Source organism: Furipterus horrens, unplaced genomic scaffold (genome assembly GCF_987537825.1).
Source record: "Furipterus horrens unplaced genomic scaffold, mFurHor1.1.pri manual_scaffold_5, whole genome shotgun sequence".
In the NCBI taxonomy this organism is placed as follows: domain Eukaryota; kingdom Metazoa; phylum Chordata; class Mammalia; order Chiroptera; family Furipteridae; genus Furipterus; species Furipterus horrens.
Window position 1 is genome coordinate 6,424,978 of NW_028327175.1, and position 71,729 is coordinate 6,496,706.

Sequence of the window (71,729 nt, forward strand, 5' to 3'; positions counted from 1 at the left end):
ACGTTTTTTAAAGAGTGAAAACTTTCCACTTAAAGCAAAAGAGAAAAATGCAATTACCTAATCAAATGTGTCTATAAATTATCCCAACTGAGTGGTCTCCACAGATAGAGACGGAGAGAGCATTCTTGGTGACCTCAGGACTGGGAAGAGGAAGGTCTGGTGAGCAGCTGGCTTGGCACAGCTGGGGAAGCTGCCCCAGCCCACACCACGGACGGCCACGGAGGCAGCGAGGCCGAGTGCACGCTCAGCCTCCCAGACTGGCTCGGCCGCAGAGGGTCTTGCTAAATGGGGTATTGATTGGGACTTTCTGGAAAAGCATCAAGTCCTCTGTTCTTCATGGGAGATGAAGAGTAGAGTTCTTTTAGCTTTCTGTTCTCCAGGTTGTTTCCTCCCTCCCTTCCTCCCTCCCTCCCTCCCTTCCTTCCTTCCTTCCTTCCTTTTCTTTCTCTTTTCTTTTTTCTGTGCAACTCTCTTTACACTAGACTTTTTCTCTTTATTCTCTTTCCCGTATTCGGCAAGTTTCCTCCTCACTTCAGACTCTTTTTCCTTCTGCTCTATTTTTCCCTTTAATCATCCCTGCCCGCTGCTCTCTCTTCTCATCTCCATGCCTTCCAAGTGTGGGCCAATATGCAGGTATTTTTGCCTCTTCATTTTCCAAGTGGTTAGCCGAAGTGACTTGAGTCTTTTGAACGAAACTCGCCCATCTGTAAAATTGGTTAATATTCCTGGGGATGCTTAAAATAATAGCCAAGCTATCTTTGAAGTTCTTGAGAGAAAATAACTTAAGAGCTGTGGTCTGCTTAATTCAAATAGTAGACTATTGTTTTCATAACTAATTTAAATATTTCCTTCCCTTGAAATTTATAACTTCAATGCTAGAGAACTTTTTCTAGAATGACAATAAGAAATGACAACAATCGCATGAGAGTAATTTTATGAAGTTTGTCCTTTCAACAACTGAAAGAAAATCAGCCAGTGAATGAAGGCTCCTTACTCCCTAGAGAAATACTGTAATGAGATTCAAAGAATAAAATTGGATTTCACAATATTTTATTTTTTAAGTTTCTCAGAATGGAACTATGTATTTGCCTGGAAATATAAACCTACTAAGACAAAAATCTTTTCTTCTTTCAAACTGCAAGTCTAGGGGTATTCAAGTTTTCCAATCATATGTTATCAATGCATAAAACTGATTTATATAGAGGATTCATTGCTCAGGAATTACAGCTGTGGAAAGAACTGTGTTTCTTTAAAGGCACCAACATTTGCTGAAGTATTTGAATGGTACCGATGCTCTCCCTAAATTAATCCATCTTAACTGAAAGCCCAAGGCTAAACTAAGAGCATCGAAGGCTCTGTGGCCTATGTGAAAACTTTAGATTTCAAACAAACCTGCCTTTAAATACAGGTCGGTTACTAGAAAAAAGCACATACCTCCAGCCAAATATCCAGTCCACGTTTCTTCCTAACACAGAGGTAGGCCTCTCTGAAGGTTTTTCCAGGCTGACCACTTAACAGAGGTCAAGCCAAAAATAAATCCACGAGGGCTTGACTGGGCAAATTCAACAGCACACAAAACACTAGCCCATGGAGAGTGGGACTCAGCTTTTTCCCCAGTAGCCTCTTTCTGGGGCTCCTCCCACCCCCACACCCCCACCTCCTAATTAGAAAGCTAATTAGAATTCCAAGTTTAAACGACGCGTGGGGAGGGAGAGGCGGCCAGCCGGGATTCCTTGAACATCAAACACCCTCCCTCTCCCCCGGGTCAGCGCAGCGCGGTTAGTGCAGGGAGCCGGGAGCGGCCGCCGGCGAAACCGGTTGGCTCGAGGGAAGTGTTTACGTTCAGTGGTCTGAGCGAGGGAAGATCTGTTTTACGAATCGCAAACTCAGAAAAAAATAAAATTACGTAAAACAACAACAGCAACGACAGACAACATGCGTTGGGCTTTTCGAAGGTGAAGGAAAAGAAACAAGTCTCTTAGGGGCGCCCTGAGTGTTACCATGGTAACCGAAGGGGATCCTAGGAGAACACTCCTCAAGAGCGGGTCCTGGTTCCAGCCAGGCAGCCTCTCCGCGGTGCAGGGCGACTTCTTCAGTTTCCATGGCAACCAAAAATTAGCAGTGCTTTGGCAACACTAACAGGACCCACCTTTTGAAGCGCTGCTGTGGGTCACGTTGAATACGGAGGGTGCAAGCCTGATGGCCCGTTACCCCACCGCGGGGCCGTGAACAGAGGCTGGTGTGCGAGGCCCCCCCCGGAGATCGGGGTTGGACGGCATCGATTTTTCGGTCTCGTTTTGTTTGCTTTCCTTCTGGATTCCCGCGGCCTCGAGTGATAACGCGATTTGTTTAACTTCCCAACTTGGCTGCACCGCACGGGTAAGCGCGCAGAGTGCGGTTCGTTCGCTCGGGTTTGAAACGGGGTGAGGACGAGGGCTGGGGCAGGGTGAGTCTAACAGAGCCCTCCTGTCTGCTGACCTCAGGGGGACGGAGTGGGGGCGCGGCGCTGGAGGCGCAGGGGTGGAGGGGGGGCAGGGAGGGCGGGGCGAGGCAACACGGAAGCAAAAGTGCCGACGGCTGAATCTTCGCGGCCCCTGGGAGGGCTCAGCGCACTGTCCTCCGTGGCCGTGACCTCTCCGTCTGCCCAGATGTTGCGCAAGACACACAGAAGCTGATCGGAAATGGCACGCTAAAGGCCCTGCTGCGACCCTGGGCCCTTTCTGGGCGGCTGTCGCCGAGCCTTGGGGTCCTAATATTTCTGAAGGGATGGATATCCGGGAGGAGAAGAAGAGGCGCTTTCTTACTTGAACTCTCTCCAAAGAAGCGCCTTTCTTTAGGGGGCGTCGTGGGGTGCGGAGTGGTGGCAGGTTTAACCCCCTGGGCCGCAGCCCCTGGCGGCCTGCCCGGCTCACACTGGTCCCCAGCCCCGGTGACAGACTGTGCAGATTTGGGGCGAGGCGCCAGGCGGCCCTCCTCGGCTCACGTGCGGCGCGCGCACAGACACGGGCGTCGCACGGCCAGGGACGCGGGGACACACGTGCCCGTACCCGTGGGCACCCCACAGGCTCGGGCCACGCGCGGGAACACACGGCCGCCTCCTCCTTCCCCGACGCCCTCTCCTCCAATAGGCCTGGGAGGGGACGTCCCCAAGGAGCGCCTCACCTTCTCCTGACCTCCTTCCATCAGGCGTGCGCCCCTCTTTGTCCTGGGGTCCCGGGAGGACAGGCAACCCTCCCTAGCCCCCAGGGCTGCAGCCTGGCGGAGGGAAGCGCACGGGCGGACGGGATAGGGTGCCGGCTGTGAGCCCGTGGCCCTCCCTTACCTTCCCGGCGAGCCCGGCTCCGTCTCGGCTGCGAGCCTGGCGCTGGAGCGGCGGCGCCGCGCGGGCGGGTGGTGCGGGGCGGGGTGTCGCAGCGCCGGGATCACCGGGGCTCCCCAGACTGTCAGGGGCAGCCGACCCGCTCGCCGGCCCTGCCAGGGCTCCGCCGAGGGGACCCGGGCGCCCTGCAGCCTTTCCCGAAGGACCAATCCGGAGCAGGGGGCTGGCCCGGGGGAGGGGGCTTGGGCCGGCGGGCCCAGACCCAGGAGGCCGGTTTCCGTGGCAGCCAGGAGGGAGGGGCGGTAGGGAGCTGGGCGTGTGGCTCGGGGGCACCCATCGCACACACCGGAGGGGCGCGTGGGGGGGGTGGCACTGACGCAGAGAGGACCCCTCCTGGAGCACAGATGGGAAGCGGGCGGCGACACGGCCGAAAGGGGGTGGGCACAACTCCGGTGAACTCGCGCCTGTATGGCTCCAAGGTCTCTGCGTCCTCGGGAGACCGCCACCCGGTAACTCCCCAACAGAACGCGGAGTTCCAGCAAGCACCCAGACGGCTCCCTTGGGCGAGGGTGGCACGACCGGGCTTTGCAGGAGGAAGCGCCCGGCCGCCTTCTGCGCCGGTTCCTCGCAGATGCCAGGCCGCCCTTGGGTAGCTCTCAGGCAGGGGCCCCTCCCGCCACCTCCTGGCTGCTCCCCAGCGACGACCCTTGGCTAATGAATGAATTAGGTGAGTGTCAAATACTTCGCCAGTTTACACAAAAGGACTAGAGTGTGGAGCCGGGAATGCAATTCACAGAATACTAAAATGTTATTGACTGAAGTTCAAGTCCTTCATTTTACAGAGGAGAGTACTGAGGTCAGAGAAGTCCGTGAACTTAGGGAGCGTCACGCAGCTGGTTAATGGCAGAGCCAGGACGTGCCACCCTGTGTCCCAGCCCAGTGGGCACTCTTTCCACCGCGCCTCCTGCTCCCAGATCCTGTACTCACGATCACCAGGGCGATATTTACACAAACAAAAACGCTGAGGAAAAAAAATAACAAAACTTTACAATCCTTTTATGGCAGAAGTTAGGGAGCCCAAAGATTGCTTTTTCTTTTTCTTTTTTTTTTTTCCTGTTTTGCCAGGCTCTAAGTACTTTCACAAAGATGATTAAATCCTCAAAATAAGCTCACAAGTTAGTTACTCTGAGTTCCACCCCCATGTTGACAGAGGAGGACACTGAGGCCCAGAAGGGTTATTTGACGAGTTCCAAGTAACACAGACGTCTAGTGCCCGGGCTGCCATTCAAACCCAGTCTGACTCCAGTCTGTTTTCTCCTTCACTCCCCGCTACTGCCTCTTTGTAGGATAATGAATGAGGCCCAGAACAGGAAGGGCAAGAAACAAAACCTTGGACAGCTCCACCGACTGGCCCTTGAGCTGGCCAGAAACCAAAAGAACCTACGATTTCTCCCTGGTTTACGAGAGCGCAGGGGTCGTCCACTTGAGTAGGACAAGGGAGCGGTGAGGAAGGCCTGTTGTCAAAGGGGGCCCTCTTCTCAGAAGAGAGGATTTTTATAAAAAGAGTAATCTTTAAAATAATATATGCCATCAAGCCCTGGCTGCTGTGGCTCAGTGGATTGAGCAGCGGCCTGCGAGCCAAGTGTCGCTGGTTCGATTCCCAGTCAGGGCACATGACTAGGTTGTACGTCAGGTTCCCAGTTGGGGGCGCGAGTGAGAGGCAACCACACAGTGATGTTTCTCTCCCCCTCTTTCTTCTTTCCCCTCTCTCTAAAAATAAAATAAATAAAATTAATTAATTAAAAAAAAAAACATGCCATCAATCTGTTTTCTCTTTTAAAACAATAAAATATAGGCTGAAACTTCGTACTTTAAACAATGGGATGTAATGTAGTCGTTGAATTCTATAACATGACAACACACAGGACAGGATGCCATAAGGAAATGGCCTGGAAACTGAGAGCCCCAAACACCCAGCCTGACACAGGCCCTCCCATCATGCTAGATTCTGGGGGCTCCAAAGGTTCTAGAGACCATTTATGGCAAGAAGGGAAATTAGAACCCAGCATCAGAGACAACTTCTGAAGTCCATTTGCCGGATTCCATTCCAGGCGCCCCCCTGCACCCCCAGTTCTCTCGGAACTATGCCTCTAGGACCTACCACTTCCCATGTCAGAAGCTTTCCTGCCTGTCTCCCCTTCCCTTGGGAGTCCTGGGACCCACAGCCGTAGAGGACCGACCTCCCACTCAGTGCCCTATGCTGGAAAAAGGGTTTTTTTCTCCTGGCAAGGGCCATTCGACACTAGGTTGATTGCGATGTAATACAAGTTGTGGTTTATTTTGAATTGTATGGGGAAATATTTTCAACGTATTAAGTAAAAAGCAAAAGTTACAAAACAGGATTTTTTTTTTTAGCTGGTAGAATCACAGGTGACTTAAGTGATCTTCTTAAAACTTTCCAGTGTTTTTTAAGAAAAATACTTATGTCAGAAAAAGATTATTTTCCAAAAGAATTGATGGAACTGTCAGGTCTATAAAGATAGGGTAGGTAGTTTCATGGTTATTGGGGAACTCATTAAAATTTAGTTATCTAGGCCCTGCCTGGCTAGCTCAGTTGGTTCAAGTGTTGTCTGGATACACCAAGGTTGTGGGTTCGATACCTGGTCAGGGCACATGCAAGAATCAATGAACGAATGCATACGTGGAACAACAAAATGATTTCTCTCTCTCTCTCTCTCTCTCTCTCTCTCTCTCTCTCTCTCTCTCTCTCTCTCTCTCTCTCTGTCTCTCTCTCTCAGCACATATTAGTTACACTTTGTCTTTCGGATCTGAGTGGCCCAGAGGAAGCAAAAGTATCCCTAGTCAATGGCTGGGATTTTCCCATTAGGGTAGCACCTGGCCACGCTAGAAAACAGAAGAGACTACAAGAAAGGTTCACGCCCCTGGGGAGTCACGTGTGTCTCCCTGAGGTGCCCGAGTCTGTGGCAGGACTCACAGCGTCACCTGGAACGTGTGAGCAAGGCAAAGTTCTCCGGCCCTAACCCAGACCAACTGAGTCAGCAATTGTGGGTGCGGGGTCCTGCGACTAATGTGCGTTCAAGCCATCCCTGTGCACACCCAGGTTGGAGAATCACGGCCTCCATGACGTAACCTCAGGGCGAAGGGAGATCCAAAGGCAGGTCGCTGCCCACATCTTGCCAGCGCATTATCTCCCGTTTCCTGCACGCCGGACCCCATCGAGGGCTGGTGTGGATTCCAGAACGCGAGCAGGCGTTTTAGCCTATGCTCTGTGCAGCCCAGTGGCGTCGACCGCGGAGCTCGTACAGCGTCACTGCCGGTCCCCGAAGAGCGCAGTCTGCGGTCACGCCCCTCCTTCCAAATACTGGCCCCACTCTTCAGGGGATGCTTCCCTCCTCCTCCTCCTTGTACTCCCCCTCCATTTATATCTGCCCCACGAGGCCACTGAGATGATTAACTGCAGAGTGCCTGACACAGAGTGATTCATAACTGACGCTATTCTGTTACACGGAAACTTTTCTTTCCTCGCCTCTATTTTGGCCCAGATGTCAAGGTGGGCATTGCTTCATCTGAATAAGTGTGCGTCATATTAGGTTGCGGGAAAAGCGAGAAAAAGTATCGCGTTCACAGGCTGCCTTCCTATTTACCATGTCAACAGATTTTTATGAAAAAAATTGAAAGAACACAGTAATTTTAAGCCATACTGTAAATTCAGGATACATTTACCATCGATAATGACAACCTCACATTTCCCTTTTAAAGCGATGCACTTCTAGGCCACCGACTATGAAGGAGCCCATTAAAGGGTGGCAGTGAGGGCTTAATAGTGTTGATTCCTGCTCCTTCTCATTTAAATCTTTTATGACAAGCAGATTTTGTCAGCGCTCTAGCACAGCTCATTCTATGTGAAAATCACCCAGCCTAGGTTCCCCTCCCCTGACATCACTAATGAAGGCAAAGCTATTAAGCAACAGAATCGGCCTAACTTAAAGTCAGGCACTTTCCTGTAATTTTGCCTAAGAGTTATCAAACACTATTTCCATGTGAACACCTTAATGACGGTCTGATCATTTGTTGAGAACAATCAACGCTGTTAAATGGAAGATGTGCTTTAAAAGCCACCTGATCTTCTGGCAGACGTCCACCAACATTTAGGCCTCAGCCAGTGCTGTTGTTTTACTCGAAGGACAATAGAAACTGGATGACTGGTCTAGAAAACCTGCACCGACTCTTCTAATCCTGAGACCTCTACTTCCAAATTCAATGCAGTGGAAGTGTTTACATCACCATAGAAGTACTCCTACTTCAGTAGTACAGGAAGATGGCAGTCTTTTTAAACTAGCAAGACTGTAGTAAGAGCCTTCTGGTTTTAGACAAATTCAAAAGATTTCTAGGTTTTAAATGCAGACACCAGGGTTCAGTTTAGTTCCCCTTTGCCTCTCAGATGGTAGGTGTGGTATAATAAAACGTATTTGGTCTTGGCCTCTGATTCCTGCCGCTGAGCTCCTAAAACCATTGGAATTTCCTGAGTGACACGCCGTTCTTATTCCTGGCAAGCCCTTTTCCCCCAAACCTGAGTCTGGGCTGACCAACGGCCTCAGTTGCCAGAGGAACCAACCCCATTAGAGCTCCACCCCAACATCTCCAGGGAAGAAGGGTAGTTCAATAATCAACGGGCAATGATTTAATCAATCATGTCTAGGTAACGAAACTTCGATGTACACAGTCAAGCAAGCGTCCAGGTTGAACACATCCATGTGCTGGGAGAGGGAAGCACCAGGAGAGGAGGCTCTGCCCCTGCCCCCACGACTGCCCCTTGCCCTAGGCACCTGTTCCTGGGTTGCATCCCTTCTAATAAAACAATTAAGATTTTATTTTTAGAGAGAGGGAAAGGGTCCTGGCCCACAACCTAGGCATGTGCCCCGACTGGGAATTGAACAGGCAACCTTTTGGTTCGCAGGTCAGTGCTCAAACCACTGAGCCACACCAGAAGCCCCAATTTGTACTTGGCCAGGCAGACTGCTATCCTGTCTAAAGTGGGAGCAGTCTTGTCTTGTGATCACAACTTCTGGGGTCCAGGCTAACTCCGTAGCGTCTGACGTGAGTTGGCAGAAACCCAGCTAGGGTCGGAGAACAGAACCGCCACTGGAATGGGGGAGTACGGGTAACAGAAGGGGCCCCGTTACTCTCTGGCGCACTTGGGACTCCCGTGAAGAACAAGGTCTGGCCCTCCCCTGCCCAGCTAGCACACTGCAGACCCAGCTGGAAAACCTCAGTGGGAGTAAAGAAGTGGAGGCATGAAATATCCAGTTCAGTACTCTTCAGTTTTTAATAGCTGTGTTAGATATAATATACTTTGCAACCTGTAGGCCAACCTTAGGTTCATCAACAGTGGGTAATTTCCTCTCCTACAATCACATTTACTGGCACTTGGTGAACACCGAAACAGCCTTTACTGCCTTTTGGCAAAAGTAAAACGAACTACACCTGCCCTTCACACTGCCTGGGAAGGCCTTGCCAAACCTGAAAACTCAAATGGTCATTTTAACATTTTGTTGGGCCTTTCTCCCTGATCTCCACCTCGTAGTCAAAGCCCTTGATTGTTTAAAAATAAACCTTGTGTAATACCTTGGCTTCAGAGCACAGCATGAGCTATTTTCAGCATTCAGAATTCACTAGTAATTTGTGTGCTTGAGACCACTACCTGTCAGGAATTTTTTTTTCAACTACAACTAACTCAGGGATATGGACATAAGACAGACGGAAAATTCAATGTGATATAATTTTAAATCTTTCATCAGTATTTCCTGACTTCAAAGGAAAAAAAAGACTGCATATATATACACGCAAAAGTAATATGCAAAGTACACACACACACACACACATACACTTTGTAGTAGGTACCCAAGCGCCAAACAACACACTTGAAAATGCTCATGTTTTTAACCTTAAAATAAAAACACAATGTCCTACTCCTGGCACCTCTAAATCCGTGACTTCTCCAGTTGTGGGGAGGCACCCTCTTCAGTGCCTTTGTAAATACGACACATTTAACATCAGAATTACCAAAGAAGGGAAAGCTGAATTGACCTTTTAAATTTAACAAACTAGTAAGTGGAGAAAGTTATTTTTAAAATAGGCTGCTGTGCCCACTGTTCACTAACTACAAATATCACCATCTTCCTCCTGAACTGGTCTTGGGGACTGGAGGTGTACACAGAGGATTTTATACCTCAATTCATGTATCAGTCATGTTAATATTGGTGTATAAAGTCATGTTACTACAAATGAGAAAACCCCTCTGACCAGAAACTCCACACTGGTAATTAAAAGAAAAAAAAAAAAAAAAAAAAAAAAAGAGTCATGAACACAAAATTTTAAAGTTTACTTTAAAAATGTAAGTATCTCCCAATATTTAACAGGTAAAGAAAATAGCATATTGGTTTATTTTATGTGGTTGTTGTATTTTATTTTCCAAGTAATACTGATTAAAAATATTTACACACCTACTTTTAAGTCCACAGTTTAGCACTCTTATTTGTATGGCTTTAAAAGTTATAGCACAAGACCTTTACATTAAGGATTGGGGGAAAAGATTCACTCAAAACAAAGCCTGATATATACATGTTTGTCTGTACTTTATTTTAAATACATTAATTTTTAAGTGATGCCCATCTTTTTTTATTTTTTAATCTGGTGGTAAAATATTAGTGCAATTTTTCACCAAAATAAAGTTTACCACAGATATAAATGAATTTTCCCAAATTGAAAATGGCCCTTCTGCTGCCATTAAATGAAACTCTCAACCTAACTGAAGTGAAAAAGAACTGGTCGTTGTCATCATACGCAAGACTCGGAAGTACTGTACAGCATCGTGGACATCGCTCCTCACAACGCACACTTTGAAAGAACCAGAGATGCTTTGTAGAAGTTTAGTTAATTTTGAGAAGGCACATGGGTGTGGATTGTTTTTTACATTCTGGAAGTGCTGCCGCCGCTGTTTCTGCTGCAGGGCTGCCATCTGTGATGATCGGGGCAGACAAGAATGCTGTTCCCACGGAAGCAAGCCAGGAGCCAGAACCGCACTGCACAGTAACAACGCAGTCGTCTTCATGCGGCCGGTGTGCCTACACACTCAATTTTCTACCGTGCACGAGAACACAGGGGCTTGGATTCTAATGATTTTAGGTTTGATTTTACAATATGGAAAACCTTTGAGGAAGAACGCAACCTGGGAAAGAGAAGGGGGAACCCTTACCACAACGCAAATAGATACATTCGTACCCAGCTGTATAAGAATAGAATCCATTTAAGTTTCCAGAAACATACTTCTCAACACTTCCTGCTCACTTACACGAAACATCCCCTCTGTGGCATTAACTGGGAGGGGGGTCAGTCTGTTTCAACAGAAAGCAGTCCAGCACGACAGGAAAGTTTGACTTTGGTCCACTCGTCCGTTAGCCCAAGGACAGTCACACTGCCCAACATGAGTTCAAAACCCAACACCTAAGGTTAAAAACATGTTCATTGGTTGTTTCACTCTGAAGCCGGCGCAGGGGTTCTGTTCTCCTTCCCCGCACTCTCTGCGTGCGACTCCACGGCCGGCCCCGTCTCTAAGCCCGCCGCCGTCTCTAAGCCCGCCGCCGTCTCTAAGCCCGCCGCATCTCCCGGCTCTTCTGCGGCGGCCTCCGAAGCCGCCTCCGGGCTCGGCGCCCTCTCCTCCTGGTCCATGGTGTCAGGGGTCACCTGACCCAAGGCCGCTTCCAGCAGCTCCGTGTGGACTTCCAGGGGCACCTGGTTTACCCGCCCGACATGCAGCTCCTCCACGTGCACTTCAGTGCCCTCCTCAGTCTGGATCCGGCCCACCTCCAGGTAGCTCACCTGGACCTGCTCCGGCAGCTCCGCCACGTGCGGGCCGTGCGCGTGGCCGCCCTGCAGCAGGTCCGGGCGGGCCTGCCCCACCGTCAGCTGCGCCGAGTCCACCTGAACCTGAAGCAGCGGCAGCACGTGCACCTTTCCCACTTGCTCGATGATCGTCATGGACGCCACCGGCTCGGTCTGCACGTGGGTTTCCACCGACAGCACCTCCTCGGTCACTATGCGCTCGGAAATGTTGTGGGAGTCACTGAGGTGCCTCCTGAACTCGTTTCCTTGCATGAACCACAAGTCACACAACGTGCAGTGGTTGGGCTTATCTCCCGTGTGTATCACCAAGTGGCCTTTGAACTGGTCCCAGCTGTTAAACACACTGTTACAGACCTGAAACGAGCAAACATGCTTAGCAGGCAAGCTAGAGAAAAGGGTTTTAAAAAGCTTCACTTATTCTCTGTAAGATGAGAGCTGAAGATTTTCCTAAAAGTGTTATGAACACGATATTTGTAATGATATTATGTTATCTGGTCTTTTAGCTGATGTAGCTAACAAATTAAATATATTTTGGGAAATATTTTAATATTGCCTTCATTGTTTAAATGTCTTAAAAATTCTAAAAATATAAATATTATAAGTTGCCATAGTAACAAAATTTAGAACCATACACTAATCATGGAGGAACCAATTGCTGCTCCCCTCCTGCCCAGTGTCATTTGAACGTGATTTTATTGACACTGGTGTCATCCAGGGTTAGGCAGAAAACGCCACTATACTCTCCCTTGTAAACGCAGGACAATGATGTTCCTTGATCTCATTTCTTGCCAGGCCATCAGCTCCGCACCTCCGCTCCAGACTGCGCCGCCCTTCGCTCTTCGCGATCGCAAATGCAGACTCCTCCGCCAAGAACAGAACACAGCCACACATACCTGACATTCATAAAGCTTCTTTCTTCCCTTTTTTGCCCCCACTCCAGTTTGGCACGCAGTCAGGTGACATTTGAGGGTGCTATTTCTAGCAAATCGTTCATGACAATTTGGACATTCAAAAGGTTTTTCACCTATTAGGATAGAAAAAATTATATCGGCAAATTAAGATAAACAGAAAAAGCTAATACAAGTTGATTCTTTTGATAAAATTTGGATCTAAGTTCTGCATTTCTTAAAAAGTTGTATACTTTCTCTTAGATAAAAATTAAGACCGATCTCTGTTTTGGAGAAATGTTATCACTGTCCATCCCACCAGCATTTCTGAACACCTGCTGTGTGCCAGGCCATGTGCTATGTGATGAACATAAATAAGCTGTCCCTGTTCTTAAGGATTTTACTTATTTTTAGAGAGGGGAAGGGAGGGAGAAAGAGAGGGACAGAGACATCAGTGTGTGATTGCCTCTCACACGCCCCCAATGGGGGACCTGGCCCACAACCCAGGCCTGTGCCCGGACTGGGAATCAAACCAGCGACCCTTTGGTTCACAGGCCGGCGCTCCATCCACTGAGCCGCACTAAGGGCAAACTGTTCTTGGTTTTAAAAGCTTCACATCACAGGCCAGGCTGCTCCATGAGAGTGAACGACAAGAAAAGCAGCAAATGCAATGCACTGGAGAAGGCCAGTTACAGGCGAGAGGGCAACGGAACAAGCGGAAGCACGGAGAGGAGGGGTTGGTTCTGCCTGGGATGGAACGAGAGAAGGAAAGGCAGAAAGGAAGGTTACTCTGGGCAGAGGCCCCAAAGTGTAACCGGCACGGTGGGCGAGAGGTAAAGAGGGAGGTATCAATAAGGGCTCTCGGCTCTCTGGCCTAGAATACCAGCCAGAGTAAAGAACACAGACGTCCAAGGAGGTCTGGAGTGGCGTGGACATACTCAGTTTTGTGTCCCTTCAGTTTGAGGTACTCAGAGCGAACTGGAAAAGTCCAGTAGAGTCATACAGACAAATCTGGAGCCAAATACAAGGAGGACTGATAGATTAGGAGTTACTTTATGTGGTAATAAAAACCTGTGATGTGGATAAAACGCTTGGTATGTTACATGACAGCAGAATCCAGGACAGAACCAATGAAATACCAAGTTAAAACAGCAGGCTGAAATAGAAACAGAACTACCAGAAGTAGAAGAAAACAATGAGGGACCTTAAAGAAAGATCACGAAGATGAGCACAGGAAACAGGTCCAAGCTGAACAGTACGGTAATGTCAGGCAGGATGACCAAGGGGCCTGTCATCCTCTGGCAGGAACAGTGAGCAGCGTGGCGGCATCAGGTGCCAGACTGCAGTGAGTAGAGGCAAGTCAGCAGCAAGTCAGTACAGAAATTCCTTCAAGAAGGCTTGGAAGAGGAGCAGCGAGAGGGGGCCAAGTCGATGAGAGGTTCTTTTGGCCAGAAGAGTCATTATTTATCTATTTGTTGAGAAGGAAGGAGCCAGTGGAAGAGGACAGGAGTCAGACTGGCAGATGGATCGCGTCCTTGGAGGAGACCCTGAAGTGTGGGATCCAGGACTCAGCTGTGAAAAGTTAAATTACCTGAACATGTACGCAAAGATGTACGGACAAGTATACTTATTGCTGCACAATCTGCAACAACGGAAGGGTAGGGACAGCCCTGGTCGGTGTGGCTCAGCGGGCTGGGCACTGGCCTGCAAAGCGGAAGGTCACCACGTTGGTCCCTGGTCGGGGCACATGCCTGGGTTGTGGGTTCGGTCCCTGATCGGGGTGCATACATCAAACAACCAATGTCTCTCTTCCCCTTCTCCCTCCCTACCCTTCTCTGTAAAAATAAATAAGTAAAATCTTAAAAAAAAAAGACCAGGATCAGTCTAAACATGTATCAACAGGAGGGGTGAATACATTATCACAGTCATACACCTGAGTGTCAAGCAGACACAGTGAAACAAATTAAGCACAGTCATGAATCTTCGCGTAGTAAAAGGAGTTCCAGAAAAACTGAATAGCACAGCACTGTGCTGCAGGCCGTCTTAAAAGTTCTGTGTACCTCTCTACAGTCCCCTGCAAATGCAGACTGTACCTGGAAGGACGAGGAAGAAAACAAGGCAGCTGTTCCTTCTGCAGAGAGCTGCCGAACGGGAAGGAGTCCCTTTACATTGGAGGGCATCTGAGCTTTCGCTATTTAAAAAAAGTCGTCAAATAGGCCCCGAGAAGTCTAAAACTAGCAATACAGTGTTCGAAGTGCTTCTCCCGTTCCCTCTTGCGTCACGCCGCTGTACAGGGGCATCCCCGCCCCTATTTACACGGACAAGGAGCGGCACTAAGGAAGGGGCCCGGCAAGGTCCTCCTGCCGGCCAAGGCCAGGGCTGGAGCAGGGGCCCAGTTCTGGCTTCCAGGCCCCCTTCCTAGGACCGCACGCCACCTCTCTGGGAAACTGGGAAGCAACTACCCGAAAACACGGTTAGAGGTCACCCTCTGGCTCGCGCTCACCCTGGGGTGCACCCAGTGCGTCTCTCCAGTGTCTCCCCAACCCGCGAAGGCTCACCCTCCTGTTTTTCTGTCTCAGGGACTAACTGCCGTCAGGCGGCCCCCCGAATCAGAAAGCGGGAGGCGCCCCCGTTCACGCCCGCCTCTCCCCCCGTCAGCCGCCCCTGCTGGATCTGCTGGCTCTGCCTGCCCCGCATGGCCCCTCACTGTCGTCGCTCAGCCCCTCTGCTCCGGAAGCTTCCGGGTGAGACCCAGGGGGTGTCCCCACCCCGAGCCACCCTGCCGGATGGCTCTCCACAACATACATCTGAAGAGGTCGCTCTCTGGCTTAAACTTTTTAAAAATGACCCAGAGCCTTCTGAGATAAGTAAAACGTGAACCCATTCACAGCACTTACGAAAACACAGGGACGACACAACCTTAGCTGCCCCACCCCCCCCAACCCCCCGGCAGACAAGCAGTGCCCGCGTTGGCCTTCCTGCCCGCTCCAGGGGACCCCCTCCTCCTGCCGCAATCACCTGCCAGCAGAGCTCTTAGCGAGCTGCACCCTCGAGTTCCTGCGCCCGTGTCCGCGTCCCGTCACTTGCGAGGAATGCTTATGGCCTGGCTAGCTCCTACAGCCTCTCAGAAGCCACCCCGTCTCCTCCGCCACAAGGAGGGGCCCAGGCAGGCATTCCCACAAGACGCCGGGCTCACCTCTGTCAGTCCTGAACCTGTCACCCTGTGACTGTGCCTCGAAGGCGGGGACTCTAAAATGTCTATTCCCATGACCTAGCAGGCTGGCAAACCGTAACTCTTTTCCAAACGCAAACAGTTCAGAGGACAAAGAACCCACGCTTTACGAATCAAGCACTGCGTACAATGCATGCCTTAAGGGCGTACACGAAGCCAAAGCACTGAACGAACAAAAGGGTGCAAAATACGAAACTGACGGGGGGGGGGGCGGCGGCATTATGTATATTTTGATGGTAGAAACCAGGAAAAGAACCATTTACTATTTTTACACTTAATTTGTTATAAGAGAAAACACAATCCATCCTTTATTAACATACACAATGCAAACTAAGGTTACGTGCCCTCCTCCTGAATGCACTAGCTCGCAGACCCCACCTGAAACTACCTTTCACTAGTTATCAGGGCACTAGCTGAGGTGAAAGAGCGACCAAGGTCAGTTTGCTTTAAGTGCGTGCTAAACTGTCCCTCCGATGCGCCTCTGGCTCTGTCATTTGAACTGAAGTTACGCCCATCATTTTGACAGAAAAGACAAAAGGCACTCAACAAGGTCCCTCAGCTCTATGTTCTACTGTCCTATGCAGAATACAAAGGGCAGGGCTCAGAAAACGCGTTGTAAAACTTCCAAAATGATCTGTTACCATATTTTCAAACAGGTAAGTCGCCAGGTCACGTTTTCGGTAAGAGAGAATTACTTCTACTTTCCTGCTGCCAGGAAATAACCCAAGTGATTACCTGTCACAGAACGGGGAACCCCCAGCAAAGTACGCTCGTTACCCACTTATGTTTCCGTACTAATTTAATGTGCTTTCTGCTATGTCAGTTCTTTTGCTGAACGACTCCAGTGACCACACAAATGTTCATCAACACACTCACTATTAGAACAGATGAATATTTTAAGGACCTACATAACTACAGCCAGTTTCCAAATATACGACAGGTATAGTCATAGGACACTTGAAAATAAGAAAGCGTTTCCCCAAGAGAGCATAAGCGCCCGCTGACCACCCACACTAGTGCCCTCAGGCCTCTGACCCCAGACCAGAAGCATCACCACCAAATGGGTATTAATGCTAAGTGACCTCTTTAAAAGAACATAAATATGAATAATAAAATGGCAATGATTACACACATATCGATAATCACTTTAAATGTAAACAAATTAAATGCTCCAATCAAGAGACACAGGGAGCTGAGTAATCAGAAAATGAAACCCAGGCCCGCCTCGGCTGGGAGACAGGGACAGCAGCACAGCGCGGGCACAGGAAAGGAATCTCCTGCTGACGAAAACAACACACTTCCATCAGACACGACGACTGGAGTAAGAGACAGAGCTGGGCGTGACACGGGGACAAAGGGAGCAAAACAACAAGCGACATGGCCCTCGCACGCGTGTGCGCCCACGACGAGCGCGCCTGGACACGGAAAGCCGCGCGTCAGGAGTGCCGTCACAGCGGGGAACGCCAGCGCCCCACTGACGTCGACGAGTCCGTCCTCCAGACTAAAACCAGCAGTGGAACGGCAGCCTTAGATGACACAGTGGACCAGGGGGATTTATTTTGGTATTTTTGGAGCATGTCACCCCAAAGCAGAATACATAAGTTCTTCCTCAGTGCTCATGGAACCAGCGTTATTTACAATAACCAGGCCATGGAAGCAACACAGGTGTTCATCAGTGGACAGCGGGATAAGAAAGCTGTGGTACGTTTTACACAATCGAACACTGCTTGGCCATAAAAAAAAAAAAAAAAAAAAAAAAAAAGGAAGAAATCTTACCAATTGCGACAACACAGATGGACCTAGAAGGTAGAACGCTAAATAAGTCAGAGAAAGACAAATACCATGATGTCACTCATACGTGGACTATAAAGAAGAAGAAAAACACCAGTCACACAGATAGAGAACCAGATGGGATGGGGTTGGGAGGCTGGGTGACTAAGGGGAAGGGACTGAGAAGCACAAACTGGCAGCTACAAGGCAGTCACAGGGATGCAAGGACAGCCTGGGAAGTAGAGTCAATAATACTGTGATAACTGCGTGGTGCCAGGTGGGTGCTGGAACTGCTGGGGGGGATTCACTCTGAGTTATATGAATGTCTAACCACTACGCTACACACCTAAAACTAATATAATATTGAATATCAACTGTAATTTAAAGAGAGAAAAAAAAATGCTTAATCCATACTGAGCCTTTAGTATTGGGTTGCCCAAAACACTGGTTTAGCCTTTTTCTGTACGGCGGCTCTAGCAGTGCTTAAATGTCTTTAACTTCACTCAAAACCATTTTAGATTGCATTGTGACAGCTGTTGTATTAGCCTGAATTTTTAAAAAAAAATCAAAATTGGGGAATTTTTGTGCAGCCATCTTACTACTGAAAATGGAAAAAGATACACAACATTTTCAGCATATTATGCTTTATTATTTCAAGAAAGGCAAAAATGCACCTGAAACACAAAGATCTGTGCAGTGTATGGAGCAGGTGCTGTGACTGACCAGATGTGTCAGAAGGGGTTTGAGAAGTTTCTTGGTACTATTGACATTTTGGCCAAATAATTCCTTGCTGTGGGGCTGCCTTATGCATTGGAAGACGTTTAGCAGCACCCCTGGCTCCTACCCACTAGAAGCCAATAGCAGGAGGTAGCCAACATACTCAAAATATCCAAATCAATAAAGTTATTGGTGAATATGAAAAATGAGTCTTTTACTTTATGGAAAAAACTAAACGGACGTTTTGGCCAACCCAATGTAAGATCCCCTTGCTGTCTGCATATTTATTCAGTTCCTGAGTATTAGTAACAAGGATCTGAATAGTACAGGACACCCCATTATATTGAATCTATCTGGTTTCTCAGTTTCAAGCAGTGTGTGGCAAGCGACTTTCAACAGTGAAGAATCTATGAAAAAATGTCATCCAAAGCTCTCCAACCTCGCCCTGACTGGCGTGGCTCAGTGGGTTGGGCATCGTCCCGCAAATCTGAAGATCATCAGTTCGATTCCTGGTTGGGGCACGTGCCTGGGTGGTGGGTCAGGTCCCCGGCAGGGGAGGGTAAGAGGCAGCCAACTTGCACATCGGTGTTTCTCTCCCTCTTTCTCCCTCCCTTTCCCTAAGAATAAACAGAATCTTAAAAAGAATAAAAAGTTCTCCAAACTCCAGCATCAAAGAGAAAGCCTCTGAACAGTGTGAGACAGTTTTCCCGTATTCACTGTATCAACAATCTAAGAGCTTCAACCACCATCACACAGAAGGACTTGGAAACAGGTGTCCTGACGTCTGCCACTTAGCTCACTGCCACTCCCACACCTTTGTTACAGTGGGTTTAGGGACACCCCAACATCCAAGTACGTGGTGGTGGCTCCTGTGTCCCACACAGGAGAGCTTGCAAAGAATGCTGAAGGTGTGGGCACGAGGACAGGGAGTCTGACAGGGAAGAAGGCAGGCACAGGGGGCAGAGGCAGCACTGTGAGGGTCCCGGGCCCCAGGGTGGAGTGCCCGGGGCACTGCCGTCGTGCCCACGATGGCTCCCAGGACAAAGACCTTACCCGCCTCGTGTCCCTGGCTGACCACCAGCCCTGACACATTTGTCCATGGAGAGGTGGGAGGGAGATGAACGTGGACTGTCCACCTACCTACCAGGCTAAAACAGGTGACCACATGTACGCAAAGGCACAAACACATCCAGGACTGACTGTAAATGTACTCGCCCACGTAACGTGTTAACCTAAGACAGGAATGTAAAAGGAGTCACAGTGAAGTTTCACTGTCATTAAAATTTCATGATTTATGACCCAAAGGAAAAAAATCACAAACTGTACTTGACACAGCTCTTTCAGAAGTATAAAAATGGGCAAAGTGCAAGAGTGACAAGTACTTTCAAAACTGATACTGATTTTGCTTTTAAAGCATCAATATTTCAACAAACTAATATAAAACCAATGTGTACTCAGTGGGCACGCTAGAAAATACAGGAGACGGTGTCTGTGATACGAATAAAAAAAGGACTTAGACATTCAGACTTGAAGTGATTTGGGAAAAAATACGCGTTTAACCTAAGGTGTGTGCTAATTACCTGTATGTTTTCGAAGGTGCTCTTTAAAATGTCCAAAGTGGTCAAACTGTTTCTCACAGTACTGACACACGTGGATTTTTTTCCCAGTTCTCTGTTTCTTACTGACCCCACCTTCCTCGAGGTGGTAACAGCTGAGGTGCTGTTTCCACGCGCTCTCCCGAAGGTACCTTTTATTGCATATTTCACACTTGAAACTGTCAGCGGAGTGTGATTTCATGTGCTCCTTAAAATGGTAAAACAATTTAAATGAACGGTTACATTTCTCACAATGGAACAAGTCCTTCACATGTGACAGCTGAAGTTCCACAATTTCAATACCTTCTACCTGTTTGCTTGTGGGGTCAGATGCACAGCCGTCTTCCCTCATCTGTCCTTTCCTGTCACCTTGCTGGTACTTGCTGGTAATATCTGCCAGCAGGGCCAGCGCGGAATCGTCAGAGGCAGCCGTGCCCTGGACGTACTCCATGGTCTGCCTGGCAGAAGCCACCCCCTCCTCTAGCGTCTCCAGCCCCTCCTCTTCCACTTCGATCATGCCTTCCGTGATCTCCACCTCAATTTCAACCGGCTCTGACTCTACAGACGGCAACGACTCCGTGATGACATTTGAAGTCTCTGCTATCTTTCTCTTTTTGGCCTCACTTTTTCCTGTGGTAGTTTCCTCTAGTGGAGCCGAGTTTTCCTTGTTCCTGAAATACATAATGTATGAAGTTAAAAACTGGTGAGATCAATCAAAATCCTAGTAGGCTTTTTGAAAAAAAAACTGATACCCAAATTTACATGCAGAGGCAGAAAACAAGACTGGAGGGCTTATACTACCTGATTTCAAGACTCACTGTAAAGCACAGTGAATAAGATCTGAGGCGTTAGTGAAGGGGCTCACGTGAAGACTAATGGAACAGAAATAGACCCACACTTTATCCAGCCAAGAGACTTCTGAAAAACATTCCAAGGTAATTTAACAGAGAAAAGATCAACTTTTAACAGTGGTACTTATATGGGGAAAATAAACCTTGACTCTTACCCTTGTATCATACGCAAAAATATTCAAAATGGTTCACAGACTTAAGTAAAAAAACCAAAACTTATACAAAAAAAACAGGAGAAAATGTAATACTAGGTAGTAAAAGATTTCTTAAATAGCACACAAAAAAGGAAAACCTCAATAGCAAAAACTGGTAAAAGTGGATTTCATGCAAATTAAAACCTTGTGCCCTTTGAAATAGTTAACAGAAAATCCAGTCACAGACTGGAAGAAGATATCTGCAAACATATTTTTCAAAGGTCTTGCACAGAGAATATAAAAAGAATCCTCACAATTTTTAAAAAATAATTTACTTATTTTTAGAGAGAGGGGAAACGAGAAAAAGAGGAAGAGAAACATCACTGTGTGGTTGCCTCTCACACGCCCCCAACTGGGGACCTGACGTGCAACTTAGTCATGTGCCCTGACTGGGAATCGAACCAGCGACACTTGGCTCGCAGGCCGCCGCTCAATCCACTGAGCCACAGCAGCCAGGGCAAGAATCCTCACCATTTAATAAAAGCAGTAAGAGCGGACAACGGCTGGGAGGCCACTCTCCACACACGTCTTGTGTTTCTACCCGTCTTACGAACTGAAGGCTGTGGCCCTGGACCTCTTCAAGGGTGTCTGTGGCAGAGCCAATTGCGTGGGAAGACAGACCACGGCTCCCGCTGGAGCGGAGGAAAGTTCTGCTCACTGTCCTGTACTGTCCCCTCTGGGACGGAGGTCGGGCAGCTTTGCTGATAGCCCATTATGGCCGACTTGGGATTCCTAGGCTGGAGATTCTTCAGCTGTGATGCAAACCAACCCCCCACGCAGCATTCACCTGAGCCACCCTGTGTCACCCTGTGGGACTTGGGGGAGAAGGGGAAACCAGCACCCATAGAAAACTCACATGCTTGTTGGGTAGAGACTAATAAAGTTCTTTTTTTCTGACCTACAAGTCCTATCTTCCAACAGCATCCATGAAACTGTGGCAGAAGGACTTGCTGGCTTGCAAGGAGGGTAAGATCTCAGATCCCTCAGAGTTCTTGCCACATTCTGGCAACTAGGACAGGATGCTGAGAAAGATCACTTTCTGGAACAGAGGGGTGAGGCCTCCCGGAGGAACTGAAGGAAGCCCACTGGATCTGACATCCAACATGCTGAACAAACTGTATGGACTAACCAGTAACTGCTCCCCCACCAAACTGCATGTTACTGAGCTGAACTGTGCCACCAAAATAGATGTGGTCAAGTCCTGACCTCTGACACCCGCAAATGCGACCTCACCTGGAAGTCTCAGAAGATGTGAGCAGGCTGAGGTCGTTAGAGGGGGCAGTGTAACGCAACTGTGCCCTCACGAGAGGGACACCGGGACACACACGCACACAGAGAGGAACGCTACATGCAGACGGGGAGGCCAGCACCCAGAAGATACAGGCAGAGCCGGGAGTCTCTCGGCCACAAGCCAAGGAGCCCCCAGGGCTATCAGAGGCCAGAAGTGGCAAGGAAGGATCCTCAGCCCCTGGAGGCTTTTGAAAAACCACAGCCCTGAAGACACCTTGACTCAGGACTTCTGGCCTCCAGAACTGGGAGGCAGTCCATTTCTGTTAGGCCACGCAGTGGGGGGGTACTTTGTTATGGCGATCCCAGAAAACTAAAACCTTCTGATGAGGAAAACTGGGAAGGCAGTAGCAGGACGAGGACTGAGCGGCAAGTTCAAGGACAACTGCTGGACTGGTGCCCTGGCTGTTGCAAACCCTCCTGCGGTGGGGGTGGGGAAGGACTTCCCGGCCAATCTGGTGTCCAGCCTGAAGTCCACCCCATCCTAACTACCCCTAGCAGTCACACGGACACTAAGATTCACGGTAAGGGCGTGGAGACAGAAGATTTCGCCTTTTGCAGACGAGTTACTGTGACGTGCATCTAAAGCAAGTGTGATGGGGGAAACCTACAGCTGCTACCATAGAAACCGGTCCCGCAGAGAGCGTCACTGGCCCGCGTGGAGCGAGGGGGCAACACGGTGCTTGCTAAGGAAGAGCAGTGACACCCGGGCCCTCTCAGGGCCAGCCCCTCCTGCACTTGGCCGCCTGTCACGTCCACCTCAAGCGCATTTGCAGTGGGTGCTCTTGGTGCTCTTGGGGACACGAACTCCTATGAGGTTTGGGGTACTGGAAACAGTGTGTGTCTCCCCTGGGCATTCCACTTTCTTCTTCATGGAGCTTAACCTGCAACTCAGCATATTTTAAGGGGGGCGGGCTTGTCCACCAAGCTGTGGTACATTTGCTACCCTTGGGGTCCCATAACCCTAACGCCCCTCTGAGCCACAAGTCTCTGAGACCACTGCTTCTGGCAAAGGGAGGAGCCTGTCACCAAAGGTACTCCTTGGGTTCCAGACTTGCCAATTCCCTAACTCAGCGACAAGGTCCACATCCTTTGACAAGAAAGGATTAATTAGCCTCTTGGACTCTTGTAGAAACTGATGCCTCACAGAGACTTTGAAGTCCCCTGGCCTGACACTGCCATTAGGGAGCGCATCAACTAAGACTTTGTGACCAGCAAGGCCAGACGCGCCCAACAAGTCTCACGTGTCAAACGGAAATAGAACGAACGAACAGACAGGCGGCCCCTTGGCTGGCCATGAAGAAGGGGCAGCACCCTACTCTGCTGCCCGAAGAAAACCACTGGATCAAAGGAGTCTGATTCCCAGACCGTTTGGCCCAGCCAAGGGCGGGCGGTGCTGCCCGGGCTGCTGCCGACGTTCAGACTCAGCACCCGTGACGCAGAACCAGAAGGGAACGTGGCTGCTCTTCCCAGGAGCAGCGCTCAGGCTGTCTTCACAGCTCTGACAACACCCTCCACACTGTTTTTACTGACTGGAGCTGCTGCCCATGGCCTAGCTATTTGGAAGACTTGGACGTCATGGCAGATTAAAGCCATCCATCCTTGGGGCCACAACCGTGGAAACAAATACATCTGCTGATCAAGCTATCCTGATCGCTGACTCACGGCCCCCGTAAGGGCCTGCTCTCTGATGACACCAATCAGAATCCCGCTGCTTCCCGGGCCTGCCCTACCCAGACCTCCATCCCTGAAACCTAGAGCCGACATTATTCGGAACATGGAGACACATCTACCAGCACAAACCAATGCAGAAGCTGCCACTGCGCGCCAGAAGCCGGCCTGTTTGCCTCATGGTGAAGAAGGCCAAATCGCACAGGGCACGGGCTCCATGTGTCCCCACTGAACAGACTACACCCAACCTCCGAGCCCATCTCGGGGCTCTCTGGGGAGCTCACTGCTGACACTCCTTGGGTTGGCACTGCTGCCGTTCCAGGCTGGCCGGCTGGCTCTGGCCACACCCCCCACTGGGCCCCTGAGACGAGTCGGTGTCTTATGTTAGCCTGGCCCATCTGCAGTCCGACAGCAACGTGCCAGAAGCCACCAGTCCCTGGCTGCAAGTCAAGGCCCCGTCGGACCTTCCCAACTCCCTGCCCTCCACAGATGCTGACAGTGCAGAGCGCTGCACGGCCTCGGATCCCAACGCAAAGCTTTCTATCTCCCTCACCTCCTCCTTGTCCAGGTATCTGAGTGAACAGTCTGGTCACTAAACTCCACTGTCCCCAGAGAGAGATCGTCTCTTCTCAGGTGCTTCCTGGGTAATGATCAAGACAAAAGAGGTGGGAAGTTGTGTAAACTTACTCGGAAATTTAGGGTTCTGCCGAGACCGTTCTTAAACACAATCCTTCTCCATCCCCTTAGTGGCAACCCCAGCACAGTCCAGGTGAGCGCCTCTTCCAGGTGAGAGCCTGGCCAAAAGCAGGCCTAGCAGCTCAAACTTAATTCTCGTTCGGCCATCTGGATTCTCTTAGGGACCTGGCATCATCCTAGATCCTAAGATTAACGACCATTTCACTGAATATACTGCTTGCCACGTACACTCACTGGTCCTCGTGAGCTGAAGCGGGAAACACACTGGGGCTCTCAGTTCTATGAAAATGCCTCTGCCCCTGGCCAATCGGGAAGAAAGGTCTGGGTAAGGAGAGAGGACTGGAAGAAGGATGAAGCTACAGCCACCAGCATGGGACACAGTGACGCTGTGCAGGCGGAGGGAAAGCAACAACTGTAGCTCCAGGGAGAGAACAGCTCAGACTCCTGGGGGAGGGGGCACAGGGACATTAGTAGTCTCTGTCCTTCAGACGTCCCCAGACCCTTCCTCAGGTGGGAAAACGGCACAGCTCTCCTCAACTGCTGCAAGCAATTTGAAACTGTATGCTAGATACGTCATCTGCTGCAAGATGGTTCGGACCACAATTTGAGTGCCATTTCCCTTAACTTTACGAAGAAGTATTTTGGAACAGCAGGGGGGTGGCCACGCTCCTGCATGTCCCATGTAAAACACCAGATGTCTGTCCCGCTACCATTCCCAGAGCTAAAGCTCAATTTTCGAGGTCAACGACTGCCCCTCAGCTGACGTTAAGGTGCTCGTGACAAACAGGACAGACTGAATGGACCCCCTGCAGACAGTCCCTCCAAAAACAAGGACTAGATCCGACAGTTCTAACTGAGCTAGGAAAAGGGGAGGCCACGTTGGAGGCAATGTGAACCTGTGCCTCTGACTGATGAAGGCTCCACTCTGGGGGCACAAACAATAGTAAACCACACTTTCTTTCAAAAACACCTCTGGAACCGTACTGGTATGGAAGCCAAGCACTAAGTTCCTTTCCTCCCAAAACTATGACGACTTGCTGCTCAGAGGTGGGCAGGAGCGGCCGTCAGGGTCCAGGGAAATGCCACTGGCAGAGCGGTTTAGTTCTCGGGTGACCGTGGCGACCCCTCCTAAAGAGTATGATGTGCCAGACACCACGCTAAGCTCTCTACGTGCATCAATTCATTGAACCCGCACAGACAATCTTCTGTAGAAAGTATCGTTATCACCCCCACGTGACAGAGAAGGAAACTGAGCTGACGGGAGGCTAACTTCATTAACGCACCCCTGACCCCCACAGTGGGGGCAGTCTGACCCCCCAGAACGCTGGTTCTGAGTCCCTGTGTACAATGCCGACAGTCACTGTGAAAAGCGGTGGAGCTCCTCATGCTTTTTTATAACTCCTATGAGAAATTTTGTGTTTTCGATACCAGGAGTGGCACCTAAGCAGTTACTACGTTCTCATGTTATAACCACGAATAAAGTAGCCGCGTGGCTCTTCCTTGTTCCTGGCACTCGGTGCTTCAGAACTCCAAGCCCCACTGAGCCTAAGCGGTGGGCACACAGCCTTCAGTGAGCGCTTACCTGACTTCCAGAGCTTTGATGGCTTCCAGCATCTGCAGAAACTCCGCCGCTTTCCACACGTCATTGGCCTCCTCTTCTCCTTGTATCATTAGTTTTGCCGTATATGTGAACTCAATTAAGTGACTAAAGGCCATTTTACTAACACCTGCAAAAAAGACGTGCATTAGCATGCATTCATTTTGATTCAAATCTTGTAACATTTAGTGAAAAAGCAAACAAACCCAAAAAAACAATGTTCGGAACCTGATTGGTACGTATCACTTAGGAAGCTTATTTCCTGGCAGAAGTCTCGTTATCAGTACATGACTGTGGCCAAGTTCCAGCACTAACTAGCAAACTACTTGAAGACCTTTCCCAAGATCTCCTATGGGCCCCACAGAAGAGTAAACCCTGTCACTCAAGACAGAGGAGCCACCACAACCCCTGCCAGGGAGCCCTGCATCAACTCGCCTCCAAAATGGCTGATGGCCTTCCACAGCTTAGCAGGTCAAGTTCAGTAGCGCTCTGCCTTTACTTCAAGGTTCTTCACGTTACTTTCCTGCTTCTCATTACCTTCCCTACCCCATTTTAAACTCTTCTCAAACACACTCTATACTGATTCTCAAGCCCACTCACTTCCTAAGAGCCTCTCTGCCTTCGCTGATACCTGCCCCGCTTCCTGAACACCTCATCGCCTTAGCTCTGCACAAACCCTACATCCCTCAAAGACCCAATTCCAACGCCACGTCTTTCAGGAAAACCTTCTCTAATACTCCCCTCAGGCCGACCCCTGTACCTGGTCTGATGCGAGGCATCATTTCTTGACTAGAAGCTACCTGATGTACCTCACAGTACCTAACACAGTGCTTCCTAGATGCCGGCACACAAAATAGAAATAAATGCGAAAATCACTTTCAAAAATAAACTTTCATGATTCCAACTTTTCTTTACAAGTTTTGTGTCTAAATTCTGGCCCAAAAGGATACTGTATTTCTCTAGCCCTTCAATTCAAAATTATTTGAGTCTTCTAATGCAAAGCTAAAAAATGCTATTGACTGGAACCGAGAGAAAACTACTTTTAACGTAAATTTTTTAATGCTAAGAAATGCCCGAGTCCAAACTGCACACAACTGCAAATACAAAACTATTTTTATTCTTTTCCCACGCACTTTATACACCTCAGTGTGGCCTCAGGACAACAGTGAGAACACGCGTGAATATCCAGCATGCCTTCTTTGTGCAAAGAAAGGATCTCATTCAGAGTCAGAACTTGAAAAGTTTTAGTTAGGCACCAGCTCTCCATGACCTGCGTAATTTTGGGCAAATCAATACCCCTGAGACTCAGGAGACTCATTTCAAAATGTATAAACGCGATCTGAATAAGGAGGAACACCGTAACATATAATGTAATATGACCATGTTACATGCCACCAAATAAGCAAACTAAAAGTAACTGGATTCACGGAAGGCTGATTTTATTTGGGTCTGCTAAGCCTTGTTCCTCCTCCTGTTGTCTTCTGACCATGTTACTCTTTATTATATATGAAAATAGCCTGAGGGATGGACAAGTAAGATTTTCTTTCTGTTTTTTAATTTTGGAGGGCGTTTTGACCAGATGTTTCAAAGTGAAGCAAATGTCCTTCCTAAACACAATGTGTAAATTTTTCTTAAAATGGAATGAAATTTTGACTGTTAGTAGAACACACACATTTAATATTTTATATACGGTAGACCCATATACATCACAACACTAATACAAGTACTCACGTGTTCCTTGCAACAACCCTATGAAGTACTTATTATTATAATGTCCATTTTACAGATGAGGAAATTAAGACACAGAGAAGTTAAGTAACTTACCCAGGTCACACAGTTAGTAAGTGAAAATAAAACTAGGATCAACCCGATGGCCCAACTCCCCAGTCTATGATAAAGATTTTTAAAACAGGACATTGGCAGAAGGCGCTCCTGCCAGAAGGAGTTTGAACACCCACGATATCACTCACTGCAGGCCCGCAAGCTCGTCGTCATAACCCCAAAGTCCCCCATTCTCTTAAAAGCAGAAGTTTTCCCATAAACTTGGCAGCAAAGTCCGAGCTGAACTGAAACGAGACTATTTAGTCTTTGCCTCCATTAAACAGTAATGTGCTGTGCTGCCAAAATATTATCCGTTAGAGCGTGGCCTCAGACCCCACTGGAAGCACTTTGTAATACATGCTGCATTACCGTAGGAAATTCTAAAGAAGTGTGATTTCAAAAAGCATCTGACCTCAAGGATTTAAACATGTGACCTCTGTTCCTAATCTCTGTAAGTCACCTGCAGCCTGAATAAAAGCAAGGGCTCGCCCCCCCCACGCACCGAGGTTTCGGGCTGGATCCCGGTCAGGGCACGCGCAAGAGTCGGTCAATGAACGCATGAGTGGGGAGAGCAGCAGATCGGTGTTTCTCTCTCTGATATAAATAAAAATTCTCTTAAATGCTGCTCTGCTTGTAGGGTAGTCTACTCTGTCTCACTAATAAACTTCCACTTTAAGCGCAAACACACACACACGGGTCCTTGAGCTCCAGAACCAAACTGGGACCGGACCCTGCATGAGCACGCCTGGGGCTTCCTGCGTGGCCGGCCCACCGACAGCTGCTGTCCCGAGCACCTGGCTCACGGGAACTGAACCTGCGAGCCCCTGCCCAGGGAGGTGAAGTGGTCGCCGACGACGGACAGGTGCAGAAGCAGTTCGTCCCCAGGTCAAGTTTGGTAACTTCCCAGTGTCAGCCCATTTCCTCACCAACCCCTTCCTTCCTTCACAACAGAGGGTGCTGCAGAACACAACGTTCCTAAGCAGGTCTCTAGGGAAAATGTTACACCGTAATCTGAGTCTTCTTTTCTCCCAGAGAAAGGAACAAAAGGGGAGAACTCTGAAATTCCTCTAGTCCCCCATGAGTGAGAACTCCCCCTCACAAAGGACACACGGACATGTACTTGGCGTTCTGTCCTTGACGGCAAGGGCTGTTCCGAGAGAGAACTGGGTGCTCATGGACGGGTTTCAGGAAGAACAGAAAGAATGGACGTACAGAATCGGAGGCCCCGGTTAGAAGGGCGTGTTCCAGACAAAGAAACGAACATTCACTGAAGATTTTAGGTGGCGCGAATCCAAGTCACTGGTCACAGAGCATCTGGTTTTGAGGACAAGGATTTTTATTTGAAGCCAAAGGTGACCCTGCGGTTCTAATCAAAGGTAACTTACTTCACCAGGGAGAGAGGTAGCTCAGTCTGCACTTAATGAGTTTATACTCACAGAGCATATCAGAAATGAAACTTGCCTTACAAGTACCTCACCTGCCTTCACAAAACACTGGCTACACAATGAAACGGTCCGGACGTAGGAATCATCTAATGACTCAGTTAGATGTTCCGCAGGTCTGGGGTGGAGCCCAAGAGTCTACACCCTGAACAAGCTCCCAGGTGATGCCCACGTAGCACTGGTCCTCAGCCCACACCTGGAATAACAAGGACCTAGACAACTTTTAAATATAGATACTTGGATCCCAACCCTCCAAGGCTGATTTAATCAATCTGGAGCTACAGCCTGGACACTGGTACTTGCAAAAGCTCCCGTGACGTTTCCCATGTGCCACTAAGGATGACAGCCAACGCTACAGGTCATTATTCCGGCTTTACAGATGGCGGGCTCCGGTTCCAGCTAAGATGCAGAAAGCACACTCTACCCTACCCTCTCCGCTGATCACAGCTGAACATCCCGGACAGAATACACAAAGCAAATGAACAAGGGCTCTGAAAAACCATGGAAGCAAGCAGCCTGCAGAGAGAAATCAAAACTGAGTTTCCTGGGTTTTATTTTTCCTCCCACATATCCCAGCGTAGCCTGCAGGGCGGTCCAAATCCCATAACTGCAGCAGGTGCAGACAGAAAAAGCTTCAAGAGAAACTCCTGCCGGCTGGAGAACCAGCAAAGAAGATGGGGGTGGCGGGGAGGGGAATACTTGGGTTTTAATCCTTCCGTCTCAGCCCTCCCCAAAGGCAAGCCCCGGGTCTGAGGCTGCACGCCTGTGACCGCTGGCGCCAGGCAAGCCCCTCCAGTGTAAGAGAAAGTTCTCGCTGACACAGAGCTGGGAAAGAGACCATGAGGTCAAGAGCACGAAGGGAATTCTTGTTATTCCGTTCTCTCCCTTTCGCTCGCCATTCTGTCCGAGAAGTGAATCCCACGGGGGGAAGTGCAGACAGCACAGGGAGGCGGAAGCCCCACTTTGTTAGCTGGGCGCCCACGTGCGGAGGACACAGAGGCCTGGACAGAGGCCTTCTCCACCGGTGTACGTAGTCTTGAGCTCACCCCGAGCCACGCACACGCAGAGCTGACCTGAGGGGACACAGCAAAAGCTGAGACAACTGCACTATGGTGTGACCTCCCACCCAGGCCGGCACACCTGGGGCCCGAATAGCACAACACAGGTTTTGAGAATGAAATTGGAATTGGATCCACAGCCCACATAGGCAGTCTGATCCTAACCGGGGTTGACTGCCTCCTAAAAATAAACCAAAGCCAAAATGACGAAAGCATTCTCCAGCACACCCAGAGTGCGATGACATAATATTCAAATGACCCATGACAGGGTCTAAAATTCCTTGTTTTCAGAGGAAAAAAGGAAGCCAACATGCCCGAGGTTACACAGCTGACAAACAGTAAAGCCAGGCTGCAGCCTGGGTTTCCCACTCACACTCAGGGCTTCGCCACGGCCAGGCGAACAAGGCAGATGCAACCCCGACGCTGAGGGCGGAAGGAGACAGGGGGCCAAACTGATTCCTAAAACCCGAGTCTGGCAAATAACAAAAACGGAACGTGCTGTGACGTTTCACTTTCTTATGGGACTACAGGGTGAACACCGACGCTTGTGTGTCTCCTATGATGGGCGCAGCCGCCACAGGAACCGAGACGACAGACACACGTCAAGGTAACTGGCCCTCCGAAGAGAAGACCCTGCTTCTCAGGCAGCTCAGACTCCCCGCTGTCCCAGCAAGCCATGTTAGCCTGGCCGTTTCCTTTTCCACTTTTTGACACTGTCTGTGGAATACAGAAAACTACATTTTTCGCCAACTATGCATAGAGTGCCTTTCTCTTCCATAATAGTGACGAAGAATACATCCTAAGACAAGAAAATCAAAGCTTCATGAAGAAAATTCAAAGTAGTTTTCAATTCACAGTGATTTTACGTAAGGACAAAATTCGCGCTCATGTTTCAAAAAATCTCCCGTGCCCACCATGATGCTTGGGTACAAGACGCCCGCACACAGTGTGTAAAGGGTCTGCTTGGAGGCAACTCCTCTCTGCAGCCTTTCCCGTCTCCCTAAGGGGGACCCGGCCGCGCCCCTCCCTCGCCAGGGACAGTAAGTCTCGGCAACACGTGCTGCACTCCTCTCTCTACCTGCTGCTTATCCGTGATTGAACGTGTGAATCTTTAAAGGGCTGTCTTGCCCACCAACCCGTCTCATGGGTCTAGCCTAGTGCATCTTTAGTAAGTAGTCAGTTGACAAGTAGCCCCCATTTATTAGGCTTCGACAATCCTCTGAACACAATGCCAGGCACTCTGCACGTTTTTTCAATTAGTCAAAATTAGTCAAGCCTATTAACCCACTTTTCAGATGAGGAGGCTAATATGCAATTAATGTAAAGTAACCTGCCTGGGGCCACACAGAACCTCAGGTGGGTAAATGCACGAAATCTTACCTTGTAAGAGAAACCGATGCCATTCAGGCAGCTAGATTCCTACCTCGGTAAGCTTTGTGGCTTTCCATTATGCCTGGGCTCTGTCCATCACAGGCAATCAAAAGATAACCTGTCCATGGGCATAGCAGGGAGAATGCCAGATGAACTGGGGCGTACTAAAGTAATAGAATATTAACTCTATGTTTTCTTCACTCCCCTAGGCACAAGTTTTTCCAAGGGAATAGCGTTTCTAGGCAACCCATTCATAACAAAGAGTATATACTCAGTATAAGAGACACAAAACCAAACCTTAAAGAGCCTTGAAAGAAGCTAAAATTCGGTATTTATGCAGGCAAGCTAATTTATTTCCTAATTCTGAACTGTGACTCCCTTGCAAGCTGGGCAACTCTGGGCAAGGAACCTTCTGGAGCCTGTGCCCTGCCGTAGGTACCGCCTGCTTCAAAGGCCCCCCGCTGTGAACCCAGGAAATCCGCATCCACGGCAGGTCGCTGTCACAGAGGATCCCTTACCACCCTGAGACGGTATCTGGTGGACAACCCTTCCCACCCCGCCCTTCGCGAGCCACTAGCGCTTCTGAAGGCTAGTTCCGTTCACCTTCCGCCCCAGCCACGCTCGGCCACCTCGCTGAGCACGTCACCCGCACCTCCCCCAGGAGGGGCCTCTGCACCGCCCTCCAGCACCCGCCATCTGAGACACCAGCGCACTGGGCAAGGACCGGAATGGACTTGTGCTGCGTCTCAGGGAGTGACCGCAGGTTTTAGAGCCGAAAAGCCTCCTTTCAGAGGCCAACACCTGCCGCCTAACGGAGGAGTGTTTCCTGGCAGATCACTGCACTGAGCACTTGACTGGAAGTAAGGATTCTCAGGTGTCGGAAGAACGACTGATCCCGTCCCCGAACAGGAACCCCCGACGCCTGCGTCCCACGGCATCCTGCCCAATTAACCGCCTGAAACCTCATCAGCCCTCCCGTTTGCTAAGCCGCTGTATTTCAAACAAGCACTTACCTTCTATCTCCACCAAAGGTTCCTGAGTAAACTCCTGAAAGAATTTGTAGAAGAACTTACTGCAAGCAGCCAAAACAGCCTTGTGGGCCTTAAAATGGTGACCTAGATAAAAAGAAAATAAAGTCATACACAGTCACAAAAATCACACCGGAAACTGCACAACTTAAGAGAGAATTATACGAGGTGCGTCTTCCTAATGTAATCGTGCAACTATATACGCCCCTGAGCTCAAGTCAAAACACTCCTGGCTGCTAGCCTGACACATTTTAATCTCAATGAGACACCGAGCCGGATCTCTGCCTGCAGGGCCTTAGGAAGCCAGGTTTGTATACAGGACTTCAGGGCGCAGCGACCTCCCACCACTTCATTAAACCGGGAAAGGCATATCCTACTCAGTTGGAACTACTAAATGTAAGTACCACCCGGGAGATTATGGATCATTTGGAAGGAAAGTGAATAAATAAACCAGCCCCACGACCAGCACCAAGCAGGACGTGCCGCTGCGGGAAACGCTTTAACACGCCCACCATTTGGACGCCCGTCTTCCCCAGTTGAAACGACGGCCCAAGCTGGTCTGCCTCCGTGACAACAGCAGCCAGGATTGACAAAGACCCCCATTTTGTTTTGGGGGTTCCCAAAGAGGGTGGAGACCAAGGCTGCAAAGGATTGTCTCAGCCTCCCTCCCAGACCATTTAAGAAACTCGGGGGGCACTCAGGGCCGCGGCGCACCAGAAGGCTATTAACCAGCCACTCGGAGAGACGTCCCCCGCCCCCGGCCCGCGATCGTGACCTCAGGTGCGCAATGCGAACACTTCCCGAAGTGAAAACCCACCGCGCCGTCCCGACCAACGAGCCTCCCCGAGCCGAGCGGACCCCGACGAGCGCCCCGGGGCCCAGCGCGCACTGTGCGCACCCTTGGATAGGGCACCCCGAGGGGGCGGGTAAGCGGGAGGCGAGACTCCAAGCCCCGAGTTCGCTCCCGAGGCCCCCCACCCCCGCCCCTCACCCCCACCCCCACCCACCGTCGACAATCAGGGTGATGTCAGTAAACCGGTCCTGCTCCCGCTGTTCATTCAATCGGTCCAGGATCATTTTGTGATGCTCAGGGAACTCCTGAAGGCAGTCCATCGTCTCTTCGGCCTCCATGGCCGCCGGGGCGCGCTACAAAAGAGGAGCATGATCGTGGACACCCATGAGCTCGGACCGGGGCGCAGAACCCCGAAAGAAGGAGAACACCACACACCGACGCCCCAGCAACGGGAAGAGGGGAGGGGGGGGTGAGGCGAGAGGAAAGGCGAGCCGCCGGGGGCCGGCGCGGCGGCCGCAGGACTGCGAGCCTGACCTAATTGGAGTCGGGAGGCGCGCGCTGGAGCGCGGTGGGCACCGCGCCGGAGGCTCCGGGCTCCGAGGCGCGCAAGTCCGGCAGCGGACGGGGCCGACGGCCGCTGCGGCCCTCTAACGGCCCGCCAAGCCCTCTGCGCGGCCCCGGCCCCCGCCGCCCCGGAACCCGGCCCGGCCCGCGGCCCACAACGACTCTCGGGTCGCCTCTCCCTCCCCGACCGCCCCCCCTCTCCTCCCCCGCCCCGACCCGGCCGGCACTCACTCAAGGAAGGAGGAGCGGCCCGGACCTGCGCGTCACTTACGGCGACGTAAAGCGTCACTGCGTCGGGTTCGGCTGACGCGGCCGCCCGCGAGCTCAGAGCGCGGAGGGACGGCCGACGCATGCGCCGTGCCCCGCCCCCTCACGCAGAGGCGGGGAGGGGCCTGCGGTGGGGGTTTGGGCTCGGCGGCCGCGAGGCCGCGCGACAAAGCAGAGCTCGCGCTGCGGGGGCGGGTGGGCCGGTGCAGGGCCCGACTGTGCGGCGCAGGGGACCGCCGACCACCACCCACGCCGGCCCGACTGCACGCGTGCGCGCTCCGACCGGGCCGCAGGATCCACCCGCCACGCGGGCCCGCCGCGCTTTTATGCCGCTGCCCCCGGCCCCGCCCAGCCGCGCCCGGCCCCGCCCCCTTCCTGCCAGCCCCGAGCGGCCCGCCTCCTCTAGCGCTTACCTAGCTCGGAAGCCTCCCTCTCTCCTCCACGTCCCTCACCGCCTCTCCTGCCCTGCTCTGCTCTCCCCTCCCGGGGCGCAGCTCGCCCCGCACCTCTCCCTACCCCTAAACAGCGCCTCGCCCTCCATGCCCGCGCGAGTGCCCGGCGCTCCCTCCGCTCAGGTCCGGCGGGCGCACGTGCGCTCGCTCCCGGACCCGGCGGCCGCGGCGCGGGCCGGGCAGCCACGGGCGCGAGCACGTCCGGCCGCCGGGGATCGCCTTCCCGGGGACCCGCCCTCTCCGCGCGCTGCAGCCGGCACGTGGGCGCCGGGCTCAGGCCCCGGCGACCCCGCTCCGATTACTTACACTTGGCGGTGTTACTTCCGCGGCCCACGCCCCGCGCCCCGCACCGCCCCGGCTTAAAGAGGCCAGCGACCCATCATCGGCCTCACCTGGCTGGCCCCTTCATTCATCCGGGAAAACGAGATAATTGACGTTTATTTTCTCTAAAATACCAAGAGAAGAGGATGGCAATGAAGGAGTGACTCAAAACTAGCCAAGTGACTGACCACTATTTTAACAGATATTTGCTGAGAGTCAGCGCCGTGATAGGCACTGCTTTTTAAAGGGACTGGGAAGTACACCGGTGAGTAAAGCACATGGGGCTTCTGCCTTCTGATTATTGGTCCGGTGGACATCCAAGCAGTTAATTGCCTGGGGACTGACTTCTGAATGTTATGAGATGTGAAGAACCATGTCACCTGAGGGTCAAGGAAAGCTAGTAACCCTTTAAGAAGCAACCCGACGTCTGAGTGTTCTTAGCCAAGGCGCCCTGAGATGATAGCGTTCCGGGAACTGGAAGAATGTTGCTGGGACACGCCCACAGGGGCCTTGCAAACCCTGTTAAAGATGTAAGGTTTTTCTGACACTGGCAAAGGGGAGCCTGGAAGATTGAGCACAATAGTGACTTCGTACGATTTACCTTTCCGAGGGAGAATTCTAGCCTGAATATGGAGCACAGATTAAATGAGACAGGATGCAAGGGCAGGGGTCATTCGGGAGTCTGTGAGTAACCCAGACGAAACCGTGGTGGCAGGAGGATCAGAGAACTGGAATCTCGTGGTAGAACCAACATTGACTGGAAAGCGTGTCATAGGCACTAAATATGTAGCGTTGAATATATCCATGACAAGAGCAAGCAAGGATGGCTTCTAGGTGTCTGGCTTAAGCCAGTTGATTGATTGTTGGTACCATAACCAAAAGAGGGAATACAAGTGGAGGAACTGACTGGGGAGAGAGGGTGGGGAGGGGAGGGATAGTTTAAAGGAGACAGCCGAACGGAGATAATGTCCACAACTCACTATCTACGAACCTGAATAGAGAGTCTAGTGAGAGCTAACCTTAGAGATTTTCAGCATAAAGTGGGTACTGAAGCCATGAAAACAGATGAGATTGTTTATAGGTCCAATTCAACATTGTCTTTATTATTCACACAATTTTTAAATTTTTTTATTCATTTTTATAGAGAGGGGAAGAGAGGGAGAGAAATATCAATTGGGACGTGGCCCACAACCCAGGCATGTGCCCTGACCAGGAACCGAACTGCAACCCCAGGGCCACAGCATGTGTGCTTTTTTTTTTTTTTTTTTTTTAAGTTGAAGAAACTGTACGTTGAAATAGGCCTTTTGGAAATTCAAACATATAGGACTACTTTCCTGTATAACAAAAACGGTTAAGTCAAATGGACACTGCCTTCTCTCTATGGGGTAAGAGCGATCTGCTTACCGTGGCCCCCGTCACCTTCTAATGTCTCAGACCCAGACTACGTTGTTCTTCTTTACTTGCCTCGTTTTTAAAGCCTTGGAGTTTGAACTTTTGATCTAGTCAGAATAGAGGAGGGCGTAGGACTTTATCCCTGAGAAGTGCCCATGTGCGTGGGTTGAGTAGGAAAGGAAGGACCCGAACGGACAGTATGGCAGCCGGAGAAAGGAGGAAAACCAGAGTATGACATCAAGGAGGTCAGCGTTTCAAAAGAGAGGGTGCAATCAGCAAAGCCAATGCTGCCCAGTGGTCAGACTAAAAAAAGGTAAGGAATGATCCATTAGATTTAGCATCAGGTAAGTTTTTGGTAGAAGGCCTCAGTAAGAACAGTTTTAGTTAGGTTCTGTGGGATGGGGGGCAGGGGAACGGGGTGAGAATTCTATATCCAAGTAAGTTAAGGAATAATTAGGAAAAGAAATTGAGATAATGATAAAACTGAAGTTAAGAAATGAGGGCAGAGAGGAAGGAGTACCTGTAGAGGGTGATGGGTAAAGCCAGTTTTAGGTTTTGTTTTTGGGTGGGAGACACTTAAGTGATTTAAATGCTGACAAGGAAGGATCCAGCAGAAGAAAATGAGGAAAATACAGGAGAAAAGGGGCTAATTGTGCAAGAAAAAAAGACTAGAAAAGATGAAGTTGAGAGGCTAGGTGAATGAATCAGCCTTAGTTACATAGGAGGAAGGACATCTACTTTTACCAAAAGGGTTAATGGATGCTCTTAGGCAGCGGTCCCCAACCTTTCTGGCACCAGGGACGGGTTTCATGGAAGACAATTTTTTCCATGGAGGGGGCGGTGGTTTCGGGATGATTCAAGCGCATTACATTCAAGCTCACCTCCTGTTGTGTGGCCCGTTCCTAACAGCCATGGGCCAGTACCAGTCTGTGGCCCGGGCGTTGGGACCCCTGCTCCTAGAAGGGTAGATTTGCTTTTCAGAAGTTGAGAAAATCCCTAACTGAAAAAAAACCAAACCTATTTTCTCCACGAAATAGGTGTCCAGTTCATCTCCTACAATCCAAGATCAGGAGAAGGGCATGTGCATGTCTTGGGAAGGAGACGTTTGAGATTGGAAAATGTATTAGCTATTTAAGGCTGTGTAACAAATTACCCCGAAATATAGTGGCTTAATACAGTATTATCATTTCACAGTTCCTGTGGGTCAGAAATGTGGATGTCAGTTAGCTGGGTTTTCAGCGTCTTTCACAAGGTTCCGATCAAGATGTCAGTGGGGACGCTGTCCTCTCAAGGCTCAGCTGGGGAAAGATCTGCTTCCAAGGCCACGTAAGTGATTGTTGACAGAATTCAGTGCCTCCCAGGCTATGAGACTGAGGACTTTCGTTTTCTGTGCAAGCTCTCCTTTCATGTGGGATTCACCACAGGGACCGACAGCCAGATTCCATCCGGGAGAACGAGAGATTGAGCAAGACAGAAGCCAAAATCTTTTTGTAACCTAATCTGAGAAGCGACATTCCATCACATTCCTTATCTCTTATCTGTTAGGAGCAAGTCACCAGGTGTCGCCCACAGTCAACAGCACAAACACTAGGAGGCATGATCATCAGGAGCAATCTTAGGAGCTGCCTACCACAGAACAGAATGGAAAAGACATGGATCCCAGACATAGTCATATCACAGTAGCATCAACAGGATCAGCAGAAGTTGGTAATGAAGGATTTATACGATAGCAGTCCACTAGACATTATGATTTCCTCCAGAAACATTCAGTAATCAGGTACCTCCAAAGATGGGTGATATAAGAATGAAGTTAGTGTTAAAACAAAGTTCCCTGTGGTGCAGATAATTTAAAAATTAAATTTATTGGGGTAACATTGGTTAATAAGATTACATAGGTTTTAAGTGTACAGGTCCATGATACATGATCTGTATATTGCATTGTGTGCCCACCCCCTAAAGTCAAATCTTCCGTCACCATATCGTTGACCCCCTTTGTCCTTTGCTACCTCTCAGCCGCCTTCCCTCCGGGAGCCACCCTACTGTTGTGTCTGTGAGTTTTTGCTTATTTTTCTTGTTTGTTCATTTGTTGCTTTCAGTTTTATACCCCACATGAGTGAAATCATACAGTTCTTAACTTCTGTGGTGCAGATTTTGTATCAGTTAATAATAAGCTGGCTTATAGATATTCTCTGGAGTTAAGATAGATTCTCCAAACTTAAGAAGAATTGGCAGATAGTTCTGGCTACCTTAGTGGTATCTTTGTAGGTTTCAAGGCAACATTGGGAAGGAGATGGCACGGTGATTAACAGCTTGGTTTGGCCCTGGCTGGTGTGGCTCAGTGGTTGAACAAAAAGGTGTCTGGCTTGATTCCTGGTCAGGGCACGTGCCTGGGTTGCAAGCCAGGTCCCCAGTTGGGGGCGTGGGAGAAGCAGCCAGTTAATGTTTCTCTCCCTCTTTTTCTTTCTCCCTTCCCCTCTCTCTAAAAATAAATAAACAAAATCTTTTTAAAAAGAATGATATCTAATTACTTAATGTTCAGAGAATTTTTTTTTTTTTTAAGATTTTTGGCCCTGGCTGGTGTGGCTCAGTGGATTGAGTGCTGGCCTGCGAACCAAAGGGTCTCCGGTTTGATTCCCAGTCAGGGCACATGCCTGGGTTACGGGCCAGGTCCCCAGTTGGGGACACGTGAGAGGCAACCACACATTGATGTTTCTGTTCCTCTCTTTCTCCCTCCCTTCCCCTCTCTGTAAAAAATAAATAAAATATTTTTTAAATAATAAAATTAAAAAAATAAAAAGATGTTGGTTTGAAAGATAGCCTGCGCGGAAGTCTTTGTTCAACTTTATAACTCGGTGGCTTTGGGAAAATTGTTTAACTTCATTAAACTCCCATTTTCTCATCTTTTAAAAAAAATGATTATGCTATTACAGTTGTCCTGGTTTTCCCCTTTTGCCCCCCTCCACTGAGCACCACACACACACCACTCCCTCAGACAATCCCCCCACCATTGTTCGTGCCCATGGGTCATGCATCTAAGCGCTTTGGCGACTCCATTTCTTATGCTGTACTTTCCATCCCCATGGCTATTCTGTAACTTCCTACTTGTACTTCTTAATCCCCTCAGCTCTTCACCCAACCCCCACACCCCCTTCCCATCTGGCAACCATCACATTTCCTCACCTTTAAAGTGGTGTTGCTGTGGGAAGCAAAGGAGGTAACACACGGGCAGCACTTAGGTTAGTCCCCAGTGTGTAATAAGTAAGCTTTCAGTGAACGGTGTTCACTGTTAGGCCGCAGTATAACGTTTATGGCTACCTGTTATTGCTACCTATTGGAATTTTTTTTAAAGCTATTTATGGGTTAAAACTGAGGTCTTCTTTGTGGCAAGCAGTATTTTAAATATGCCACAAATATGAAACCGACCAAATGATTAGGCTATTATTTCTCCCTTGCTTTCCTGTAGGCAATGTGCTGAGCTCAGGCCAGTAGGAGCTGCTCCAAGGCAATTGGTTGCGTCCCGGCTTGTGGGTGGTGCCTCGAGTGCTGGCTTAGAAAGCCCACCCTGAGGGGTTACTCAGTCACCTTGTGCATCTGGGGAGGAAGGCGGTCCAGCGGCCAGGGAGCAAAAGTCCCTGAAGATAGCAAGCTAAGCGGGAGGCGACACACCAGGCCCAGAGTGTTCTTTTCAGCATCGTTGTCCCAAGCAGCTGAGTTCAGCTCTGGTTCCATCTTGGCACCACAACAATATGAAACATAAGTGGAGAAGGTTACTATTCTCCTGGATGTTGGAGATGCTCCAGAAAGTTGTTATAGTCAAAGGGTCCTTTAAGATTCAAACATGGCTGATGCTTTTGTTTTATTTTATTGAAAGTATGAAACTCACTGGACTCTCTTTGGCATCTCTGTGGATCTTTTTTCCTTGACCTCTTAATATTAGAGCACCCCACTCTATTATTTTTAATGTCATTCTAGTGTACAAGGGGGACCCAAAAAACAATTTATATATAAAAAATTGTGTGTTTATGTAACATGTTTAAACTTCGATCACCTTCAGAATAGTGTCCATGTGATGCAATACTCCCATGGAGATATTTTTTCCCACTGCTCAAAACAGTTTTTGAACTTGTCTATTTTGAAGCCTTGTAGTGCTTCTGTCATTTTTTGTTTTACCTCTTCCACACAGGCAAAGGGTTTCCCTTTGAGGACTTTTTGCATCCGAGGGGAAGATCAGGTGAATAGGGGCACAGGCGTCATGTAGTTTTTGGTCAAAAACTGCCGAACACTCAGTGTGCTATGGGCAGCAGGTGCACTTGTAAATCACCCATCACAAAATGGGCAAATTCACCAAAGCTGAACACAGGCTCTCACAACAACACCAGCTGGTGCACTGATACAGATGGGTTCCTAGAATACTCCCCTAGCAGGGGAAGCCTGTAATACAAGGGGCCCACATCCTCCAGGAAGTAATTCCAATTTTGGGGGGCCATCCTCATTTGAGATTAAATTTATTATGTAAATATTATGTTTTCTATTTGTCTTATTGTTCTATGTTCTTTCTCTCCCCTTTCTTGCCTTATTTTGGATTATTAAAATTACTCTAGACTCTAAGATGACTTCCAAATAAAGAGAGAACTAGGTGAAGGAGGCACTTGGCCTGATGTGACATATTTAAGAGGGGACCAAAACGCAGAACACAAAATAAATAATATTTATTTATTTATATTTTTATCAAAATAAATATTTTTATATAACTTTTAAAGCAAATTAATGTTAGTCTTCCACTTCCAGAAAGATGAAGTCGATATGATTTTTCCTATTTCTCCCAGTGAGCACAACCAAAAACCTTCAACATTATCTAGAAATGTTTTTAAGCTAAACTCTTTTAGTAATTCACTTGACTTCTGAAGGTCAAGATATCAGAATGTGAGTATTCTATTCTGTTGACAGGACTCCTCAAATTCTATTCTACACAGAATTTTGAAACTTCACAGTGCTGTTACTAAACTTCCAATGCATAATTTTCTCTCATGTTTTCCTACAATAATTAAAAATTCTTATATGAAAAAAATTAATTCAATGAATGTATGTGTCTGTGGAAGGGGAGAGGGGGGGAGGAAAATACACAGGAAATCTGCCCCTCAATTTCTGACCCCATCAATCCATTTTATTAGGGCTGAACTCAAGGGGTTACTCAGTCAGGAAACGTTAGAGCCATTTGAGGTGTATGCTATAGTAGATAAAAACTCCAGAATGTACAAGAAGCATCTCAGGCTCCCCCAGACTGGGAAGTCCCAGGTCAAGACTTTGGGACGGTGTAAAATGCCTGGAACTCGGCTTCTGTCCATTTCTTACTCCACACACTCTAGCTGGGTGATCTCACCCCTGGCCTTGCCTAATACACAATCTGACTATTATCTCCAGCTCAGGCATTGATGATTGGTGCCAGGCGGATGGCTCTATTGGGATGCCCTAGGGATGCTTTAAAGCTACATTTTTAGCACATGAAATTTACTCCTCTTACTGAAAGTATTTCCTTGGTTATTCATACCCACAACTACCCATGAGTAGAATAAGTCATAAATCTGAAAAGTATTTATTTCGTTTTCCTCTCCCACTTCTCTCTCTGTCACACACATGCATCTAATCAATATATTACAAAACCCTAGTGATTTTAAGCCCCTAACAATTCTCAGACCACCAACTAATACAATTTCTGGAAAGCCATTTAGCAAAGTTTATGAAGAGGGTTTGACATTTTCATATTCTTTCACAAATTATATAAATTATGTAAATCAAGGATACAATAAAATTCCCAGACTTTAGATGAATAAATGTGTGAATTTAGGCATAGCAAAAAGTGAACCAAAAAATACAACAAAATGTTAACACTGGTTGTCTTTTAATGATGGAATGATAGAATGTACGTTTTCTTCCTTGCAAGGTTCAATATTTTCTCAATGTTTCACACCAAACATGTGCTATCATTAAACATGAACTCCATGAAGACACATACACTTTTTTTGTCCACTTATGTATTTGAAGTGCCCAGAACAGTATCTTACAAGTAGTAGGTGCTTAATAAACACTTGTTGAGTGAATCAATCTTTATAATGTAAAAAATATATATGAAAAGGAATAAATGTATTGAAATTCCATTTCTTCCTCAAGCTGGCTTGTGCCTTATTTTGGTACAATGTTCACCCCTTCCTTTAGACCCCTTGTGGCTAAAATGGCCAGCAGTGGCCCTGCCTGCAGAAGCCAGCCCTGGCTCTTGATTTTTTCCTGCGGGACCCTACAAAGACTTGCCCTCGATTCTGGGCTTTCACCTTCCGCAGCAACACTGCTAGGCGGACTGGCCCAAAATCAGTTTTCGGAGGAGTGACATGAGCACCATGGTGGAATAAGTTGCCTGCCTGCCTGCCCCTCCGCAACATTAAACTGGTACCCACTCACAGACAAAGTGCTTTGGTGGCAGCCACAGGATGCGGCACCCATGGGCCTGGGAGGAGTGTCCACCACCTGTGTGTCAGGTAATAGGTGTATGGACCTGCTGTGGATCCCGCAGTGGCTTATGAATTAGGTCAAGCCCTCTTGGCAGTGGTCTTCCAGCCCCTAAAAAATACTGTCTTATTCACCAACGGACACGAAGAACGTTTGTGGAAGTCAAGGTTTCCATTGGATTTAAAAAACAAACAAACAGTTGGGATGCATTGGAGATAGAAAGAAGACAGCTTGACTTTACCTGCATGATCCCTGCCTGGAAGGCAGCACAGCTTAGGGTCAGGAGAGATCTGCCCCGCGTGTGATTTCTCATGGGAGTGAAGGGGGGCTGGGGGAGGCGTGCGCGCGTGTGTGTGGGCGCCGCTTCCCCAGCGGTGCGGACGCCGGCCACGAGGCGCTTCCAGGCTTTGACAGCCGGCTGGGGAGCTGAGGCAGGAAGCCGGCCGGGATCTGCCAGCCAGAGGGAGACCGCGACCTTGAGCTTGAGCGCCACCTTTGGGAAAACTAAATAAAGAGAGGCTGTCAGCACTAAGCGTGGTTCGCGGCAAGACCCGAGAAGGCGGACGCGAAGAGTTCGGCCACAGAGCGCGCAAGGAGCGCGGCTGGCAGGTGTAAGCACAGGCCTGCGGCGACCTCGGAGCCCCCTGGCATGTCTCTTTCAGCGCCAGCAAAGACTGCGGTTTCGAACGCAAGGACAGAAACGTAAACCTTCAAGGAACATGAAAAATCCAGGACACGTAACATGACTAATGGCTCCCAATGATCTTCCAGTAACCAACACGGAAGCCACGAGGATCTGGTCATTCCTTGATAAAGAATTCAAAGTAGCTACTTTAGGGAAGCTCAGTGAACTATCAGGAGACGCAAAAAGACAATTCAAGGAAGTGAGGACAATAATGGGTCAAAGGATACATAAGGGGAAACAAAAACTTCTTCAAACAAACAAAAATGGAAACACAGCACACCAAAATTATGGGATGTAGCCGAAGTGGTTTCCCATCTGCTCTTTTCAGCATGTGAGCCAACTAGCCAAACCACTCCCACTGCCTGGAACTATATGATGTAATATTTATATCATGTGTATGTATTTGTAAATCCTCCAGTCACTTACCTTTCAAAAAAAATTCAGGGTCATGTATATGTCTATCAACTTTGCCCGTAAAGCAGATTTCTCCTCACCACTGTCCTTTCACACTATCCTGTCCTAACCCATAACTTGGTAACAGTCCATTACTGAACCAACTCAACTGTGAATGGTCCAAAATGCACGCCTCCTTCATCAACTGTTCACAGCGAACAGCCCATGGGTGTGAGCTGAATTCCTGCAATACAAGAAAATGACCTTGGGCTCTGGGTCACCTGTTCGGTTTACTTATGAGGCCTGGGTATTCCTGGGCTCAATTCTGAACGTACCATTTCATGGGTGCTGCAGCGCCTGCTCAAGTGTATGACTCACTGAATCTGACCCACTGGATTTTCATAGGCATTTCCAGTTCTGTGGTCAGTTGGTGCCTGTGCCGTGTATTGGATATATTGGGTCTTGTGGTCTAAACTGCATGTTAGCTTCTTCAGCAGCTTTGTCATGCTGTGGACAAGATTTCTCTAGACCCCATTCAACATTCAGAGACTCATAAGTCACTGACCAAACGGGTTGGAGTACTCTTGTCAACAGTGATCTATGCTGACTTCAAAACTGGAAGAAGATATCAATTCTAAACTAAGGAGAGACTCCCCTCCTCCCTCATTAAAAATGACTACCAAGGGACTTCCTGCCAAGATGGAGGCGTAGACAGACTTGCTGCATCTCCCTCCACAACTAAGAAGGAATACAACTACCTCAAAACTAGAGACAACCAGAAGTTACAGAAAGTTGAGCTGCATGGAAGTCCAGCAAACAAAGATATAAAGAAGAAATACTCATCCAGACAGGTAGGAGGGGTGTAGTCGGGATGGAGAGGACTCAATGTGGTGGTGGTGGCAGCAGCAGGCCAGGAAAGCGCAGTCACACATTTTAAAATGTTAAGAGGGACACCTGGGGAGTGCTCCCAGCAGCAGACCAGACTGCACAGCTTATGGTCCCATCGCTGGGGACAATAAAGCCTTATTGCTCCTGACTGTGTAAACCAGTGGGGGTTGGGGCAGAGGGAGAAAATGCTGGTCTCTCAGCAGAGTCTGCTTGTTTAAAGGGTCCCCATGGTCCTAGAACATCTGCGGATCCACCCACTCTGGGAATGACAGCCAGGGCAACAGCTAGAGTGGTGCCAATCCCATACCGAAGTGGGAGAAGTGCCTGGAAAAGGGGCGAGTGCTGAGCAAGTGGCATTGTTCCCTCTCAAACTCCTCCCCCACACACAGCACCACAATGTGGTGAAACGAATTGCCCTGTACTGACGAATACCTAAGGCTCCGCCCCTTACAACATAACAGGTGCGACAGCTCTATCTAAAACACAGACGCAAACAAACACAGGAGCCTGTCAAGATGAGGAGACAGAGAAGTATGGCCCAAAAGGTGGAATGGATCAAGGTTCCTATGGGAGAGCTAAGCAACGAGGAGATAGCCAACCTCACAGAGGAGGAGATAGCCAACCTAACAGATGCAGAGTTCAAAACACTGGTGATAAAGATGCTCACAGGCTTGACAGATATGCTTGAGTATGGCAAATGCATAAGGAAAGAAGTGAAGGCTATGTTAAATGAAATGAAGGAAAATCCACACAAAACCAATGTGAAGGGAAGGAAACCGGGGTTCAAATCAATGATTTGGAACATAAGGAAGAAAAAACCAATCAACCAGTACAGAATGAGGAAACAAGAATGAGGAGAGGATTAGGAATCTCTGGGACAACTTTAAACATGCCAACATCAGAATCATAGGGTGCCAGAAGGAGAATAGGAAGAGCAAGAAATTGAAAACTTATGTGAGAAAATAATGAAGAAAAACACCCCAAATTTAGTGAAGGAAATAGACATACAAGTCCAGGAAGCACAGAGAATCCCAAACAAGCTAGACCCAAAGAGGACCACACCAAGATGTATTATAATTAAAATGCCAAAGGTTCAAGATAAAGAGAGAATCTTAAAAGCAGCAAGAGAGAAGCAGAGAGTTACTTACAAAGGGACGCCTATAAGACTATTAGCTGATTTCTCAAAAGAAAGTTTGCAGGCAAGAAGGGGCTGGCAAGAAGTATTCAAGGTGATGAAAAGCAAGGACTTACAACTAGAATTACTCTATCCAGCAAAGCTATCATTTAGAATGGAAGGGCAGATAAAATGCTTCCCAGACAAGGAAAAGCCAAAGGAGTTCATCATCACCAAGCCATTATTATATGAAATGTCAAAGGGACTTACTTAAGAAAAAGAAGATCAAAATTATGAACATTAAAATGACAACAAACTCACACCTATCAACAACTGAATCTAAAAAATAAAAACTAAATCTAACTAAGTAAACCAGAATAGGAACAGAATCATAGGTATGGGGATCATTTGGAGGGTCATCAGTTGGGAGGGGGAAGGGGGAGAAATGGGGAAATGGTGCAGGGACTAAGAAGCATAATTGGTTGGTACAAAATAGACAGGGGGAAGTTAAGAATAATGTAGGAAAGGATGAAGCCAAGGAAATTATATGCACAACCCATGGACATGAACTAAGTGGGGTGGGATTGCTGGAGGGAAGTGGGGTACTGGGCAGAGGGTAGAAAAGGGAAAAAAATTGGGACAACTGTAACAACATAACCAATAAAATGTACTTTAAAAAAACGTTGGAAGCAGCCCTGGCGGATGTGACTCAGTGGGACGGGCGGTGTCCTGCAAACAGAAAGGTCACCAGTTCCATTCCTGGGCAGGGCACACACCTGGCTTGCAGGTTTGGTCCCCTGTCAGGGCACGTGGAAGAGGCAACCCAGCCATGTTTTTCTCTCACATAGATATTCCTCTCCCTCTTTCTCCCTTTGTTACCCTTTCTCTAGAATCAGTAATAGAAAACATTAAGAAAAAAACTGAGAGGCCCCAAGCGCTGTGCTTATTTGCAGTAAGCAGTTCAAGGTACAATATTATTCCTTTAGATGGCATGCCCTGGGTCGCTAGCATCTGACAAACTGTATCCAAGTGGCATGCCCTAAATTTCTGTAAAATTGACAGCATCTGCTGGCATCCAGATGAGCAGCTCTGTGATAAATCATGTTTCTCAAGGCATGTGTCTTTCTTACCTAAATTTTCAAATTTGTTGATATAAAGTTATTTATACTGTCATGATTATCTCTTTCCTGTCTGCAGACTCTGCAGTGATGTTCTTTTTTAGTCCCAATCTTACGATACTATAATTTACTCCTCATAATTTCTATTTCTCATTTGCCTTAGTAGGGGTTATCTATTTCAGTTTTGTTAATCATGTCTAATGTCTGTTTAATTTCTGCATCATTAATGTTTATTCTTATAATTATTTACTTTCTCCTAATTTCTTGAACTTAATTTCTATTATTTTCTAATCTCTTGAAATAGATTCTTAATTAATATATAAATATTGGTTTTTTAATATAGTTATTTAAAGATAAGTATTTATCTCAGCATGATTTTAGGGGCATCCTTCAAGGTAGATGTTGAATATTCATTAAAAATCAATTAAAATATTTAATAATTTCCACTGTGATTTTTTTCTTTGACTAATAGGTATTTAGATGTTTATTGCTGTTTTATTTCTAAATATTTGGCATACTGCAGTAACTTTTTGTTAATGATTTCTAACTTAATTTTTATGTAACATCTGTTGAAGGAATCTTAGTGCATATTGGAATTTAGTATATGATAGTGACAGCTTCTCAAATTAATGGGCAAATATTAATTATTCATTAAGTATGTGTAACACCAAGTAGCTACTACTAGGGACATATAAAAGTAGCTACCCACCTCACTCTTTATTCCAAAGTAAATTTCCAGTGAATAGAATATTTAATGTGTTTATTAATAAAAGATTTAAATGAAAATATTTTATTGTATGTGAGTAAAAGATTTAAAGCTTTATATGGAAAAATAAACATATTAGAAGTAGTTATAGGATGATATTTTTGAAAGTACATCTTTTTATTATTGTTTGTACTACAGATGCAGAATTCTTACCAAATTATCATAATTCATCCTTATAAAAACATGCTGTTTTATTTCATTCTATTATATTCTCTTATTTCCAACTACTTCTTGCCTCATTCTAATTTTTTAATATTTTGAAAATTAGGTATGCACCCATGTAAATTTGTAGGATTTTCATGTGTGGATGTGTTTTTAATGTACATAAGTGGTACTCAGATGCATATTTCTCTATTTTCATTATTCACTCATCATTATGATTTTAAGATCAACACTTCTATACATACGGCATGTCTGTTTCATCTAACTGCTGCAATATGTTTTGTAGTAAGAGTACACCACATTTTATATAAATGCTTACCTAGCAATGACTATCACGGCTGCTTCCAACTCCCCGATACAGCAAGCAATGGTGTGATGAATGGCATCGCATATGCACTCTGTGGGTCTGAGTGGATGTTTTTCTCTGTGATATAGTCCAGGAGTGTGGTTTATAGGGAAAAAGGGAAAAAGTATGCAAAGCTTCCCTGCACACTACCATACTGCTGCTCAGAATTCACACAAATACCAGTGCTGATGAGAGGTCTGTTCTCAAATCCTCACTAACTCTTTGAATTATCCACCTTTATTATTTTTGCCCTCCTGACAATTTTAGAGTTTAACATTTATCTATAATGATTTTGAGCTGCTCTTTATATGCTCTTTAGCTCATATGTGTTACAGATTTCCCTACTGTCTGAAAAGCACAGTGCTCCAATGCAACTTTCTTAAACTGAAATGGCATAGAGCAAAGAAGCAATTACCATAAATTTATATGGAAAAAGTTTTGAGCGTTTTCAGACACAAAATAACCTACCAAATTATATCAAATAACACAGAGAACCTAAAATAACACTCGTCGGCAGCCGTCCGTCTCGATAGACGATGGTGTAGCTTCTTAAGAGTCTATCTGCACCGCCGAGAATGGCTGTGCAGTCCGACTCGGGAGTGACATGGTATCTGTCTCCTCCCGTGTTAAATCGACATCTTGTGATGACGCTGGAGTGTCCTCTCCAGTGAAGCTGAAGCTACAGAGCCTGGGCAGGGTGATATGGAGGGTCTGCTGTTGCCCATGCAGCAGACCCCACCTCTCTTCGCAGCTGAAGGGTCCAAGGGAAAGACGGAGTCAATACAGCTTGGCTTCAGGTGCGCCGCAGGAGTTGCCGGTGTTGACTACAACGTCAAACTGCCTTAGGGACTCCGGCTCTGGATTTTCTGTCGGGGTTTACTCCCCCAGCCTTTCCCCTGAAGAGGTATGCCGCAAGGCAGCGGAGGTTTTTTGGAGTCAGAGTTTTCCTTCTCTGATGTACCCTGACTGGAAGATCGAACCAGCGACACTTAGCTCGCAGGCCGACGCTCAATCCACTGAGCCAAACCAGCCAGGGCAAAACTGTTAGCAGAGGATGGAACCATCCTCTGCTAAAATAACACTAACATATAGTAAAAGCAGCATGATATTGTTCAACAAAAAAAACCTTCCACAGCCAAGAGCTTCGTGAAAGCAAGGGTTCACATACTAAGCCTAATGCTAGTCAGAAAAGGACTGATCCTGGGGATGAACCAGGTCTACATGGAAAAGGCAAGTCTGCCATCCTGGAGTCGATGGGCTCATTAGAGAACACAGTTCGGGGAAGAAAGACCTAATCTGTTTCTACGCCGTTCTTCACATATGTACCAAAACCCTAAAATGTCAGGTAGTTGTGGTTCTTTTCTAAACAGTTATTCCAGTGACTTTCCTGATTAAAACTGGGAGGTGAATTTTCCCTAATAGAATATCAAGTACCAAGTTCTTAAATGCAAACTTATACTGAAGCATGGTTCTCCCCTGGAAGCTTCTCGAGTAATTTCTTTGTGATCTATCTCCTGAGGTCTTCCATACTCAAAACTGTCGGTAACATCAAAATTTGGAGGTAATTATACATTTATGACGTAAGTTTTTTTCCTTAAAAATGTATATCTTAGCTCAGTCTACTTAAAAGGAGCAGGTGTAATTATAAGTGAAATAGTTTTGAGCATATCAATTTTAAAAATGTGGTTCCTACATACATCTCCCAATACATGGAACTAAATTTCCTGGGGAAAAAAAAGGTTAACTGCAGGTCTGGGGCCAGAAAAGTGGAAGCTGCACCTGGGACAGTTGATTGCAACAGAAATCAAGGAAACTGTGAAAGACTAGGATCATGTCGGAAAGGGGAGAAAGTGAGATTGGTGGGCTTTCACAGGCCTAAGAAAACAAAATTTGACTAGCAATAGAATAGGAAGTACCATGACTTTAAACACTGTCTCCTGTCCAGTGCTAGAGGATGCAGGGATGAAATTAGGCATGCAATTTTTTTTTAAAGTAAAGCTTAATACCTCTGAAAGGAAAAAATAGAAAGGAGAATCAGACAAGGAAAGCTGTCAGACAAGGAAAGCTGTCAGACTGCTATGCAGATCTGACAAATTTTCTGCCAGGCCAAGAGGTGGATGCTGAAGCAAAGGTTACTCATTAAAGGCTCTTGTTCAACGGCCTGTCTCCGTCATTGACTGATGGCTGCCTCAAAACACGTGTGTCGCAGACGCAAAAGCTGACACAGGCTCCACAGAACTGAGATCTGTCAGATAATTACACTCTTCTCAGCTGGACATGCTGTCTCGTTCTTCAGGGGTGCTGGCGGTGGGTTGGGCATCTGAGCAGTTAGTATCAAACTAGTCAAATATACTAAAACATAGGGGTTCCGTTTGTAATGATACTTAAAACTAACAAAGCCCTTGTTAATTACCATTGGATGTTTCTAGGATTATGTTTTTTTCTGCAGATTGATGAAGAGAAATAATTATTTATTCAGCCATTGCTGTATGAATTACATTATAGCCTAAGGAAGAAATACTGAAATTTGAAAAGATATAAGCACACCTATGTTCATTGCAGCATCATTAACAATAGCTAAGAAATGGAAGCAACTTAAGTGCCCATTAGTAGATGATGAAATAAAGAAGTTGTGGTACGTATATGTAATGAAATATTACTTGGCCATAAAAAAGAATGTTGACTTACCATTTCCGAGAACATGGATGGGCCTATAATGAAATAAGTAAAATAAGTCAGAGAAAGACAAATACCATATGATACCACTTATATGTGGAGTATAAATAACAAACAAACAAAGCAAAACAGACTCATAGATACAGAGAACAAACTGATGGCTGCCAGATGGGAGGGGGTGGAGGGCCGGGTGAGACAGGTGGAAATATTCAGAAGGACAAACTGGTAGTTACAAAACAGTCCCGAGGATATAAAGTCCACCTAGGGAATAGAGTCAATAATATTGTAAAAACTATGTAAGGTACCAGGTGGGTACTACACTTATCAGGGGGAACGCTTTGTGAATTACAGAAATGTCTAACCACTATGCTATACACGTACACCACAATAATATAAAATAATATTGAATTTGTCAACTATAATTGACAAAAAAACACATCATGTTACAACCTTAAATATGTACAATTTTAAAATAAAAACAAAAAATATTTTATGAATAAAAAAAGAAAAGAAAAAAATTAGTAGACACCCGACTAACAAATGAAAATGAATGATATGATGAAATACGCATCATTTCTCAATGCCCCCCCCATGACATAATGAATCTAGGTAAGGATCATTAACAGATGTTAAACCATTAATTAAGACATAAATGGGAACATTTGTAATAGTAGGCGCAAGCCTACATCACCAAGATCCAGTTACAGGTCTTAATCTCACTATCAGATAAAATGTGCCTCTTAATTAGTAGGAAGACAGAGCATCACTTACGAAGTATTTTTGCCTGTACAAATCAAACTAGTAAGCATCAAGATCTTAGGTTCACAAGAACTATGTGTAATAAAAAAGCTTAAATGACACATAGGGAGCGGTCAGCCAAATTCAGGAAGTGGAAAATTCTACAGGAAAAATTACTTTTTTTTTTTTTTAAACAATAAAGGCAAGAAAAAGAAGGGATAATAAATAATTACAAATCAAAAAAATTGTGAGACAAATCCTACCCATGCAGTGTGTGGATCTTCTTTGGATCCTGATGTAAATAAATCAGCTGAAAAGAGGCGTTTCAAAGATGGGGCAATTTGAACACCGACTCCTTATTAAGATAACATTAAAATTGTTGTTAATCCCTGACAGGTGTGGCTCAGTGGCTTGGGCATCATCCTGCAAACTGAAAGATCACCAGTTAGATTACAGGTGAGGACACATGCGTGATTATGGCAAGGTTCCTGGTTGGGGGGGTGTTCGAGAGGTAACCAACCGATGTTTCTCTCCCTCTCTTTTTCCCTCTCACTAAAATTAATTAATTAATTAATTAATTAATTAATAAACAAATAAAATCTCTTTTAAAATTATTGTTAAAACTCTAAAGTATGATAATGATCTTGTGAAAATAAGAGAGGGTCTGGTCCATTGTTGAATAGATGCTGTAGTCCCAACAGGGAGAATATGACATATGACTTACTTGACAATACTTGGGTAAAAAACAAAAAACAAACAAACAAAAAACCAGAACCAAAACCACTGTGAGAGACAGATGAAACAAGATTGCCAAATGTGGAAAATTGTTTAAGTCTGGGTGATAGATACATCAGGGTCCATTAAACTATTTTTCTCTATGGGAATGTTTGAATTTTTTAATAATAACAATTTAAAATAAAACTATACCAAAAACTATCTAAGGGAAATGACTATAAGTCACTCGAAACTTGAGGGAAAAACAGTTATGTTTATGTGTGTGTGTGTATAAAATAGATACACTTACAGATATGTTAAAAATCTGTTGAGCTTCCAATGTCCGATTCACGAACGTGCTCAGGTTACTATGCGTTAAGAGTTCTTTCTGAACTTAAGAGCCTTACAAACTCCAAAGGGAGACTCGGTCAACATTTACACCTAAGTATGAAAGCCCAGATAACCCTCCTGTCCCTGCCCTTCCACCACTATCGTATAGACTGCCAGTTGTACCTTGCTGGTGACTGATACTGAGTAATGCAGAACAACCCTGGGCTGCATCACTTCGCTTCTAAATGAGCCAGCAGCATCCCTGACCTTAAGGGTGGGGACCCATCAGAGTGTCATCCTCCTGAGACAGCCACCACGAGCGTCCCAGGCAGCAGATCCGAAGCACTGTGGCCCAGACTGCTCTGACCACCCAGAATCCCTGAGGCCTCCACTGAGTCCCCTCACAGCACCATCCTCCCCAGCAAACGATGTTACAGTAACACGTAGGGGCAGGGTCCCTTGGCTTTGCTGGGTGGGGGTGGGGAGAGGGACCAGTGACACGCTGCAGGGCTCATCAGAGGTAACAGGCCAGCGTGGGAAGCAACAGGCAAAATATACTTACAACAATCTTAGAAACTTGCAAATGAATGGAAAACAATGAACTAAATTAGGTACATACATTGATCACTTTATCTGAACTTAAGGTAAAAGGATGTCACAAATTACAAGACTGATAGAAGAACATACATTTAAAAATTGTTCCTAATGGGAAGAATTGCAAGAGAAGTAAGGGAAGCAGAGAAAGAGGAATCACTGATAATAGAATGCACACAATTACATAAACCAGAGAAGGGTTTTGAAAAAACACTGGAAAATGTGGCATTAGCTCCATATGGTTGCCCTGGCTGGTTTGGCTCAGTGGATTGAGCGTCGGCCTGCGAGCTAAGTGTCGCTGGTTCGATCTTCCAGTCAGGGCACATCAGAGAAGGAAAACTCTGACTCCAAAAAACCTCCGCTGCCTTGCGGCATACCTCTTCAGGGGAAAGGCTAAGGGAGTAAACCCCGACAGAAAATCCGGAGCCGGAGTCCCTAAGGCGGTTTGATGTTGCAGTTAACACCGGCAACTCCTGCGGCGCACCTGAAGCCAAGCTGTATTGACTCCGTCTTTCCCTTGGACCCTTCAGCTGCGAAGAGAGGGGGGGTCTGCTGCATGGGCAACAGCAGACCCTCCATATCACCCTGCCCAGGCTCTGTAGCTTCAGCTTCACTGGAGAGGACACTCCAGCGTCATCGCAAGATGTCGATTCAACACGGGAGGAGACAGATACCGTGTCACTCCCGAGTCGGACTGCACAGCCATTCTCGGCGGTGCAGATAGACTCTTAAGAAGCTACACCATCGTCTCTGGAGACGGACGGCTGCCGACGGTTGCCCATTAGATATGCAAACCATAGCGTATTTGAAGCTTCTTTATTCAGTTACTCCAGTGTGGACAAACATAGAAAGTTACAATTTTAAGCGAGGTGTGGGACGCTCCTTGACCCACCCTACTTAATGACTCCCTTACTCATTTCCCTTCCGGATGTGCCTCAGTAACGACCTGGAATCACAGATCAGCCCAGAGTTGAATAGATTTGTGATCCGGCCAGGGTCTAACCCCGCAGACCCTCATGGGTGAAACCAGACATCCCTCTCTGACAAGCTGAGAGAATGCTCGCGAGAATGAAGTTTGCCTGTAGCTGTACCTGACTAGTGGATGGGCTTTCTACAGTGAGTACAATGGCCAGGCCAGGCCTTTCTCCCCAGGGACCTACCTACTCCACGACCACTCCCCAGCCCTTAATTCAGCCAGGTAACCGCTCAGACGCTCAGACGTTCACTAGGTCCTTCCCACATGCTGAGACTTTTCCCTTGTTTGCTTCAGGCTCCGTCGGAGGCCATTTACAATGCAAGTGAGGGCCACTCAAGGTGGGCTCTGCTTTCCGCCTTTACAACAGGGACAGTATAAAAGCCACAGTCCGTACTGACCGCATCACTCACCTCTTCTCCCAGACCCGCTTCCAGTCTCCGCACGCTCAGGAGGCTGCAGCAATGTGTTGTAGTACTTTGTGGTCTAGGGCACGCAAGTAATTCCAGCAGACAGAATGGGATGGACGGAGGGCTGCCGCTCGCTCAGGCAGGTCAGCACTGAGCAGTGCAAGCACCTTCCTTGTATTGGATTCTGCAGATATGCTAATCAACAGGGAGGGGCCAGGAATGAGCTCACGGGCACATCCCGGGAATGATTACAATGTACTTGAAACTTACAACAGAGGAAGCTTAAAGGATTAACTGAAGAGAATGCTTCCTGATCAATAAGTCTATATATCCTCTATAAGTTCAAAAACAGAAAAACGGAAATCCAATCACTTATTCTTTTAAGGCTAAGGAACAGATGCACTGTTGCTTAAACACTAACAGAAAGCAATCAAGGTTAAACACCAGTTGTGCTTAGTTTTGTTTGATTTCCTTATCAACATCAGGGAAGATGGAGTACTCAGCAAGATTCTTTTTAAGTCACAGGATGTCTTTAAGATCCTGAGGCCTGAGCAGTCAGAGACTGTCGGCACCAGCGAGTCCAGCTTGCTGCTGTATCATTAAACACCTGGACCGAGAGGCATGTAAACATACCTCATATCGGAAGTCTTGATTTCCAGCATCACAATGGAAGCGCCTCCACCCGCCTGGGAAGACCTGCCGTGGACGGGGGAGCGTCCGGAGCCCACCGTGCCTCCGGGCCTGAACCGGGGACAGGCCTGGGCCTGGGCCATGGACAACTTCCCTGCGCTGAGCCGCCCGTCCCGCAAACCGGGCCCCCGGCCCACGTGTTACAGAACCCCTGGGCTGCCCCAGTTGAAAACAAACCCACGGCTCTTTAGTTAGGGGCCCGATTGCCCGCCGCCAAAATTATAACTCTCAATACCAGAGTTTAGTGAAAAGAAAAAGAATTGTTTATTTAACAGTTATACAGATTTAGTTATTTGCGGATTTCTGTTGTTAAGTCTTATGCTCTTTAAAACACCCACAAACACATATCCTTGCCTCCCCCCCTTCCAAACCAGGCTAGTTTTCGGAAAGTCACAGAAACCGTTTCCCTACTTTCCAAACACAGTTCAGCTTTACCAGCAGCTGCCAATCATTCAATCTGATTGGGGAGGTCCTTTCTGTGCTGTGGTGCCCTCCAGCTCTCAATGCAGGACCGCCTGGATTCTCAGCCTCCTTGCAAACTGCCTTCTTCCTGCAAACCGCGTGGATCTTCTCTCCTTCTCAAAACTGCATGGCGAGAGCCTCTTAAAGCAGCCTGGAGACCCCTTCTCCAAGCCACATGGAGAAGGCCCCTTCACCAAGCCACGTGGAGGGAGCACAGGAGAGAGCGAGAGCAAGCGCGCGAGCGCGCCAGAGAGAGAGTCAGAGCGCCAGAGCCAGAGCGTGAGTGAGAACCCGAGTCAGAGAGCGAGAGAGTCTCAGAGTGAGAGCACGAGCGAGAGCCAGAGAGAGTCTCAGAGTGAGAGCACGAGAGAGAGCCAGAGAGTCTCAGAGTGAGAGCCCGAGTCAGAGAGCGAGAGTCCCAGAGTGAGAGTCTGAGAGAGTCTCAAGAGTGAGAGCCCGAGTCAGAGAGCGAGAGTCTCAGCTAAAATGTCTGCAGCTGCTTATATATCCCTGACTGCGTCATCTGACGCAGTGGGCGTTGCAAACAGTTCTGACCATTCACAGAACCTTACGTAGGCTCTGTGTGCTTTCCATACCGTCTCCTGGTTCAAGACTCCTCCCATCTGCCTGAGGCTTTGGATGCATTAAAGCCATTTGCATAAGAAAGACAGTAGCCACGAGCCTCAGGCATGTGGAAGCATTTGAAAAGCTGCTTACTTCTCCCCATCCCCCAGCAGCAAACTCTGGGGATTTTTGGACTTCCCTGTTTCTGTAACACACGGGCTGCTGCGCCGCTCTGGCGCCTGGCCCGCGGGTGTTCCCGCAGCTCACGTGGGCCAGAAACGTTGTCGGGACCCGCGCGTCCGCGACCCAATGGCTGAATGCGCCCAGGACCCACGGTCACCTCAAGGAGGTGTCAGCTCCACAGGTGATGATGGAGAGGCAGATGCTCCTGGCGCCACGCTGAGCCCGAGCCGCCCGCACAAGCGGCTGGAGACCGAGGCTTAACTCCGGGGGAACCCCGACTGACGGCCGTCCCCCCTCCTCCTCCCAGGGGCAGAGCACCCACACCCTGCAAGGAGCCGCCCGCCCAAGAGGAGCCCTTAGGAAAGCTAAAAACGTGGCTTTTGCGCCTACTTCTCATTGTCTTTGTTCTCTCCTTGAATATCTGTACCATGATTTAACTCTTGAGCCCTGTTTCCTCTCCACCACTGGGGGGGAGGGGAGAACGCTGGTTAAAGTTAAGGGGTCCAAGGAAAAGACCAGAAGCCCTGTGACATCTAAGTTGGCAGCCATGAGGTCCCAGGGCACCAGCCCCAGGTCAGACTACCCCAGGCGGCTGCAGAAGCTCCCCTGCCGGGGCTGCTGGGCACCAGCGCCCACATGGTGAAGGGAAGGGGGTCAGGGCCTGGACAGGGGAACACCAGTCAGTGAGCCTGGAATATGTGGCCTGTGGGCTTAGATTTGAGACCTGGCATGCTGGCTGACAGCCCCTGTCCCACTGGCTGTCAGATCGACGGTGCCACCTCTCCATGGAACAGGGAGTTATAGTCTCCACTGGAAGGGCTGTGGGAGGGGCCACTGAGTCACCATGACGCCCTCCAGGGCATCCTCTCCTGGCCAGGCTGCCCTCCTGGACCACACACAGCATGAGACTGAGTCTTCAGAGCAGGGACTCTTTGGGGAACCTCCCTCCTCCAGCTGCAGCTACAAGGAGGAACAGCCGAGATTCCTCCATCTGCTCACAGTGAACAGCTCCTCCTTGACCTCCTTGCTGTGAGCAACAGCGGCCACCTGCCATCTGACACTCGGACACTGAGAATTCGGCTTGGGAATCTTAGTTGCGTCTTCTTCAGAAAGATTCTCCATGAAAAACTTCTCTCATTCTCTTACTGCATCTTCCTCGGAACTATGTGGTTCAATGGGGCCTCTATAAGGAAGGAAGAAGTTGTGTTTCTGTTGTCCTTTATAAAAGCTTTGTTCTCCTTCCAATAAAACTGCACATGACTGCCAGTGCGTGTTTGTGTCAGTGTGAGTGTGTGGGTGGAAGGGGGGCTGAGGAAATTGGACAGCAGTTGGGAAGGGGTGCAAGTTAGAGCTGCTTGCTGTGTAGCTGGATGTGGGTCTCAGCTGGGTGACACTCCGGGTTTGGGCAGCAGGAAAAACTGAACATCACCTTTGCACATGGGCAGTTAGTGATGGAACTGCGTCAATAAACAAAGCCACTGCCACCCTGCAGCATCCACATCCATCCTGAGAGCTGGGAGATAGGCCAGCAGAAAGGCAGTACAGGGTATCAGAAAAACACAGTTGAGAGAGAACGTCTCCTGGGTGGGCCTACAAGTCAGCCCTTAGAGCCCGCAGAGAGGAGAACAGTTGGATAAATACATTTGAAAGAGAACGTCCCCCTGGGCAGGCCTATGGTATTTTTCTCCAGGTCTCCTTGAGGGGCCCTCCTAGCATCTTCAGGGTGCTTTGCCATTTCCTCCAACACTGATTGGACACCCCTCACCCACCAGGACGTACAAATTTAAGCCCCTTGCTCAGCTTCTCCCTGAACTCAGAGGAAGTCCAAGGAAGATCTGAGTATGGCTCTTGGGATCCAGTCTGGGAAGGGGTTAGTCTGAGGACGATGGTGGCCAGAGATGGTGACATCTGCCATGTGTCCTGGGAGGCCCGGCATTTGAAGCCCTAGGATCTGGCATGCTGTCTAGCTTTGAATTCCGCCCAGCACTGTCTTTCAGAAGGTGGTTGATCATGGCTGCTTCATTGTCCTCATTAGAGAAAGCAGTTTAATAATCCTACAGACCATGTCATTGTCTCTAATAAACACACTCTCTCAGGCACACACGTAGCACAATGGAACTCATAAAACCTTCACCAGGACTTTATTCTAGACAGTTTGGGGAACTAGACTCTCTGCACAGCTAGCTCTGTGGTTCTTGAAAGCTCTTGCTGTCTTCCCATGAGTTGTTCCCTGAACCCATCCTCCTACCTCTTTATTTCCTGAGCGGCCTCTCCCCCTTCCATCCTTCCCTGTAGCAGGGTCCCCTGTGTCAGCCCCAGTGGGGCTGAGGATGCAGGGAACAAGCCCTGGCCTTCCCACCGTGAATCACAAAAGCATTGCTGGTGCCCACCTGTTGCACCACGAGGACGCTTACATGTTAATTTAATCAGTTCAGAGTCTTTGAATGAGGCTCATCCTGTGAAACATACATCCTCCTGCCTGAGGAATGAATCGACCTCTGTTGGAGACACTGGTGTGACTTTGTGAAATGAAACACTTCAATTTTTGGTTTGATCTTTATTTCTAAGAAGTGCCTGTAAAAAAAATTGTTGAAAAGGAAAGATTGGCAGAAATTCCATCTTTATATGCTATATCCTTTTTTCCCCCTTCTAATAATAGAAACAGAACAGTGAAAAGTGGAGAGTTCCTTCCTGAAGAAACCCAAAAAGAAGAGAATTCTACCACTCTCCTGGCCATTAACCGCTGACAGAGATTACTTACGAGCAGTTCCAAAAGTTCAAAATTTGTTGAAATGTACTTTTTTTTTAACCTCACACTTTGGCACCCAAACTTGTAATATCACAATGGATCTGATCTAAGGCGAGCATGTATTCACCTCATTCTAATTAGCACAAAATCTCATTTTTTTTCACACCGTAAACACGAATGCCATGCTAAGGAATTGGACCCGAGACCAGAAGGGTCACATTTATATCATTTCAATATATCACCTTCTAATCTGCCTAAAACCTTCTACATCTGAAGCCTAAAGGACATCTGCCCTCGTATTTGTAAAAGCCTGAGGTCATGCACTTGTTCTGGTTACACAGAAAGATAAAGTCCTGACATACATGCCACTGTGGAACTCTTTTGTTCTTAACGTCCTGGCCTTGGATACATACGAAATCTCTTCCACAAACTGTGTATATCCTTTTGGGGGCATGCAAAATATTTCACTGCAAATTTCTGGTTATTACATGTTCCCTCATTTCCACTATTTGGCCCAAATAATCTCCATTCTATGGAATTCTTTTTTATTGAATACATTACTACAAGTGAATTTTCTATATCTATAAAGTGCTGTGCATAATAAATTTAATTTTTAAAATTGACCATTTTGGAAAACAGAACAGTGGTAATTTCCTACTGGAATTACGTGAGTGTCTAGAGCTCTGCTCCAGGAGCCGTGGGTATCATCAAGTTAAAATATCTCCGATACATATCTGTGATTTAATATGTCTCTCTACCTTTTAAAATTTGACCTCTTTCATTTTGGGGCGTTTGAACATCACTTCTGTATCTCTCTGCAAGGACCATTGCCGCATTCCTGGGAGGGCTGCCTGTGAGAGGCTGAGGTCGCCACATCGCCTTTGTTTGGAGTAAACGGGAAACGCCTCCAGGGGGCCTCCGGTGCCACCCGCCTCCCGAAATTCCCAGCCTTCGGCGGGCCCCTCCCACGTCATTCTGGGGTTGGTCTGTGTGCCACACAGACTGTGGCCCTACTGATGCTCTGTGCCTTCTGGTTTGGGTTGCACAAGAACTGCAGGTTCCATTTGGGTCACCCCGCCACATCCCCTCCTCCCTCTGGGATCACTCCCTGTGGGGCAGCCCTCCTGGTGAAGCACTGAGACAATTGTCAACCAGGGAGGAGCGAGCTTGGAAACCCGCCCTGCAGCCCCAGGCAATGCTTCTGAGGCCGCTGGCTCCTGAGAGAGACCCTGATGGGACCGCCCAGCCAGCTTCCTCCCCGATTGCCAGAGGCTACGTTAGAGGCTGTGTTTGAGAGGGAAGCGTTTCCCCCGGTTTTTTCAATTGTGGTAAAACACACACAACATAAAATTGGCTCCTTTACACCTTTTAAGTGTACAGGTCAGTGGTACGAAGTACATTTCTACTGTCAACCATCGCTACCGGCATCTTCAGAACTCTTTGTTTTGGGGATGTTGTTTTTTAAAAGCAACTAAACTTCGGGTTACTTTGATATACAGCAAGACAAAACAAAGATGATGGCATGTTCTGTGTAATCGTAGATACATCATACATAATTGGTCTGAGTGTGTAAATGTTCTCAGCACCTATTCATGTTTTTCTGGTATATACCTCTTTTCCTGTAATTATTCACTCCTACGTATGATATTAGAAATAATCTTTTTGGCCATACGTGTGACTTGTTACATTTCACTGCCAGAGTGTTTACGGGAACGAATCCAGGACATTTGATTTAAACAGAAAGCTGCCTGCCTCCCACTAACCTGAATTCACAGACGGTGTGGTGATCAATGTTGTCATTGGGTGTGTACACTTAGGGACCTGTATGCAATGTCTTCTGTGATGTCATCCCGCAGAGGGGTTTTTCAGGGACCGAGGACACAAGCCTTCCCCAGATGCCTCCGTAAGGCTTTTGAGAATTAGGTGATCCCAGTCTTCTTGAGTCCTCACCCCGACTCAACGAATTACCCAGATTTCTCACTCCTCAGTTTTGACTCTTGCAGAGGTTTAATTAGCGCGGGCGTTATGGAGAATGGTGTTGAGTCTCTCTTCACTTCCCAACAAGACACAGAGGCTTGGGGACCCAGGACCTCAGTCCAGCTCCAGCAGGAGCCCAGCTCTCTGACCTTGGATCACCCTCAGACCTCAGATTCTCACGCCTACATTCTGGCAGTGCCCCCCGAGACACGGGAGGAGAGGTAGATCCCCTAGGTAAGAAGTGTGTGGTCCGGTCTGAAACAGGGAAAGCCCCCCGCCCCTTTGTAGCGGAAACCGTCAATGACAGGCCCCTCCCTCGACCCCCGCCCCCATCCCGAGGATCCATTCAAAATCAATGCCTCGGGGAGTTTCCAGAAGGCTACAGGTCGCGCCCACCTTACTCGAAAAGGCTCAGAGCAATTTGCAACGCAAATGAGGGCCAATCCAGGTGGGCTCTGCTTTCCGCCTTTACGCAGCGACGGTACAAAAGCCAGAGTCCGGACTGCCCGCATCACTCGCCTCTCCTCCCAGACCCGCTCACCGTCTCCGCACGCTCAGGAGGCCGCGGCCATGGAAGCGCCTCCACCCGCCTGGGAAGACCTGCCGTGGCCGGGGCCGCGTCCGGAGCCCACCCTGCCTCCGGGCCTGAACCGGGAACAGGCCTGGGCCTGGGCCATGGACAACTTCCCTGCGCTGAGCCGCCCGTCCCGCGAACCGGGCCCCCTCAAACGCTGTCGGGACCCGCGCGTCCGCGACCCAATGGCTGAACCCGCCGAGGACCCATGGTCACCTCAAGGAGGGGTCAGCGCCACAGGTGATGATGGAGAGGCAGATGCTCCTGGCGCCACGCTGAGCCCGAGCCGCCCGCACAAGCGGCTGAAGACCGAGGCTTAACTCCGGGGGAACCCCGACTGACGGCCGTCCCCCCTCCTCCTCCCAGGGGCAGAGCACCCACACCCTGCAAGGAGCCGCCCGCCCAAGAGGAGCCTTTCGGCCGCCCTGCAGTGCAGTCCTGATCGCTCTTCCTCTCCTGCAGGACTCGGATCTTTCAGGGACAACGTTCCTCCGCGACAGGAATCAATAAAGAGCCCAGGAGCTTGGCTTTTGCACCTACTCCTCGTTGTCTCGCTCTCTCCTTGAATATCTGTGCCCTGATGAACCCCTGCGCGCTGTTTCCTGTCCACACTGGGCAACTGGTTCTCACCGGGGGCCTGAGGGTTGCAAGAGGCAGAGGTGGGCCTGGGGCAGGAAGGGGACAGGGCTGGGCACGCACTGGAGAGCGCTCAGAGAAATCCAGGGTGTTTTTCAGGGGGGAAGGGAACATCGTGGTCACACCCTGGGGAGTGGGGTGTCTGAGTGTGGCCCCCCAGCTGAGTGCAGAAGCTGGTCTCAATAAATGTCCCTTGAGCCCAGGCCAGTGCGGCTAAGTTGGTTGCACATCATCCTGCCAACCGGAAGTTTGCCATATAGAATCCCGGTCAGGCAGGTTCAGTTCCAAGTCGGGGTGTGTGGGGAGGGCAGCCAGTTGGCATTTCTCTCCCTCTCTTTCTCCCTCCCTGCCCCTCTCTAGAATCAAAAATAAAAAAATAAAATACAAAAAGGGCAATGTTCTTTGAATATTTGAAGGGTATATTAGCAGAGTGGGGGAGGGGTACTGGTTAAAGTTAAGGGGTCCAAGGAAAAGACCAGAAGCCCTGTGACATCTAAGTTGGCAGCTGTGAAGTCCCAGGGCACCAGCCCCAGGTCAGACTACCCCAGGCGGCTGCAGAAGCTCCCCTGCCGGGGCTGCTGGGCACCAGCATCCACATGGTGAAGGGAAGGGGGTCGGGCCCTGGACAGGGGAACACCAGTCAGTGAGCCTGGAATATGTGGCCTGTGGGCTTAGATTTGAGACCTGGCGTGCTGGCTGACAGCCCCTGTCCCACTGGCTGTCAGATCGACGGTGCCACCTCTCCATGGAACAGGGAGTTATAGTCTCCACTGGAAGGGCTGTGGGAGGGGCCACTGAGTCACCATGACGCCCTCCAGGGCATCCTCTCCTGGCCAGGCTGTCCTCCTGGACCACACACAGTGTGAGACTGAGTCCTCAGAGCAGGGACTCTTTGGGGAACCTCCCTCCTCCAGCTGCAGCTACAAGGAGGAACAGCCGAGATTCCTCCATCTGCACACAGTGGACATCTCCTCCTTGACCTCCTTGCTGTGGGCAGCAGCGGCCACCTGCCATCTGACACTCGGACACTGAGAATTCGGCTTGGGAATCTGTTGCATCTTCTTCAGAAAGATTCTCCATGAAAAACCTCTCTCATTCTCTTACTGCATCTTCCTCAGAACTATGTCGTTGTTCAATGAGGCCTCTCTATTTGCTCCATAAGGAAGGAGGAAGCTCTGTCTTTCTTGTCCTTTAGAAATTATGTTTCCCTTTTCAATAAAACTGTACCTAACTGCCCATGTGTTTTTGTGTCAGTGTGAGTCTGTGGGGTGTGGAGGGGAAAGGATTGCACATCACTTGGGAAGGGGTGCAAGTCTGAGCCGCTGTGCAGCTAAAAGTGGGTCTCAGTTGGGTTTAGGCTGCAGGACAAACCAGGGATCACTCTTGGGAAGGGGCCATTAGTGATGGAACTGAGTCATTAAGCAAAAAACTGCCCCCCAGCAGGCCTAGAAGTCAGCCCTTAGAGCACGCAGATGGGAGAACAGGGAGATGAGGGAGTGTTAGATAAATACATTTGAGAGAGAACATTCCCCCGGGCAGGCCTATGATATTTTTCTCCAGGTCTCCTTGAGGGGCCCTCTTAGCATCTTCAGGGTGCTTTGCCATTTCCTCCAACATTGATTGGACACCCCTCACCCACCAGGATGTACAAATTTAAGCCCCTTGTTCAGCTTCTCCCTGATCTCAGAGGAAGTCCAAGGAAGAGCTTCCTATAGTACCAGGGGGTTTAGATTGGAAAGGGGATGACTCTGGGGTAATGGTGGCCCAAAGATGGTGACGTCTGCCATGCGTCCTGGGAGGCCCGGCATTTGAAGCCTAGGATCTGGCATGCTGTCTCGGTTTGAATTTCACCCAGTACTGTCTTTCAGAGGTGGTTGATCATGGCTGCTTCATTGTCCTCATTAGAGAAAACAGTTTAATGATCCTACAGACCATGTCACTGTCTCTAATGGACACATTCTCTCAGGCACACACTTAGCACAATGGAACTCAAAAAACCTTCACCAGGACTTTATTCTAGACAGTTTGGGGAACTAGACTCTCTGCACAGCTAGTTCTGTGGTTCTTGAAAGCTCTTGCTGTCTTCCCATGAGTTGTTCCCTGAACCCATCCTCCTACCTCTTTATTTCCTGAGCGGGCTCTCCCCCTTCCATCCTTCCCTGTAGTAGGGTCCCCTGTGCCAGCCCCAGTGGGGCTGAGGATGCAGGGAACAAGCCCTGGCCTTCACACAGTGAATTGCAAAAGCATTGTTGGTGCCCACCTGTTACACCACAGGGACGCTTTCTTTTTTTTCTTTTTTAAATGTATTTTATTGATTATATTGGTACAACAGTTCCACTTTTCTCCCCTTTACTCCCCTCCACCCAGCATCTCCCTCCCCCAGCAATCCCCCCCAAATCCATACCCATGGTTCGTACATACAAGCTTTCCCGCTTCACCTTTTCATATATTCTTCTTCTTCTCTCCTTTTTTTAGTAAATATGTAATTAATTAATTATTTTAACAATAAAATATAACAATCCCTCCCTCTCAGACTTAAGACCCTTTGTAATCTTGTAAAGGACAATCGGCGAGGGTCTCAAGCTCCTCTAGCTGCTTCGAGCTGGACATGGTCATCGTCCTACCTTCCCTTGGATCCAGAAATCCCTAATAAGAGTAGAAGTGTGGAGGGGAGGGCGGCCTTCCCACATGGGGAAGGATCGTGCAGACTCCAGGTCAGTTGGCTGTCCCCGGATAATGGCATGCTTGCTTTAACAGGCTGACATCCTTGTTGTGTTCTGGGGGCAACCGATTTGGCAAAAAGGGTTAAAAGACATCATTCAATCCATAACTACTAGATGACAAAAGGCAGGGATTAATTTTTCAATGTTCCATATTAGGAGAAAGAAAGAAAGAAAAAAAAGGGCTTCTTTGGAGGAAGATGTGCCAGGCACATCTCACCTGTCCAAAACCCTTTTGCCCATTATACTTAGTTTGGGCTGAGGGAAATAGTTTAGGTTTCCCCCCTCTCAGACCTCTGGGTTCTTTCTGTCCAAGCCATTAGGATAGAAAAGAGAAACCAGTTTTAAAGTGAAGCCCACAGACCACCCCATTCTTCACCAACCCAGCCATTTAGTTCAGCCAAACCGTTGAGACAAGGACACTTTCTTGTTATTTCAATCAATTTGGATTTGTGCACCTAAGGTTTGGGGTTGGATCCCTGGGCAGGGCAGATACCGAGGTTGTGCGATCAGTCCCTGGTCCTGAAGTGTAGGCGAGGCAACCGATCCATGTTTCTCTCCCTCATGAGTGTTTTTCTCTCTCTCCCCCAGGACTATCCCAGGGAAAGCCCAGTCCCTGCCTCCTCATGTTCTTGTTACCTCTTCTAACACATCTACCTTCTAAACAGCATCATCAATAAAATATACTTCAAAAAACAAAAACAAAAAGGAAACAAATCTACATTGTCTTGTTACCCCTTTCCCTACCAATAGAACAATTCCTATTTTTTGGTACGTGTAGGTGGGTGAAGAGATAGAGGAAGCCTATTTTATTCTAAAATCCATCTATCTTTATTTCACATGAATTTCAGTGATCATTTGTAAAATCTATGAACCATTCTTTCTGTTTTCCCTTCCTGAATTCATCCCACTTCTAGTCTTGAGAACGTCCCCTCCTGTGCCCAGTGCCCAACGTTGAAGGATGAGCTTGTTCCGCACTGGCACACAGGGTCACTAGAACTTTCCACTCCCTGATGCTTTGAAAAATTGTCAATGAATCTTTTAAAAAATAAGTGAGACATTGTAACTGACATACCCTTTTTTTCGTCTTCAAAAAATAAAAGGATAACTGGTAGAGATATGGAACTCTTATAGGTTAAAAAGATTTTAAGACCTCCCAACTCTAGGGGGCAGAACTTGTGTGAAGCCAAGTGATCCCCATTGTCCTGCTGATTGATACTGATTATCTACAGTCTGACTACATCGCTGGTTCTCACCACAGTGACTTTTTTCTTGATGCATTTACAACACCGGCTAGCTGTCCCTAACTTCCCTGGTGGTAACGACTGTTCCTGGGGTTCAGATGTTCCCTGGGAAGGTCGTCCACCACAATGCTGAGCCTTCAAAGGGAACAGAGGTGTTGCACCCCCTGTGAGGCCCACACTGAAACCCAGCCCAGCGGAGCTTCCTCTCCTCTCTATCCTGATCCCACGCCCGAGGCGGCAGGAAAGATTGCGTGTTGCTCCCGTGAACCCCTTGGGCTTTCCGCTGTGCGCTGCCGTCATCAGAGCTTCCAACCCTCTGCCACTTGTGTCATCTGACACTTTCATCCTCTTTTATTATTATTTTTATTTCTCACGTTTTGTTTTGATTGTGTTCCCTCTTTTTTCTGTTTTCTATTTCTCATCTTTACCGCTACCATTCTCTTTTCCCTCAGCTCATGCAAAAGACTGGCTTGGATGCCAGACATCACAAACATTAGAAGTGTTCTCTCCGGGTATCCAATCAAGCACCACAGGGAGGGCACAAGAGTTGCCTGGGTCCTCACGGTCCCTTAGCTGTGGTCTTGCGCTCCCCAGAAAGCGTAGGTTCTGCAAAAGCAGGCGCCAGTGCAGCTCGGCCTGAGCAGGCACGGATCACAAACCCTTGATGCGGCAGGTGATCAGGGCATCCTTGCTGCCCTGACCAGGGTGGCTCAGAGGCAGCTAGTTACTTAGCCTTTGGTATCCAATTAAGCATAACAGTTCGTGTAATGTACTGTGGTTCGGCTCTAACCCTCGGGTACAAATAGGAGGACAGGTAACAAGCTGAGTGTCATGTCAATAGAAATGATGGACCAAACGTGTATCCAGTTTGCACCTGGATCCCAAGATCACATATGTTGATTGAAATTCTGAAGGTATTTTAACTTAGAAATTGACAAATAGGAAAACAGAGTGTGAGTCTGACTTCTGGCATTGACCAGCAATGTGATTTTTATGAAAAGATTGTCCCTTCCCCCTCTGGTCATCTGGGTAAAATGTGACGGACTGTTCCAAGCAGAAGGACTGTGAGAGTCAATGGACATGAAGTTGCCTAAAAGTGTCTGGCACAGCCCTGACTGGCACGGCTCAATCGGTTGGGTGTCAAAGGTGGTCAGTTAGGTTCCAGGTCAGGGTACATGCCTGGGCTGGGTGTTCAGGCTGGGACAGAGCATGAGAGAGGGAACCAATGGATGTTTTTCTCCCTTTCTTTCTCTCTCCATTTCCCTCTCTTTAAAAATAAATAAATAAATATTTTAAAAATAAATAATAAATAAAATGTCAGGCACAAAGGATTTTTTTTTTAATAGACGAAATCTTGCAAATGTCATGTCTGAACCAATCCCATCCAGCTATACTTAAAAAAAAAAAAAAACAACTTAATCCTATCAATCAATAAAATCAATCCACTTGAGATAATCCCATCCTAGAGAATGGATTTTCCCTTCATCTCATCAGGGTCCCGCCTTCCGATGCAATTTGCATCTGCAGGTGATGCCACCACCCAGCCTTAAAAGCTGCTGCTTTAACGCCTAAAACCCAGGAGAGCATCACCGCGCAGGGAAGGGGTCGCTGGAAGCCTTCCTCCTCTCAGCAGCCCGATCCATGGAGCAGAACCTACCCCGCTGTGTGCGCGAGGCCTGGGATTCCATAGACGAGTCTCTGGCTCCGAAGAAATGTCCACCCTTGCGCTTCAAAAAAATCCGCAAGCCCTGTTCGCTCCCTCTCTACCCTAAGCTGGGCCATCTCACTTGGGACTATCAGGGCGTCAATCAGCAACTATTTTCTGCTCCTTGCGGGTTTCTGCGCTCGAGCTGCCCGAAACACGGACCAAGAGCAGAGAACACCTCCAGGAGGGACCCAGAGTCAACAGCCTCGCACCCAACACCCGAGATAGAGCAGCCAGAGACGGCCCCAGGAGTGGCGGCTGCCGCCCAGACCGCAGCCAATGATGGCCCAGAAGACTCTTCGCCAGTCACCCCGCAGCTGGACAGGCAACGGGAACCTGAGGCTTCCGACCAAACGACCCTTCCACCTGGCATCCCAGAGGATCTGCCTGCCGGTGGCCAGGGAGATCATGAGCTGCCTCTGCTGTCTTTGGACCCCGCAGGTTCTTAGATTTCCTCTGAGGCCCTTCATTGGGTGATCCTCCAAAACAAATGTTCTTGCAGTAACACTTCCCAGTGAAACAGTCTTGTAAGAAATTCACCTTCTAGATATTGGTGAGATTTTCTTTGGCTTACCTAATAAATTACATAAGAATTCCAACATCTTTGTCCTGCGTGTCCCTGCTTTGGTTGTTAGGGGAGGACTAAGGATGTGAGTCCTCCTTAAGTGGCCTGACTTTGACTGCTGGAAAGGCGGTGGGGTCTCTCTCAACACAGGGCTCAGGGCGCTGGGAAGGATAGAGGGAGGAGAGGTTAACCGGTCGTCAACCAGACTGGCTTTCTGGGCCTCCAAGAGTTCTGGGGAGGGACTGCCCGCAACTCTTAGAACTCCACTCAGCCCGGCAATGCTTTGGCTCCCTGATCCTGGCCCTTTTCCCTGCCAGGTCCATCTCACTGGCATCCAATCACCTTCCTATTACTCTGCTTTCACTGCGTGCAGCCATGAGTATTGGCTTCCTATGGCCCAGAGCTTCTCTCTCTGAAAGGTTCTTTCCTGGACATGTCCCTTCTTCCCCCAGCTCTCCATTAATCTAATTTCCAGCCACATGCAATCAGGGTGATCTGGTGCCAGCCAGCTGGGGTGCAGTGGGAAGGCCTTGGTGCCACGGACACTCGAAAATCAGCCACTAGAGCTTTGCAGGGTGGGCTTTCTGCGTCCCGATTCTGCTGTGGGCTTGCTGGCTTCCAATCCCAACTCCAGACTGGTGACATCGAGGTTCATATTTATTGCTGATAAAGGATAAAAATTCAACTGAGCACATGTAAAGATTAATTGGCTTTATTAAAGATTAGTGGATCAGGCAACATCCTGTCAGAAGTGCACTCCCACGGTCTGTATAAAATGAAAGGTTTTTATAGGAAGAAGGTGTGGCAGAGAAGTTATACCAAAGGAAATAAAATATTATTTTCAGACCAGGACACCTCTGGAGTATAGGAGGAAGAAGAACAAGAGTTTTTCTATGCAGATGGCATCTTTCTTGGAGGGGAGGGCACAGAGATGGAGAGGTTCCATGTGACAGGTTACCGACCTAGTGCTTGACCGGAAAAATCCAACCTGGTGACTGAGATTATATTTCTGGGAGAGGTTGAAATTGCAGTTCTGTTGGGCATTAAATCTAGGTTCGGTATCATGGGCTTTTAGCATAAGTGACACCACTCTGGGCCTGTGGTGTTCTCCGTAGCAACACCAAGGACTGCGGAACTGGAGTATCCGACATCTCTGGGGTTGAAACTGGGCACGGACTTCAACGATGCCCAACAAAGTGTAAATGCTCCATAATGCCAACTACAGTTATTCCTATAATGGCTCAGCTGATGAGATTTCTCTGGAGTCAAAGTGCTTCCCTGAGATTAAGCTCAAAGTTTAGACTTCCTCCCTCAGGGCTCTTCCTATAATCCCATCAGCTCACCTTTCTGGTCTCTGGCCTCCCGCCCAACCCGCCCTTCCCCCAGCTTCCTGTTGGCATTTTCGGCGTCACCTCTCGGTAGACCTGAATGCCGAGGCTCTCCCACTGTAAAAATCCCGTCCTGCCAGGAAATTGCAACTTTTTCTCAGTCGACATTCCCTCCTTGATGGCGCCCTTATTTGCACCAGAAGGGACGTTTGTGTTGGCAGCACCAGCTGCTGCACCTCGTGTAGGACGCGCGCGCCTGTCCCTCTTTTTCACCAGTGGGAATATTCTTGGTCTGCGCTCCGCCTGCTGTTCCGTGCGCACGTTTCCTCAGTGGCAGTAGCGCCACGTCCACGGAGTCAGTCATTTCTCCGCGACGGCACGTCTAGTTACACCGATGGGACCGTTTCTACGTTGCAGGTCCCCAGTTGGGAGACAGCCGGCACCGTGGGGTCTCAGCCACAGGAGGCCGAAGACTCGGGACCGCGGCCGCTGCCCTGTCCCCGCGCTGGGAGCGTCCTCGGGCCCCCGCGGCGACTGCGGCGGACCCTGCCTCCCAGTCCTAGGGGGCGGCTGCCCTCCGGCCACCGGCAGGGCGGACTCTCCACCGGAGCGCAGAGCCTCTCGGAGCCCAGCGCCGCGCCGCGCCGCGCAGCGCGGGCCTCTGGCCGGAGACCCTGCGGACGCCGGCAGCCGCCGCGGGAGCGCCCGCGCCCGCAGAGGAATCGCGTCCCCGCAGCAGCTTCCCGCGGCCCTGCCGTCGGGCGCCGGACACGGACCGCTGCACGCGCGCACCCCTCGGAGCGCCGGCACCCGGTCACCCCGGGCTGTCGCCGGCTGTGGATCCGCCGCGCCGTCCGCACCTGGAGCCGCGCGGCCGCGCTCTGCTGCGGGGCTTTCTTGGACTTTAAGGAGCCGCGAGATTGCGGCGGAGACACAGGGTCTCGGTTTCGAAATAAAAATGCAGGAATGTCCTTCAGCGCTCGTCTCAATCATTGTCTCTTCCCTGCAGCCCTGGTCGCTATTCCTAGCAGTTCCGTCGCTCGCTCCTGGACCCGGGATCCAAAACGTATTGGTGATTTGAGCCACGCGCAGCGTTGGTCCAGCGCTCCAGTCGTTGTTCCTGGAGGCAGCCGGGCCAGTGGCTTCTTGCGACGGTGGCTGGGCCCAGTCCATTTAAGTGCTTAAAACAGCCCTTTGTCTGCCTGTCTTCCACTGGGACCACGCGGGGTGGTTTCTCGCCCCTTCGGACGACCTTTGGTTGGATACCCGGTCGATTTTTGGTCACACCTGGATGGGACGGCTTCTCTCTGGCCTGGGGGCTACTTGCTCCCAGGAGCTCATTTTCCACGCGAACTCCGCTATTTGCAGGAAAACGTCCGGTTTTACATCCCTTTCGCTTGCAGTGCGGGTCACAGGAAACCCTGTTCCTAAGGTGCGGACTGCGTGCTCCCACCGCTGGTTTGCGAGGCGGGCTCACCGTCCCAGCACCGCGGCCGCACGGAGCCCCTCTCCAGCTTTGATCCCTTCGGCTTGCTGCAGAGCCCGCCCTGTGGCTGCCACAGAACAGCCGACGATGCTAAGTGGCCGTAATTGCGTTTTCTTTGTCGTACAGAGATAGGGTTTTCCCCCCACGGAACACCGGCCGTTGCACACCCCCAGTTGTTTTACAAGGCCGG

At 48.6% G+C, this 71,729-nt stretch overlaps 1 protein-coding gene across 1 annotated transcript; it reads right to left on the reverse strand.

Annotated features, from left to right (window-relative positions):
- Positions 1-9,703: 9,703 nt before the first annotated feature.
- ZBTB35 (zinc finger and BTB domain containing 35) lies at positions 9,704-33,996 on the reverse strand. The gene is made up of 7 exons (XM_090276139.1): positions 33,467-33,996; positions 32,445-32,546; positions 25,725-25,869; positions 24,000-24,086; positions 19,429-20,114; positions 12,136-12,266; positions 9,704-11,596 (listed from the first exon to the last, which is right to left on the reverse strand). The coding sequence occupies exons 1-7, from the start codon at positions 33,588-33,590 to the stop codon at positions 10,874-10,876; spliced, it is 1,998 nt and encodes a 665-aa protein (XP_090132265.1). The 5' UTR covers positions 33,591-33,996; the 3' UTR covers positions 9,704-10,873.
- Positions 33,997-71,729: the final 37,733 nt, after the last annotated feature.

What these genes read in the sequence shown, in the direction of transcription:
- ZBTB35 (XM_090276139.1), bottom strand. Translation starts at nt 33,590, where the DNA reads ATGGAGGCCGAAGAGACGATGGACTGCCTTCAGGAGTTCCCTGAGCAT. An exon ending in ATCAAAGCTCTGGAAGTCAG is followed by an intron (nt 24,087 to 25,724) that starts GTAAGCGCTCAC and finishes ATCATTACCCAG; the next exon opens with GAAGCACCTGAGAAGAGACG. An exon ending in AGAAGCTTTATGAATGTCAG is followed by an intron (nt 11,597 to 12,135) that starts GTATGTGTGGCT and finishes TGCTCGTTTCAG; the next exon opens with GTCTGTAACAGTGTGTTTAA.